General features: G+C 38.3%; 1 protein-coding gene across 1 annotated transcript; it reads right to left on the reverse strand.

Annotated features, from left to right (window-relative positions):
- Nucleotides 1-1,468: 1,468 nt before the first annotated feature.
- CABCOCO1 (ciliary associated calcium binding coiled-coil 1) lies at nt 1,469-52,121 on the reverse strand. Its single transcript, XM_059821317.1, has 7 exons — nt 52,104-52,121; nt 45,248-45,360; nt 42,136-42,305; nt 38,823-38,967; nt 33,732-33,804; nt 2,068-2,190; nt 1,469-1,657 (listed from the first exon to the last, which is right to left on the reverse strand). Exons 1-7 carry the CDS (start codon nt 52,119-52,121, stop codon nt 1,469-1,471), a joined length of 831 nt encoding a protein of 276 aa, XP_059677300.1.
- Between the last annotated feature and the right edge of the window lie 19,968 nt (nt 52,122-72,089).

Here is a 72,089-nt window from a genome sequence, read left to right on the forward strand (position 1 = left end):
TCTCCCGGCCACCCCAGCTGCCTTTTCTTCTCCAGTTTTTAGCTCCCTCTTTCTCTGATTCTCCCTTCAGTGAAAATCAGCTGCCACCCTACTCACCATGGCTGCTGTTGTGATCACTGAGCGTCAGCACTGTGATTTCAGACTAAACGTTATTTTCCAGACTCAACTAGAGCAAGAGATGCTTCATGTCCCCTAGAGATGTAACGCAGATTGTGAAATCACAGTTCACACATAACAACAAAATGGTATGAGTTTGACTGTGTGTGAGGTAAAAATCTAATGATAAGATTACCTCAGAGGCCAACAAACTGAGAAATCAGGTGATACATTGGTGGAAGACTTTTAAAAACTAAAAGGAAATTATTTTCTGTGTATATAACCAGAGTTCCAAAAGAAGAAAAGAAAAAAAATATTCTTCTAATCTGTGCAGTTTTTGTAAAGAAAAAAAGCTCTTAGACTGATGCTAATGAAATAAAGGTCAAGTGAAAACCAGGCATTTTATTTTTTCTGTAGGTAGGGACAGGAATAAGTCAACATAGGCCAGGTTCCCTCCTGTTTCTAAAGACATGTTGAAATGGAATATGAAATAGAATAGGTCGATCTAATGATGGCATCATTATTCCAATTTATATTCCCCATTTTTACATAATCCATGTAAATCGATTTATCAATATCACACTATTTTCAGACAATATTAGATATTTAATAAACTGCTGCTTGGTCAACAACATCCAATGTGCTGCATCAAAAGTTTAAAGTGCCTAATGCCACCTGGTTGTTGCAAACAAGACCAAATTCCACCAATTCCTGGCTGGAACTGAGTTCTTGCTGGTTTGCTTTCAATAATTTCATATGCTTGAGGGAGCAGTTTACAAAATAACAATGACCTACTCTGCCGGCTTTCCACATGTTTCAATTTATAGACCTCCCTGCAGAGAAGCAGATCACCCTACAACAAATTTAAGTCCACTGACAATAGCTTCCTTCCCTTTCATGAACCCCATAGAAAGAACTCATGGACTCCTCAGAGTCTACGGGCTGCATACTGAAACCTGATCTGTTCCATTAAGGCAACTCTTGTATAGTTACGCACCTACCAAGTGAAGTCTAGAATTGGCATAAATGTGCTATTTCTTACACAGATTGAAGGATGTGTAACATAGATGCATCTAACAATTTATATTAAGCACACATTGCATATGCTCCATCACAGCAGCTGATCCTGAACCCCCGAAAAGGAATTTTATCACTGACATCACTGAGAGCAGGATTTGGGCCATGTTTCTTAACACATAGTAATGCTGAAGATATATGTTGTTACATTACTGAATGTTTTTTATCTTATCACATGTAAGCTGACTAAACTAGGAGTTATTTATAGAGGCTAATTCACATTTTTACAGCATATGGATGTGCTTTTTGCCAGCTTTAGCATGAATACAGTTTATATTCATTAAGGCTGAGCTAGCTAATTAACCACAGACAGAATTAGTGAACAGCTTTCTAGTAATAGTACCTCAAGGTTGCCAATAATTTCATTTACAATTTCACCCACTGTGGAGTTCTGATCTTCAGCAGTGACAACAGCCACAGCATCTGCCTCGAATGACTCTACCTCTGGACAGGGCTCTTCCAGGTAACCTTCTTGATCAGATCCCTAGCAGCAACCAACCACAAGAAATACATGAGTTAGAACATCCTCCTGCTCTCTACAAGACCAAACAGCGTCAGCCCAAAGACACGCAGCAATACACGAAGCTTGCTTTTGAGAACTCCTGCTCTGACAGAGACGGCCAGTGTCTGCCTTTCACTGCCCAGGCCAGGCAGATCCTGAGGTGATGAAGTCGCAAGGGGAGAGAGCCCAGAAGTGCTGGCTCAAATATCCTCTGTTGACTGATTAATGCATTAAAAGCAACTTCATTCAATCTTAGAAGAGAATGCATGCTATATTCTGGGGAATAAATATTATCAGTGACTGGGCTCCAATGGGAATAAATGAGGTAGGAGACACATAGAAAAACAGCTTTTTTTTTAAAAAAAAAAAAAAAAAGGAACAAAACTCTCTACCTTGGATTCTGTCTCTGCAGCTGTTGGTGATATTATGAATGACGAACAGATATCTGAAGGTATGCCTTCTTCCAGCAGAGCAGGGAAGGGGGGAACTGCAGGTTGGGCAAGTTCAATCACATACTGGCAGTATTAAAAAAAAAAAAAAAGAAAGAAAAAAAAAGTAATTCCGGTTTAATTATTGCTCAGAGGTTTATTGCAGATTTTTTTACACGGAAATGAAATGGCTGGCAAACAACAAAAAACAATACCTTTTTTGTTACTATCCAGGTGCTCAGAACTGGAAAGCATACTGAAAATGATTATAGATCAGCTTTAATTTCTAGCTGCATCTCAAGGGGCTCTCTTTATAATACTTGGAAAGAACAGATGATTTTCATAATTTCATAACACTACAGCTTCTTACTCATGTGGATAATTAAGTTTAGAAAACACAGAGCTTGGGTAACATGCAGTCTTCCCAATCCATATTTGTCACTTCTGAAAAAGGGATCTTGTTGCATTTTGGAATTAAAGGGCCCAGCTGACCACCAGGGCATTCTTTTGAAGGAGTCAGCTGGAGTAAAGTTGTAGTGACACTGCATTGAATAGGGCCCTAAGAAAAACATTTTAATATGTGACTATAATTTAAGAATCGCTAATGGTCCAAGTTTTGCTCTTCATCAACTTGCTCCCATTTCTCTTTCCTGTGAAGAGTACCACACTGGCTCTCTGCTGGCGTGTGAACTGCAGCTCCAGGAACGCTCTGACAAGGAAATGGCTATTTCCCCCCCGGAGTAGCTGGATGCAGCACTTAGTCCTTGCTTGGGCTCTTGCAAGTGATGCGGAATCACAGAGTCATCAAGGTTGGAAAAGACATGTAAGATCATCAAGTCCAACCATTAACTCAACACCACCATGCCCACTGAACCATGTCCCACAATGCCACATCCACATATTCCTTGAACATCTCCAGTGATGGTGACTCCACCACCTCCCTGGGCAGCTTATTCCAGTGTTCCACCACTCTCTCAGTAAAGACATTTTTCCTAATATCCAGCCTAAACCTCCCCTGGCACAACTTGAGGCCATTTCCTCTTGTCCTGTCACTAGTCACTTGGGAGAAGAGACCAACACCCACCTCTTCACAACCCCCTTTCAGGTAGTTGCAGAGAGCGATGAGGTCTCCCCTCAGCCTCCTCTTCTGCAGGCTGAACAACCCCAGTTCCCTCAGCGGCTCCTCATAAGACTTGTGCTCCAGACCCCTCACCAGCTTCGTCGCCCTTCTCTGGACACGCTCCAGCACCTCAATGTCTTTCTTGTAGTGAGGGGCCCAAAACTGAACACAGTATTTGAGGTGAGGCCTCACCAGCGCCGAGTACAGGGGCACGATCACCTCCCTGCTCCTGCTGGCCACACCATTTCTGATACAGGCCAGGATGCCGTTGGCCTTCTTGGCCACCTGGGCACACTGCTGGCTCATCTTCAGCTGGCTGTCAACCAGCACCCCCAGGTCCTTTTCTGTGGGGGAGCTTTCCAGCCACTCGTCCCCAAGCCTGTAGCGTTGCCTGGGGTTGTTGTGACCCAAGTGCAGGACCCGGCACTTGGCCTTGTTGAACCTCATACAATTGGCCTCGGCCCATTGACCTGTCCAGATCCCTCTGTAGAGCCTTCCTACCCTCAAGCAGATCACCACTCCCGCCCAACTTGGTGTCATCTGCAAACTTGCTGAGGGAGCACTCAATCCCCTTGTCCAGATTGTTGATAAAGACATTAAACAAGACCGGTCCCAAAACTGAGCCCTGGGGGACTCCGCTTGTGACCGGCCACCAGCTGGATTTGACTCCAGTCACCACAACTCTCTGGGCTCAGCTGTCCAGCCAGTTTTTTACCCAGCGAAGAGTACACCTCTCTAATCCACAAGCCACCAGCTTCTCCAGGAGAATATTATGGGAGACAGTGTCGAAGGCTTTACTAAAGTCCAGGTAGACAACACCCACAGCCTTTCCCTCATCCACTAGGCGGGTCACCTGGTCATAGAAGGAGATCCTAGATCCTAGAAGGTGGCCCTTAGTCCTCTAAAGGGACAAGGTTTAGTGTTGTTTTTTTGAAAAATGGATGACAGAACATACATGCCAAATAGGGTGACAAAAGGCACTTTTGAACGAGCAAGGAACAGGGTATAATACTAAAATGGTATGTTTGGGGCCTCTACAATGGGAACTGCCCACTGAGAATACCAGGCAGATGTTCCAGTTCTGAGTCAGCTATTACAAACATGATTTTGCTTGGATGGTGTAAGCTGACTACATTAATTCACATCAGGGTAATTGCAGCTCCCATAAATTAATTTCCTCATACCTTTGAAATCATAGCTAGGCTGATATTTGGTTTATTTAATTACTCGCTACAGTTAAACATGCTGAAAATATTGAAGGTTTATACATTTGCAAAAGTGATAGCAAAAAAATGAAAATAAACAGTGAGACCTCCCCATTGTACTTCATTGCATTAAAAATCTCTTTTGTAGTCCTAAAAGCTTTTCAGAAGTTATGTTTGGACTCTGTCATTACCTTCAAGATTCCCTGTCACGTGTGAGCTCGCTAAAAAGGTAGACAGTATTAGCCCATGTGTATAAGAACCCAAAAGGCTGGCAGAAAGATTTCCAGAATTTAAGTGAAGAGAAAAGCAGATTTTATAGAAGCATTTCCCTGAATCACTTGTGACTCTTAATTTTACAGCACTGTGCTAGTGCCCAAAGACTCACAAAAGGAATAGTCAGAAAGTTGAATTTTTGCATCAAGATGAAAAAGCCTTAAGTTGAGCTAAATGTTATTATTTCTAAAATAAAAGGAAGTTTTGTTTTCAAATTCTAATTTTTTAAAAACTGAAACTCTTTTGATTTAGCAAATATTTCCATTTTCTCTGATTTATTACTTTATTTCTCAATTAAAAAATATTAGCTGAATTGTATAAGAATTCACAATTACTTTCTGCTTCTTTAAAATAACATTTTTTGGTTAGTTAGTTAACTATTTGCTCAAAATATTTTCTTTATTTAGATTAAATCTTTATTCCATTTATTCCCTCCAGTCCAAATTTCAAAAAATGAAATAATGTAAAAAAACTAGACTGGGTTTTTAAAATCAATTCCTGGCTGGTCAAATACACTTTTGTAGCACGGATAAGATTTTCAGAGGTTCTGTTTTAGAATAATATTTTTACTGCACTGCGTCCTCTTAAAGAGAGCCATTCTTTACTCATCTGTTCCATGTCTAATAATAACCCTTGGATCATTAAGAAATAACTAAATTACAGCAGAACCAGTCTCTTTAATGAGCCATAATAGCTGCAATATTCAGCCAAAAGTTTTTTTAAAAGACTGTGAAACTTCAATGTAGAATATGAAGTATTTTGTTAAGTAATAGTAAGTTTATGAGCAGTACTACAGTTTACAGCCAAAATATAGTGACCTAAAAATGCCATTCTGCATTGCTCCTTCCTATACATTGTGTCCTTAACAAGTCCAGGGGAAAATTAGAACGAATGAATTGTGGTGAGAGCCTGAAGCCAACAAACATATTTAAATGAATCCTTCTGATGCAATACTTTCCTTTAAAAAATACAATTAAGTCTTTGTATTTCCTTTGAACAAAACCTCATGTTTAACAGCACCAATGGCTCTGTAGTAAAATCTATTTAAAAACAGAGAAGGAGACACAGTAAGTTTTATACAGTTACAGTGGCTTTAAAAAATGTTGCTAGCTTCTGAAGTCTGAGTAAATTTATGGTGAATTACTTCTACTGACCTACATTAAAAAATTCATCCTCCTTTTTTTAATTCCTGAAGATTTGTCATTATGTGAGCATTATTCACTATGACAAAGATGTATTACTCAAAGTGTCCTCTTGAATCAATATAACTATCGAAATGTGAGAAACAGTTTGGCAAGATGATAATGCCTTAAAATTAATTGGCAATATTTTCCTGCACATTGCGGTCCAATGGGTCCATGAGAATTCAAACATAAAGAAATCATATGGCAGTTGCACAAATGTAGAGGGCATATCAGTGTCAGCTGCAGATAAAAGGATGCTCCGAAAGAGACTGGAGGGAGCAGAAGTTAAATGCAACATTCTTACTAATTCCGAGGTGCAGTGGGGTGCCAAAAGGCCACTTGAATCTGGACAAATTAGAGCAGGCTAGAGGCTGCTCTAACGTTCAGCAGAGATTACCGCGGGAAATATCATTCAGCGTCACCTTTACTTTCCCACCCCAGCTGCATCAAGCCTCGGTGTAGTCGCAGTTGAGGACTGTAGCTGGTGTTCAAACATTGCTCTTATTGTACAGCCCCATGCCACAGTTTTTCTCTGGAATTCTCTCTAGTAAAAGTGTGCATAAAAAGAGCTAAGTATAAAAAGTGTCATGTTGTTCTGTACATAAACCCACATACCTTTCTTGTTGTTGAGAGCTAGCAAATTACCTTTTTACAAATATAGGCAGAGCAAAGACAATAAAACAGTATACAGGAAAATTTCTAAAACAGAATAATGGCAGGAAAGAAGATTGGTAAAGCATTCTAATAAATGAGTTCCACAGATGTGGTAGTTATTATAAAATTAGCTTTGCATAACTTACCAATATACCATTACATTTTCCCCCAGATGTTATCTGTTACTTAAATTAATTTTGCTTAAGTTACTATTATTGCAGATTTTATCCACACTGTATTTTATTATTTAAGTTTCTGTGGCATAAAACAAGCCCTGGCTGATAGTATTACTTTTAATAATATATGTAAGAGGTTTTAGCATTATACAAATGGCTGCTGGGTATATCTTAATAGTCATAGCACAGAACGTCTGCTCTCAAAATATTATGTAGATTAAAACCAGCTATTTACTTACACTCTAATTCAAGTCACTGGAAAGGTTTGCAGTATTTATGTATGTGGTATGAAGGGAAACAATCTACTCAGGAATAAATATCAGAGTTTGGAAATTAGCAAAGCTAAGGTCAAGGTCAGTTTGGATTTACTAACATACTTGCTGGAAATTAGAATTTATGCTTTCTTATTTCATAAATGAGAAAAGAGACTGAGGGGGTGGTGTATTTGCCTCTTTGATACAAGGCTTTTGTACCATAGAAACATTTTAAAACCACCTTTTCAGCTTAATATTATCTGAAATTCTGTACTACTCTCCACAGAGTCTTAACATAAATTCTCTGTAGCTAATCTTACCAAACATAGGAAAATAATTATTTATAAGGATTGGAAAAAATAAACCACGTTCAGCATGGACCATTTCTAAAGCCTTGTAACATCTTTCAAAGCCTTTCAATGTCCTTTCAATGGGTATGGATTTGATTTTACATGAATGACAGATGTATGTAAAAAAGGGTGTTCTTTGTGTTATTCTCTATATTCCTATCGTCTGTGTAGTTTCTAATTGCACGACATAGGACCTTATGCTACCAGAGACCTGCACAGGCTTCTTTCTTACATATGATCATATGTGAGATTTGCTATGAACCAATATATTTAATACAGGATTTACATTAGTTTGCCATTCATGCTAAGCATGCCCAGCTGCACACCTACAAATGCGCTGAATTTCAGTTGCTGGAATAAAAGGCGTTTACAAGATATGGTTTGTTAGCTGCCTGTATTTCATGTGGTTGAATCTGAATGAATAACTAATGGGCAGAGATGCACTGCCTCACACTGACTCAAACCAGCCTGCCTTTGGTTTTTTTCCTCTCTTTAACCTGCCAGCATATGCAAACACAGTAAATCCACCCTACTTGCCTTCTGAGGCATCGCCCACCAGTGTTCTCACAGGTGAGGAGGTTTCTGGGAGGCTGCTGCTAGCTCTACAAATACATTTCCCATCCTATTTTGCAGCAATGCTATACACGAGGTCCAAAGGATCGAAAGATATTATGAAGCACTCAAAAACTTGATCCAGATATATGATCTGTGCAGTGTGACTAAGATGGCAGAGCTTCCTTCTGAACGCCTTCACTGTACACATTTGTATTAATATTTAGAGTAGAATTAAGATCAATGAGGGACTAAACTTGGCCTCTGAAGTATGTTCCCCAGTTGCTAATGATGCACATGGAAATTCTGTGTGCATGTTCCTGGGCAGGAGCTTTCAAACCGCTATTCCTTAAATCAGACAAAAGTTCAGTAAGTCAAAGGTATACTTTATCCTCTTTTTCCTGCATTTCAGAATTCAAGTTAATACGTTTTAAAGAGCATTTTCCATGTTTCTGAGCTGTGAGTGAATCAACTTTGTTGACAATACATCAGTAATTAATCTAGTCCAAAATAGCTATCTGAAGCAATTTGGTGCCTACATTGACAAAACAGGATCTACTCCTCCCCCCAGGAAGCTGTAAATCAGTCAGTGACATCTGGCCTCAAGGACATCAGAGTCATCTGAAATGTGGTAATTTATATTAATGAACATCAATATTAATTTTTAAATAAAAAGAATTTGCTACTGCCATTATGTTTACATATGGAATATTATTTATAGCTTGTGTTCCTCCTTTCCTACATTTTGCCCATAAATTATTGTAAGGAAACACACTGTCACAGTTATAAATATTTTTCCTTGGAGTTAAAGCTTTTGCATATCCTCTTACTGTTTTCAGTAACTATATGAGGGCAACAACCAGGATTTTCTTGCTACTCCAGGAACTGCTGCCAATTTTAATGCTCGACTGAGTAGAAAAGGGTGCTTCTACAAAAACAACCAAAGCCTTCCTCTCTAGAGATATCGTAATGCAGAACGCTTTTAATACCTAGATTCTGTAAGAATATCCTAACATACCAGAAAAAAAATAATACTGATTTTACTGGGCTGCAGTCACCTACTTCTGCTTTTACCAAGCTTCCAATTATTACTGCCAATTCGCAGATTATTTAGAAAGACAAAATAAGAGACATCCAAGAAAAAAAATCCCCAGTTGGCTTTCTTGCTGAGGGCACATCACTAAATGATTCACCTTGGAATGGTCACTCTAAATTCACATTGTGTTTAGCATTGCCAAATCTCCTAGAGTTATGGGATTACAAAAGAATCTCAGCTTTCATTTAAAAATAAAGTTAGTGTCTAGCTCTTATGGTTGCAGAGGAAAGATTGAAAACATAAATCTCGAAAGCTCAAAAACTAGACTGCAAGCAAAAGGAACCAAAAAACAAATACTTTTAAGCAAGTCTCATGATTTTTTAGGATCTGTCTCACCATTTTAAATGCTTGAGGTTAACAAAACACTTTTAAAAACAATGCATACAGAATTTGAGGAGGGGTGAAGGATTTTTTTTTAGTACCTGAAAATGTAACTCTTGCATGACAGGACTCTTCAAAGTGCCCCCCCCCCCCCCCCTTTCCACTTCAAGGGCACCCATCAAACAAGCAAAGAGCAGGCAGCTCCTATTCTGGCTGTAGAGTTATACTCAACAGGGATGTAAAGCCATTAAAAAAACCCCAAAAACCACAAGAGCCTTTCCCACAGTAACCACCTAGCTGGATCTACAGATATTAAAAAAAAGTAAGGCTTTTGTCTGTTAGTCATGGGATCACATTAGAAAACCATAAAAGTAAGTCCTGTTGAACCCAATGCACAGCAGGCTGTCTAATATTTTTGTGGCATACATCTTATCAAGCCGGAACTTTATATTTCCTTGTTGTTCATCTCTTTTTCCAAATCACTTCATCAGGAAAGATCTGATACGAATGCAGAAAACATTACGATAAAAACGTGAAAGCATACTTGGCCAGGTGCATTTTGGTACCTCTTTCTGGGAGGAGACTTCATACATTTTATAAAGACTTGCTGCATTCTCATACTCTCAGAAAATCAGTTTGCATGAGAGCACGTACCTTTGGCAACGAAATGGCCTGTAAGAATTAAATTGCCTAGGGGGATGGTACTCATCACACCTGCTTTAGGGGCTTTGTCAACCCCTTAAACCTCTCCTTGTAGTAAGTGCAAAGATGACTGCGGGGGGCTTTGTCAACCCCTTAAACCTCTCCTTGTAGTAAGTGCAAAGAAGACTGCATCCTCTGAGGGAGTCAGAGCAATTAAGATAAATTAAGAACCTAACAATTGTTTAATATATCTGCCCTGGACCACAGCAAGCACAGCCTCTTACCTCTCCCACTGACAGTATAGGGAACCTAGGAAAGCTGGGTTCCTCACTCAGGCTCCCCAGTTTGCCTGGTGCTGGGAAATATGAAATATTCCCTTTTTTAGTCAAAGGACCACTGTAGAAACTCAGTGGGAAGCAACAGCACCACACATTCCTCCTGCAGCCCCGAGCGCGTACGGTAAGTCAGACAGCTGTTGGCACTATCCTGGGCTGTTTTTCCCAGGTGTTACATCCGAGATGCAGCAATGCCTCACCAACTATTACTGTTACACAGGGCTTTAGGTCAGCCTTAAGACTGCCAAAACCCACTAATGTAGACAAGCCTATCTCCAGCATGTATGTCTATCTCTGGCATGTCGCACGCTCTGTACACATCAGTTAGAACAGGCATGTGTCTAAGGAGCTGTGTGTTACCCCACCAGATTTCTCTTAGTTCAGTAAGCACACTCTTCAGGCTTTATCTAAACATGAGTACAATGTATGTGAAAGAAAGGCACGATGAAGATTCCCAAAAAACCTAAGAAAACTTTAAAAGAAACTCTTGGAAAAAAAAGGGTTCAAGAAGTGATTGGGAGCTCCTGCTGAGAAAGTCCGACAGCAGAAAAATAATCTTTCGCTGTTGATACAGTGATGTGTAATCACTGCCTCAAGTTGGACAGAGGTCCCACCTCCTGCCTTTGTCCACTGCCACTCTTGAACAGCCTTCCCTTCCTACCCATTTCCTCTGAAACCAGCATTTTCTCCATGCAAGACAAGCCCCTCACACAACTGCCCCATACTCTGTACGTTCCTGCACCGCCCATTGACAAAGAACAACCTCTCTCTGAACTCCTCTAGTCATCAGGTGCATTAGATGTGAATAGGCTTGTCTATATTGATTCACCCCTAGCTGATGCTACAGAAAAAAGCTGCTCTAACGTTTAAAAGGTTGCATTAAAAAAACCCCAAACAAATCCAACCTAAAGAATATTGATTCTGAGCTAAGAGGGAAAAAAAATTGCTCACACAGTTTAAAAACTACAATATAGATTTTTTTAAATATGCTACATTAGAGAACTTTTCAGGATATACAGTCACATAAAAATGGAGAGCTTGTATTCTTTGTTATTAGACCTAAAACATAAAGTCTTTGCCTGAGTGTGTAAGTTTCTGTTAAAACAACAATTTGTCCTGTGGACTGTAAATTCAATTACTGTTTTTATTGGAATCACATTTTGCTTTGGAAACAATCATGCAGAAAAACAACCAGTAACTTAGACATCTTAAAAACATCTCAAAACAGGCATGGCTCTGAGAACAAATCAGTTATGGTAATTCTTCCACTGTGAACTGCAATGTTTTTTAAATCCATTTCCATATTTTTAATTAACACCTAGTTAAAAAAAAAAATCTTACTGTAGGTCATTTTAATCACAAATGGGAAAACAAATTTACTTTATCAGAAAATTGACTCGACACTATTTTAGGGACTTATTTTTCATGGTTTTATCATCAAAATTAAGTTATTAACATACATTTTCCAATTTGGGAATGCAGAAGTAAGCCAATTTTTCTCTCAAAATTCAGAGTTATAGTTTTCAGTCACCTCTCTATGTGAAACTAGTCTATTTTAACACCAGAATATTTGATCAATACACATAAAAACCCGCAGAAATCTAAGATATCAGTAGTTCTTTACAATTGCGTTTCTATATAACTTGAATCTGCGGTATTCTCACCATAGCCTGTTAGTCAAAAGAAACCACTACTTCCTTATATCACACTTGAATTTCATATCTCATTGTAAACAAGCTCTCCTTATTACAGTACGTGTTCATAAATCTGTTTATATTGGATCTCAGCTTCAATGCTGGACTTATTTTTAACTCTATCTTATAATACTGTCATTCACGTTAAATAAAAATACAGTTCTGGACAGAGGCAGGGTTAGTCTGGTGAACGCAAGAGTTAAACAAAGCTTTGTTTCAGCATAGCTTGGCTTGGTGGGTGACTTGAAATCTAATAAGTTTCCTCTTGGTAAACTGCCAAAGCCAACCACACCTTGGGTGATGTGAGGTTGTTTTTGAGACTGTAACATCTCCTTACAGATTATCTCCTCCCACTTTGACTTGGAAGGTTTCTGAGAAGAAGAGTCATTTCCATTTCTGTTGGGGCATGAAATGGTTTCTGGTGAAAAAGCGGATAAATCTCACTCTGCTTTGACTTGTTAGGAAGCTCATGACAAATCGTATAATCAAATGTGGATATTTCAAAATTTTTTTAAACAAAGGATGAGAAGAAACAAGCATTTCTACTGAATAATTTCTCCCGAAATAAAAAAACAACCAAACCAACACTCACAACTCCTTATCCCTTATAAACTCTACATTGACTTAATCTTTTAGAAAATTACCACACACACAAGTAACAAAAGCAACAAAAATATGACGTTTGTTCAAAGAAGGTTTCCACAATTATACACAAGTGTAACACTAGTCGGGATTGAGAGCAAACACTTCAAACTTTGAAGCGAATATCTTGAGTCGGCTATAAAATAAGTGAATACGAAGGCTGGTGGGTTGAATTGTACACTATAGGCTTTCTTCTCCTCCTCTTGTGTTTTATCTTTTTGAGAAACTCTTCTACAAGAATAGGCAAAGACAATATCATCACAAAGTTTGCACACAGTTTGCCTGATGTAATAAAGACAATGTGTCTGTGATGGTCAGCTTTTGATGGAAAAAAATGAAGCAACGATGTCAAAGGGATTTATCTGTTTATTCCTTTTAGCAGCACCTTTTCCCTGGCAGCTTTCCTAAATAGCAACTTCATAACTACCTAGAGAGAGCAACCGCCAAACAGCAGCACCCTCTCTTAAGAATGCACAGCTATACCCAGAAACATGACATTGCCTACTCTGAAGCTGCTGTCTTTTGATCTAACCCTCAGAAGAAAACACCTATCAGGAACATCAAAAGTGTCTGGATTGCCAAGCAGAGAAGTTGAGAGGGTAGAAAAATCACTAAAGGCTGGAAAGCTCAGCTGGCAGTAGGGAGAAAGGCAGGATGGATGGGGACACAGGAATTAAATTTGTCCTGTGGAAGGAAAGACTTATTCAGCAGCTCAGGAAAAAGCGTGGGTCGATGTGCAGAGGAAGAGAGCAGGAGTGATGTGAAGCAGCTAACAACAGAGTCAAATGTCTTGTGTGCGGAGGAGAGGCGGTGAGGCTGAACATCTGATCCATCTTCACCGCTCCAGTAGCAAAGCGCAATGCTGAACTGTAACACTTATTCTTCTAGTCTCAGACTCCCCTTTGGCCCCAACTGCCAAGCATGCCAGACTGCACGAAGAAGCTGAATGTCTAGTGTGGCTTCAACAGTATCTCTTGTCACCAAACCAAGCTTTTAACTAACTTTTCCAATAGATTCATAACCCGAAGATCATATCAAAGATGGCACACTAAAGACTTCTGGAGGTGGGCCCTATTCACTTCCTTATCTACGTCAGGCTATTTCCCTTTGATAATCCCTTGTTCCAACTAGACAAAATGTCACATATCCTAGGTCCTCCTGTCATATGAGTCTTTATTTTGATTTTAACATTTGGCAGAATGTGAAGCAACTCTCACCACTGCCAGTGGGTTTGTGTTTTTATGTTGGCTAGAAATATTCACGGATGCACTGAAACACAAGTCTTTCTCCAGCTGACACAACCCATATATACACACACACACATATATCTGTAATTGCTAATTGTTGTTTAAGCCTAGAAGGACTGAAAAATCCAAAACAAAAAATGGCTTTTAAAGAAGGAATTGATACCAAGAGCTGAAAAGAGAAAAGACCCTACTAGAGACCCTAAAGAGAAAAGACCTTACCAAATATAATAGACAAAATTTCAGTATAGTCCCTCTGCACACACTATCTTCACATTTATAGGACTGACTGGTTTAAGTGTTCTTTGCAGGTGTTCATTGTATCATGTATACACCCTAATAAACCATACTGGATGCATAGCTCCGTGTGGAAGAAATGGAGCTGATAAGAGATACCTTTGAGAAACTTGGCCCCCAAACCAGACACAGGTTATTTCTCCGTGACAGCAAGTAACTTCGCGGATATATTTGTGTCTCAATGGTAAATGAGTCTCAAAGCAACATCCTCCATCAGAGAAAGATCCTAAGGTGCTCTTATAATACAAGTGATAGCCAATTTGAGCACTTCAAAAAACTGGATTTCTTTTACAGCCCTAAAATTATTAAAATTGTGAACTTTAAATAATTATATTTCAACCAGTGTTTTACTAGTTCTCCCCCTACCTTCTCTGATTTTAATTTTCTCACTTGTCAGCATCTCTTGGCAGTGAGAACAAGAAAGACCTCAAACCTTTGCTGATTGCTTTCCACGCAATCTGATTTCTATAAATTAGAAGTTGCTGATGGGGAAGTAGACAGCAGTACCCTTTGATCAAGATACACATCTTGGTCTCTTTTATCATTTTTTTAAAAAACAATAATATTACAACAAAAAAAATCATCATACAAGCTTTTCGATCAAAGTGTGTCCCTGTCTGCTTCCCAGTCAACATACTGCCAGTAAATTGGCAAGGTGCCCAGAAAGAGCAGGCAGCAGCTGATGGGTTTGATTACCATCTGTATATCCACGGATGTATAAAATATTGTCTCCATCTAGTGGGCAACTACATTTAACAGGAAATTTGAAAATGGGTTGGAGCCTACTTCCGTGGATGGCAGAAGGAGCTTCACTAGACTTCCCACCAGCAGAACTGGGCTCTAAAGCTGTATCACGTTGGAGATCTATCTAAAGCAAGAAAGGCATTGAAGCCCCACTGGTGGTTCCATTGCTGCGCTGGCACTTGCCCTTGAAATCGTGTTTTCTCCAGAAGCATTTGTAGAATATCTATTTCTGTGCTCTCCCAACAAACCAGCTCTTTCTAACACTCTGCAGCACCCTGGAAGTCTTAATGGCCAAAATTTGAAAATGTTAAAGAGAAAATGAAATAAACAATAAGGAATGAGGTGAATATGCCAAGAAAATGTCTTCCTTTAAGAAGAATTAAACTACAGCATATTAAAGCATTATCCCGCCCCCCCCCCCCCCCCCCATTACTTGATGACAGGACATGCAAAATACTATGTTAACTTTCTCGTGCCGTTTCAGATAACACCCTTGACTGAATGGCAACAGGGGTAACATGAGATACGCAAATTTGTTTTTCAGAAAAGTGCCATGGAAACAGTCCTTGGGACACAGATTTTAAAATCCACGTGGCCACTCAAATAAAGGAGAAACTGAGGCACAAGCCAGTGTTCTGACAGCTCTCTCACGACAGACACAGGACTAGAACAAACAGTTATTAAAAAACAAATTCTACCACATTCATTTTACCAGCCTGCCTTTCATCGATTACCGTCCTTTTTGATAACAACTCCGCTAGCAATGTACTGACTGGACATATTTTATGCACAGCCGTCTAGTGTGAAAACTGCATCCTAATGAAGAACTATCAGTACAGCAAAATGAAATAAAGAACAACAACAAGATCATACTATTGATTTTTTCCATCCACATATGGACTAGACCTAAATTCCCTTAGCTTGAGAAATCTGTTGAGATAACTCTCTAACACAGCATGATTACGTTTCATTTAATGACTTCTCTGGCTGCATGATAGGTCCTAAATTAGCTCTTCTTTCTCTGAATATCTTTTAATAAAGTTGTTTAAGATGCATTTTGATTTGACACACCTAAACTGGTTACAGTAAAGCATCTTCTACTTTTATCATATACTCCATTGCATTAAAAGTAAGTTTATTACTCGATAAATAATTCATTCAAAGGAACTTCAGTTTAACAGCACCAATAGACACAATCACTTAAGGCAGCACGCTGGCAAATTTCAGCTTTAAATCAGAAGCTGATCTGTCTTCATATTAAAAAAAATCAACTTATCAGAAGAAAGCATCATTTTTAAGAAACTCAGGCATGAGCACTTAAAAATGAAGTCAATACATGCCAACAACTTTTGTGCTAATTTATTATATTGCTTGTTTGTTCAGGAAGGGGATGAGATTTGTTTCAATCTAATCTAATTCCCTTTATTTCAACAGAAATTACAAGAATTAGAAATGAATGTTGTTCCCTCAACTATTTGCTGTGATAGAAGCTTTATTTTTCAGGTCAGCACTCTCCGTTTTTGATTGCTCAATGGGAGCGCCACAATAGCTAAAAAAAGAAGGCTCTGAAACATTAGGAAATAGAAACTGCTGACTACCTGGTGAAGGAATAATGATTTATAATATATGAATAGGGGCAATAATTGGATAGCAGGCTGTACTCAAAAAAACCTTAATTCACAGATCTGACATCAGAAAGTCATAATCCATCGATCTAGCATCAGAATGATGGATTATGACTTTTTAAAAACATGTAGACATGTCAGCTTCATGAGCATTCCGGGAATCGTAGTCCAAATTGTTTTACTGAGGTCATTTGAACAATTTCAGCTTTTTCCAATAAAGCTGATGCACTAATATTTTGAAATGTAAAAGTTCTGTTGGATCCATTTTTTTTCTTTCAAACCCTAAAAATCCTCCAACCAAATATCATAGGTTGCCATAACTTGTGATTGAAGAATTTTTCTTTAAATTATTTCAAGTCTGTGTCATTTTCTTACAGAGATGAAAACAATTTTGAATCCTAATTGATTTTTATGTCAAAAAAGTTTTGTATTCAAATTTGGAGGTGAAAAAACCAAGGTGCAAAGTGAGGGATTAATTACCATGTTTTCTTTCAGGAAGAGCACTGATATATACTATGCATGTTTCCCCCTGGACTACTGCAAAAATACCAAATTTTTGATCTCTGACTCCTTCCTTTTTTTGACCCTGATCAGGTTTTAAACTGTCACTGCCAAAAATAAAGTTGTGATGTGAACTTAGACAGAATCTTTTATGAAAAGAAATAATACTCTTGCAATGTGTGAATAGGTTGAAATATATTTTTTTATAAAGAAGGTTTTGTCATATTAACTCAAAAAGACATCTAGCCTCTTCAATGAAATACTTGGAACTTCACTTTCCTCATAAAAACAAACATGGGCTAAGGTTATTGAATGAAAAATTCAGGAAAGTTTCAGAGATCCTTTCATCGAGCATCACATACTTATTTACAAGTAAACCAGAATTTCATTCATAAAATTCTATTACAAAACCTTCCAGTGGAGTTTCCCCAATACAATTAAGTGAAACCACCTATAAATTAACAACTGCTACAGTAGATTGAGCCATTTAATGGCTCAAACAGGTAAGAGTTCTTCAAAAAATGCTTTCTGCTCCAGACAATTGTTGAGAAAAAAAAGAAAATCCCACATTAAACATAAAATATGACTAAATATTTTCAATGTATACACATATTAAAACCATAAAAAACCTGTGACTAAAACCTCTTCCAAAGGTATAAAAACTTTAGTTGTACAAGTAAGAAGGGCTAAAGGGCAAAAGAAAAAAACCAAACCAAGCCAGGGTTGCCTATCTCTATATTTTACCCACAAAATCCTTTGTGTCTCCCCTTGTCTAGAAGGCTGAGTTTCTCCTTCTCTGGTCTTTCTCACCTTATTTCCCTTCTTACTTGTAAAATGTTTTTAAGAGAACTTATTAATAAAGTAACTACTTATGTGAAGCTTGCTTTTTTTTTTTCCCCCTCCCCACTTCTGTATATGTTCATAACTAAACCCACTATGGAAAGGAGAAGTCATAGGGCTTTTTTACAATGATTGAAATAATTTATTTCACTAAAAACCATGTACATCGAGCAAAGGCATCCTGGGTACAGTCTCAGCCCAGATTTTAAAACAAACGATGACAACAACAAGACTAAAGGAAGAGAAAAGACAGCTGTGGAACAGTACCCTTTAAAATCGCAATGGTTCATAGAACAAAAGGGAAAAATAATGCACTTTTTACAACAGTAGACAGAAGCAATTTACTTCATTTTGACAACTAAATATGAAATGGCTAATAAAAATCACTGCCATGTTACACACACTCCTAAACACACCTAATCTTCTCAGAGGTCTCACATAAAGGGATCACATCACTGAAAAGCAACCACTTCTTTAAAAAAGCCTAAAAAAATAACAACACCGCACAACTGATCAAAAGAGACAGTACCTCATTCCATTAACTTCACTGGAGAATTAACATTGGCAGGCTGTAATTACTCACTTGGAAGGCAGTCATGAGGACACCATGGCCAACAGTTTTCTGTTTGTGATTTATATGCTTGAGGTAATGACAAGTGGTCAGGACATCAGTTTTGCATCTGCTTTCAAAGCGCCTGTTGTGCAGTGCCCTGGCAGTGTCCAACCAGGCTCACTATTACTTCCATCATCAACCACCTCCTACCTGAATTTTCCTCGGATCCTTTCTGACCTATTATTTACCTAGCTCAACTCAATTAAGCTTATGACATCAAATGAAACCAAGTAGGCTGACTACAACCTTTCTAACCTTTCCAGACTGCATGCAGGGGAAGACAAGAGCCTGGTAAATTGGGTATCTCCTGATTCCTTCTCTTTTTTTGGACCTATGCTTTAGACTACCTCTTTTCTTGTTATTAAACTGGTTGTATCCTTTCCTTGTCTCCACTGACACCACAAACTCATTTCATGTATATTATGAAGCAGCAGTCAGATGTTAAATTTCTGTCTTTAACGATGTATGCTTGAACCAATGACCTTGAAGTGAAAGGCTCTGTAGATCTTGAGCTTTCCCTCGATACTCCAGGCCCCTTTATTCATCTAGTTTATAAGCAAAACCTGTGTGCAAAAGGAACGCTTACTCACAATTACTATTATGATCGTTCTGCTGTGGCAGTACATTGCACTGAAAAAACATAAATTATAAAGTGCACGGGTTAGTAAAATTTAAATCAAGCAAATGTTTAATATTAAGCCATTTCATCTTTTTCCAAAGTTTGGCAAATCTATTACAAAGCACTGAAATTGCACTTCAAGCCCTAAGGCTTGCAGTGTTGGAGCCTGCCTGATTAATGTAATTAAAAGAATAGCATAACTCAAAATGTATTAAAAATTAAATATATGTGGCCTTATTGTTTACTTCCAACTGACAGCATGATTTCTAGCTAAAAATTTGCACTGCTTAATACCTGACAAGTTGTTAAAGCACATCCCCTTTCTCCTGCTGTGCATATGATTAAAAGAGCAGAGGTTAAACACGGCAATAAAAAAAATTGGGGTATTCTATTTTTGGTCACAGTGGTGCTTAGTTCCCCCTTCTCATTTTTACAATAAGCAGGTGCTGCCGAAGAGGTGGAAATTCTTATGACAGGAGGGCATCAAGCTGGAGAAGGGTAGGAAAATGCTTCCTTGGACAGAATCTTCCTCCCTTCCACAGTCACGAAGTGTCTTGTATTGCAGCTCTTTATCTTAGCTAAGACCCGGCTTGCAGGAGGAGCCAAGCTATATGAATGAGATTACTAGACATACATAGCTCATGAGGCCTGATCCAGAGTTTATGTGGCATAAAAATACTCTCTCACACAGTGCTTGTGAGACACTTGCAAGTGCATAGCCAGCAAACACTGCCTAGCGTACTGAGGGATCCCAGAGGTCTAAGAGGCAGGTTTTATGTGATGGAAATCTGATTTTCTTCACTCTGAAACCACAGTAAAAAAACTTACATTTTCTGCAAATGTTGCCTGCATGTCTCCATTTTCTCCTGCAACAATTCTGCATTTTCTTTCAGCCCGTGTACTGATCAGCAGCCCCTCCCAGTACACGAAGTGGAAAATGAATGAAAGAATTAAAAGAAGTTGGCAAATGTACCTGTATATACATATTTCATGTTAGCACAGTTATGCTTTAGAAATTATGGCAACAGCAATAGAATTTTTCTGCTGTGATCATGGATAATCAAAGCAAGTGGAAAAAAGAAGTCAGTGCTGAAATATTTTCAAAGGTATGAAAGTCTTTACTGTTGTGTAATTTAAATTTACTTGCCATTACTTGAAATTTCTTTTCGTCTGTGTGATTAGAATTTAAATGCTTCCAAAGTATATTAATAAATATAATTCCTGTTATATTGCAGAAATACTGCAGCAACCTTCTCTTAATGTTGAAAACTAACTAGGCTCCTTAATTTACTACGGAAAATACAAAGCAAAATTAGTTAAAATGTTTTGAATATGAAGTCTTATTTGGGAATGATCCATAAGATGAACTAATACAGCACTTTCTACTCTACTTATACATACACGTCACAAAGCTATAGCAGTGTTATATACAACTGTAAATATGGGATGTTTGCATTTTTGCAAGAATATTTTTGAATTTAGTAATTTTCAGTTTGAGGCCCAATTTTGCTAACATTACATACCATGGTAATGTAATGTCTATTTTAGATAGAATCCTAGTAGATCCCCTGAAATTACGTGGGATACAGTGGACTGAGGATACTTGAATTTGATTGTAAATCCTAACTGGACACTCAAAATTTATACCTGACAACAGTAAAAGCAGCACAGACATTAAAAGCCTTCTTATGGGTTATCCCATGATGAATTTGTCCAAAAGTTTCCATCTCAACAATTTCTTTAATTTTCAAATTCAAGATGTCATTGATGAGTAGAAATTACTGTTTCCTGAAGATAGAGTTCAGTAGAACATTAGCATCACATTGAAGTTTTTATGCAGCCCAAGTAAATTGGGTCTTAACAGGGAACTAGTTGACAGAGTCAATCTGCCCCACAGGTAAAAATGAAGCTGCAATACGCCGCTGCACCACTGCTGTTTATTGTAGCATTGGATGAGTTTAGTGTACTCTTAATGAGAACCTTTATTTATTCCCCCTGCCATACTGATCTTACTGGACTTGACACACAGAATCCTGTAAGTGGCACAAATCTATAAAAATGGCCTTTTATACAACTGAATTCCACAGAGCAGGGTTTAGTTTGTTAACAGTCATTCTACCTTTTCTTTACTTTTCATCCATTCTTCCCCCATTGATTTGGCAGAAAGAGAAAAGGGAAAATAAAAAAAAAAAATCAGATTCTGTATTTCTGCACAGGTTGGGGTTATTGACACCTCTCTCATTAAGCAATTAATTTTGCTTCTAAAATTGGTAGTACATTGACAGATAAGTGCTAAGGAAGAAAGCAGGTTGTCTTTTTAATTGTATTTATTCATTATGAAGTGGAACAAAAACAATTCATGTTATAGTCTGCAAAGTGGTAAATGTATTAAAATGGCAATCAAGCACTGAAAAACTTTAGTGTCTAATTCCCAATTCCCAAAGCAACCCACAGTCCCCTGTTTAATATACCATGTCCTGTTGGCCGTTTAATGAACAGTCTTTAAACTTTCCTGTTTCCTAAATAAGCTCCCTTACCACAGACTTCTACATTTTATTCTAATGCATATGGTTTGCTGCTTATTAGTTTATGTAATGTTCCTGCTACTATGAAAGAGAAAAAAAATAATCCACAAGACAAGTTCTCATTTTATCTTGCACTTGTCAAATATTAAGATTCTCCTTGTCTGTCAGACTTCTAAGCTTGTCTAATGTCTGTCATTTTTATCCAAAATTAATAAAGTCTATCCATGCTGTATGATTTTTCAGTTGCTCTGATTCTGATTATACACAATAATTTGTAATTTAAATTCACAAAAAATGTGCCAATGTAGCAATGTGTTTATGTTGTCAGTTTTAAAGGCTTGGCCTTTATGACTCTGATACTAAAGCCCTGTTCTTTCCGCTCATTACAAAGTTCCAGTAATGCTTGGACTAACCAATTACTTCTGGTAATTTGATCATGTACCCTCTTTCTTTTATTATTTACCCATTTAATTGAGGATTGATCAGAACAAAGAGACACAATTAAATACACTGCAATAAAAACAGTATGAGTAACAAGAGAAGGAACTGAAGTCAAACCAGCAGTGGTTAGGAAACACGGAGATAAGACTGAAATCCTGTCTTTAACTTCTCCTATTATGTTTTGCTGTGCCAGGGCTGCAAAGAAAAGGATATTATTTTTACATTCAGTAATTCAGAGGGCTATATTTGCAAGTGCAGCAGGGAGGGAGGGACAAAAGATAAAATCTCTGTCATGACAAAACGGGTAACATTTGGCTCCTTACTTCCATTTTGACAATTTCTTGATTTCTCAAACAAAATGTGATTATTCAACAGAAATGAATGGTTCAGTACTGAGTTACATACCAGCATGCATGCACCTATCAAAAGACTCAAGGGGTCATTCTTCAAATGGACAGAAACATAATGATGTTTTTAGAAATCCCACCCGAGAGCACCACAATGCACCAACGGTAGGACTTTAAAAAGAAAGCAAAAGTCAGCAACATAACCTCTAGCTATCATTTTCTTTTAACCTAGGCCTGCAGGGACAGCAGTAATGGTAAAAATTGAAAATAGTCTCCCACAACAAGCCTAGGCCTTTAAATACTTAATTTGAAATATGATCATTACAGGTAATTTAACATTTCTCCAAATGTAAATCTTCAACTACATCGTAACTCCTGAAGAATACAAAAAGCTGGCAAAGTGTCTTCCTTAGAACAGAAGAAAATCATTAAGAGTCCTAAATGTATAACAGGCAGAGATGAAAATGATAAATGTGTGTCATGAATACAAAATGAATGCTAAGAAAAACTCTGAGAGAATGTTAGGCACATATGCAAAGTAGAATAAGCTCTAAGGAATATCCCTACCGCTCCTCCATTTTATTAAACAAGAGTAATACACGGAGTCTACAGATGTTGTGGATGGTTGCAATGTATCTCTATTCACAACGCACAACATTCAGTGAATCTAAAGATATAGACCTGAATTCCAGCCTGTTAGTGCCTGAAACTTGCCCACAGCCCTGATCAATCCAAAATTCAAGACTTCTCAAGCACGGGATGTTTTCACAGCTCTGAGACCATATTTGGATGGCCTTGCTATAAATGAAGCACGCAACATTCATCTTTATCATGCAGAATCTATGCCATTTCCTTAGACTGCATTCACAAGCCAAATTTGATAGGCACAGTCCAAATAAACTACAGAGGAACTGCACAGAAGATAATGTTCCTTGTGTAGCATTATTTGAATGGAACAGAGAGACAACAAAACTTTTACCAAGCACATGAATTCGAACACCAAGAAAATAGTAATACATGTATTAACATGTAATTCATGCAACATGTTCCGTGTTGTGGAAGCAGTAACAGTATTTTCTGCAATATATTTCTACAATATTGTTGGATTCTTGTAGAACTGACCAAAAAGATCAGAATGACCACTCATCATAAGAAGTGGAGAGCACAATGTTAATGTATTTCAACTGAAAACATCCATGTTTGTTTGGGTTTTATCCTGGACACAGCATCATCTGCAGTGTAACTCTGCAGAATCTGTGCGGGCTCCGGCATAGACTTTGCAATCTGAGGCAAAGACAAATTTTGAGGGTGAAATCAGTCTGGGGAAAAAAAAAAAAGTCAAATAAAGTTCCTACAAATACTCACCACCATCTTAAGGTCAGCCAAAGATTCTGCCCACACTTAGAAGTAAGAAAAAGCAAACATTAGATATAAACAATTAAGTATTCCTCCTCAGCTGTTTTAGGTTGGTCAAGACGAGACTCAGGATGACTTCACTATCAAATTTTCAACAGTGCAATGGGGAGCCAAACCATAAAATACTTCAGATAATAGTCTTAATCATGAAACACTCTAAAAGACTCTAGCTGCCATCTTTTCAAGCCCACCCTGAGGAGATTGTATAGTCTACCTATTTGATGTTGTTTTTCTGAGTGCAATAGCTGGAAATACATAATGAGTTCTTAGCTTCTACAAGCAACGCAGTGGATTGGAGGGAGACTCACAAAGTGCAAGGTTAGTTAAGGCTGATGATAGGTACAGATAGGAACCTATTTCCGAAAGCAGAGGAACAAGAGATAACAAAGCTCAGCGGGCTGGAGCTGGTGGGAGCTGGCCATCAGCCCACACTGAAGAAGGGGATTGGAAGGACAAAATTTCCCCCTCTGTTGCTAGCAACCTGTAAATGACTCTTGCTTCAGGATCAAATGGTGAAAGAAATAGTACAGGAATTTGGCCATGGCCCCTTTCTCTGCTCTCTGCATAGCTGCACATGGGCTACCTCAGCTTGTTCTCTTTAGGTGCTCACTAGGTATAGGGAAAAGAGGACATGAAGAGTGCACTAAGCCCAAGTATATGGCTCTCCTTCCAGCACCATTTGGCAGCTTCCTCCCATATTTCTGGTGCCTCATAATATTGTTGCAGTAAATTTGGACTCTCCTGGAAGTATCAAGCATTATGCTTTGGAAAAAGTCCATCCCTTTGCCAAATGTTTTCTCCATTTAAGTCTAGCAAGCTACAAAGAACAAATAATACAAACGTTGAAGAAAACAGTTGTTTTGTTAATATTCTGTTTACACAGCTGGGATCTTAGGAATTTTATCCATCTGTATATTCAGTAAGCAAGGCAAATTAATGTGAAGAATTGCCATTTCCTAAGTGAAAAACACCCCAGTAAAATTAAAAGAAGGCTCCCCCCCAGTCTGTCTTTCTCTGCTCCATTCCAGATAGACACGCACACCTCCCCCGTAGCCATGAACCACCAAGTAACTGGAAAGGATTCTTCACAGACAGATGTAATTTATAACAAAGACAGGAAAAGGCAACCCTAACTCAGAGCTTGCTGCCCTTCCTATAAAGTTCACCTCCTTACCAAGAAGAAGCAGAGAATAATTTGTTTGGTTTCTGTACTCAACTCCTTTTTCTTTTATTGTAAAAGTTTCCATTGTCCTTTTATGTTTTGATTATTGAGTAAGTTTAAAGACTTGCCAAATAGCCCTAGATTGTTAACAGACCACCACTATTTAACTTTGAATGCTTTAACAAAATAAAGGCACAGTTCACATTAATATTCTATGCCCTCATTTTATTTATTATCTTTTCTTTGAAATTTAAACAATTTTCCTAGCTAAGGTTTATTAAATGTAAGCCTAAGTAGCAATATAAGTTACCTCACATACCAACCAGACATCCTATAAAACTCAGCTTTCTAATTAGTAACACTGTATTTTGCTGAGCTTAGCATATTTATAGGAAATCAAAATAACATTTTATGAATTAAATATTCAAATAAATCAGATTCAATGTTCAGTAAAAATACTTCAGGTTGTATCTTATGACAAGTCGTAAAATTCAAGGTGAAATTAGAAAACATACAAACTTTCTGGTACGTTTTAAAAAGGGACTTTAAAGGATTGCAAAGCTTATCTGTTATTTAGACTTTGAATACATTTGTCCTCATAACACCAACGAAAAGGATACAAATTTATAAAAATATATATTGATTATAAATCATCACAGTAAAGAAATGCCATGCTGTTTATTTATATGAATAAGGTTAACATGCTATTCATAACATAAGGTCACAAGATGTATGAATTTGATACATAAATATTCACCCATGGGGATACATTCCCATGAAATATCACATCACTTGTCCATTCCACAGATACTTTTATGAATACAATTTAATCTTCAAGATGTTGAAAAGCTGCAGATAAAGGTAGGGGGTACAAAAATAGTTGCCCACTGTAGTATAAGTTCATGGATCTCTGCCTGCCAATTAACAAAAATGATCCTGGAAATTTTGGAAATAGGGCAATTGCTCTGGCAAACCAGTCTCCAGTAGGTCACACTGGACCAACGAGTACCAAAATGGTACCTGCTGGCAAACAATTTAAAAAAAAAAAAAAGGCAGCTAAATTTGAACAAGCAAAATATAAATGAAACACAATAGCTTCTTGAATAACTCCCTGATTCATGCTATGTTACATGGAAGAGTTTAAAACTGAAAATAGTATTGTTCTGCAGTGGACATAATGCCTTGGGTGAATGAAAATAAAAGGTGTCCCTTTTTTTTTTTTTTTGGCAGATTCCTTACAAATGTTGTTCTTTGAACTACCTAAAAAATTAGGATGGAGTTTGCACAAATAACTTTCTATCACCATGCCAGCAGCAGTCTACCTGGTTCTCACCAGCTTAGTTACAAAGCTCTTTTGACACAGTTTGCCACATTGGCTGATGTAGCAACCTGCTTTCTAGATTCCTCGCTCCCCAACAACATGCCTTATGGACAGCTGAGGGCACACTGCAGACCCCAGAATCATGTGGACCTTGCTCCAGCAGAGCCAACTACACTGTATGCTGCCAGGATTTAGTTTGGGCTCTGAAATGGTATTCAAGAGCACTGCTTTGGTGTCAGGGAGTTTAAACAGACATGTAAGAATAACAATTCTATTAAAAGTGTTTATTTTTTGTTTTAAACTGGAAAGAAATCAAACTGCAAAAATCTCAGAATCTTCTACGAAACAAAATTACTGATCTTTGCTCAGCTCCAATTATTTTGTTTGATACTGGTCAAGTAAAACAACAGCTCCCAACGGGCAGCAACAGGATATTCCTATTCAGGAATATTAGAAAAGTAAAACAAAATTAATATCCTAATAGTCTACCTTCAGGTACTTTGCTTAACCATTTTAAAATTTCCCCAAGACAATACATTTTTGCCAATCTCATTGTCTTCCATTAAGATTTACAGATTGATTGATAAATATAGATGTGTGTTACAGTGTTCTGATATAGCACTTCTTAGTCATTTGGATCTTACAACACTCTGATGAATAGCAGAAAAATGCTGTCATTAATATACTGTCTGTCCTTTTGTCAAAGCCTACAATTCCTAGTTGACATACATTCCAGGAACTAAAGAAGCCATTACTGCTGTTATCAGAACTATGTACGTCTACATACAGAAATCAAGCCACTTTATAAATAAATAATTAAAAAACTCAGAGAGCACATCTGTGAATATATTAATTTCTACACAGTTCCAGAAATGTTTTACTGCCAACAATTCACTTTTTTCTCTCTCACTCTTATTGAACGTCATACAGTCAAAAAATGTGACGCTTTGTCAACTGTACAACTGAAATAAAAAGTTATGATGAGCTTCAAAATTTTTTGACTCTAGTGTCTTTAGCTTTTCATCCTCCAGGGTGCTGAGCAATGTGACCCCAGTCACTTCTCAGTTTAACTCTGTGTATATGAATAGGTCCATTGAAATAAAAGTTCCCAAGTGCTTAAAAAGAGGCACTTGTTTAAACACTGGCTGGGTCAGAACCACAGTGCTCAGCATACTGAAGGCATAGTCTATGTCAGCTATTTGGCATTTTTCCTGCCTGAATTTTTACTTTCATGACTTCACGCATGTTACTGAATTAAAAAGCAGGTTTGTTTTGTATTTAATGTTTCCTAAGAAAATAATTTAAAAAACATTTTGTCAATCGTACTCTAAAGCAAGACTTGTAAAAGTACTCAGCACTGGCTTATGAATTCCACTAACTCTCTGGAGCTCTTACTGGCTTTCAGGGCAGCACAGTTCAGCTACCAAAACTCAGGTATGTTAAAACTGCTGTAGAAGACCATCAGGATGTGACCTACATGGAAACCTAACTGTTAAAGGTCCGTATATCTCCACTACAGGCAACTGAGTATACCAAAGACGGTCTTTGAAAAAAAAAGGGTGGTTTCTGCTGTGCAAGATATGCTTAAAATATTTCAAGTAATACTGCATACAATTCCAACAGACTTCACTTTTCATTCGGACTAATCACAAGTCCTTCAAGATCTCTCTTGAGCAAACTTCAAGATCAAAGGACTGCATATCAGTGATTTTTGTCACAAAACCCACTGGCTCTCCAGCTGCTTACTTCAGTAATCCAGTCTTCGGTACTACACACTTCTGTAATGGACATCAAAAATTTCCCCTCAGACATCAAAAGACCAAGTACCAGTTTGCTAGTTTTAAACATTCATAATTGTAAAATAATGAACCTACTCCTGAAGCTGTAGTTTTGATCTTCGTAGCAATAAAGGCTTGAGAAATATGTTTTGAAGGAAAAAATAAATAAGGACATGGAAATTAAAGAAAAACGGGATATAACACAACATCGGTTTATCAAAGATACACGATGCCAGACTAATTTCATAGTTTATTTAATAAGTTAACCAATTTTCTAGACAAAGAAATGTGAGACATGATCAATTCATGAGAGGGCAGGAATGTCATACAGATGGGACTGAATAACCTTGAAGACTATTTCGCTCTTGTATTCAATGACAAATTGTGAGGTGACATTGTAGGGACATAATTTTTTTTTAAAACCTACTGTGCACTGGGAGTACCTCAGCTGGAAAATACAGTAATAAAGGAGAACTGGAATAACAGACCTATGACGAGACAGCCACATGATACAGGTATAAAATGTGATTCTAGGACCAACCCTGTAGGCTATTCCCAGTAGAGAAGAAAAAAGCACTGTTGATATTGTATAAGGCCTTGCTTTTATCTCAGCAACTATATTATGTGCAGTTTGGTCACTTATGTTCAAACAAAACTGATTTAAAGTGGAACAATTACAGAAAAAGGCCAACAGGATGACTAGAGGCTGGTAAGTATGTAAGAATGCACATATCAAAAGCCTACCTTAAAAGAAAGATTAGAGAAGGCTGGCTTTTCTAGTTTTGCTAAATGAAGGCTGACAATAAGATTGCTGTCTCTTTACACACTAGAAAAATAAATGCTGGGGATGGAACAAGAACTAAAGGTCAATACTGGCACAAATTGGCACAAGGACAAATGCACATAAGCTTGTCATGAATACACTTATACTGGAAATTAGAAGTTTTATAACCATTACAGAAACCAGGCACCAGGGCAGCTTTCTAACTGGAAGAGCAAAGACAAGAAAGTTAACTTCTTACGCTGGAGTTTAACGAGTTTCTGAAGAGGATTATATATGTTTTCCTACGAGAAAGTGGCACTAGAGCTGACAATTGAAGAGGTCCCTTCCAGTCCTATGCTCTTATTTCCTTCAAAGTAGTATTGACGTCTTTGCCATGGTGATATTTACAAAACAAAGCTACAGAAAATAAACTCAGTGGTTCTTAAGCATTGCAAATATCTGAAACCTCCAAGCTTTGAAAAGCATGCACTCCATTAGCTGGGGAATGAGTCTCTCTAGTGTGAACTGATATGCTTAAGAAAATGTTCTGGTTTCATACCTCTTTAAAATGCAGTTCTCAAGAAATTGTTGAGCAAATTTGTTTAAACAATGATTGATTAACCAATCTAAATATGCAACACCTAATGAGGATTACATATCAAAGTCAAGTCCCAGACTTCAGGTCTTTTGCCATCAGAAAAAAAGCTTTATTAGCTTTCAAAGAGTATATTCTTCCTATCCACTCCCTTAAATTCAAACACAGAAGGGATTTTGTTCAAACTTTCAAAAAAAAAAAAAACCCAACCCACAATTGGATAAAGACCAGACATAGTCCGAAAGCTTAATGTTTCAGAAACTAAGGAGTACATGGAAAGAAGGCATTAATGGAAACTGTTTTGGAACTCTAAGTACGGAGGATGATATCTAGTGACTGCTATAATACTGAATCTGCACTGCCATTAAACTTAATCTTCGATGTTTTTATTGCAACCTGACCCGCTATGACATCTCTAAAGAAAATTACATTGTACACTACTATTTCAAGAAGTCAAACTTAGCTAGTCATCTGGGCCATAAAATAGTAGATTACTCCATCAGGCTGGCTAAAGCAACTAGGAATAAAACTAGATTTACCAACCACATTATTTTTATTAGGAAATGTTTCAAAGCAGACATAATCCCAAAAGACCTTAGCCTCATTCCATCCAAAAATACACAACAGAGAGCAGCAAAAACATGAACTGCAGTATAAGGGACAATTTGTAAATGTAAGAAAAAAAATACTAGGTGTACTGTAATATATCATCCTATCAAAGCAAAATAAATTAACTGAACATAGAAATAGAAAAGAATAAAAACTTCTACACAATTCACGTATTAACAATTTAAACCTTTGTTATAAGATCTGACATTTGTTAATAGGAATTGCTGCATTGAATCCCTGCACATCAAGATTTAGTCTGTACTCCTTTTGCTTTCTTTGAAATTGCAGGCTAATATAGGTGTACTAAATCACAGCTAGAGAGTAAAACCGCCAGAACGGGCAAAAGGAAAAAACAGTATCTTTAACAACAATATTCCTGAAGAACTCTGGTATGTTAGCACTACATGCATTTTATTTTGGATCATAGCCACAGAACAGCTAAAGCACTGCCTCTTCTGTAATCATTCTAAATGTGGGGAACTGCTCATAATAGTAACAGAAAAAAAAGCAATGCATTTACTTGGCAATCTTAACACTTCTCAGTAATTCCTTGTACCATCATGTTTTCTAACAGGTATTCATGCATACATAATATATAGGTCTTTGTAGATCTGGAATGAAGGAGAAGTAAGGGATTTGAGAGCTGGAAAGGCAAGTTTTAAATTTTAAATGCTGCCAAAGTAGGTTAGACGTATGATGTGCATTTTATCATCTAACCGAGCATTCATGTCTTTCAGTTTTAACCTTTTTTTTTCCTAGGCAATATGATCACCTCAGGCAGTTTGGTTTAAAGGCTTTAGCCAATGTAAAAATATATTTAAATTAGTCAGGCGTTTGTTACTTTTTTTTTTAAGACTTAAATACTGTCTGTATTTTACAAAGGTGGTTCTATTATGCTAGCTGCATCAAATGCGGAATATTAATCAGACTGTGAAGCTCCACTAACTACGTGCCATATTGAAGTAACTTAAATTTTGTTAACTGGCATGGCCACAGATATTGTATGCATAATCTAACTCAGTTTTGAGTCATTTCCCTTTTCTTGTCTGATTTTATTCCATACAGGAAATGACAGGGTCATTTGGAAATAACTGCAGCGAAAGATCAAAAAGGAAACCTGATTGAGAACACTGTATAATTGCCTGTGCTAGAGAAAAAATAAAATCCAGTGAGTTTACAATCCATTGCTGTAAGATTTCTCTGGAAAACACATACTGCGGTTTCTCTAAGAGGAAAGCCATTACAACACTAAGTACTGCTTTTGTTTGTTGTAGCTGCATCTCTTTTAAAGAAGCAGGTCTTCTCATTAGCCTATTGGACTTTTATTCAGTAGGTAACACTTTTGGCACATGTGGAGCACAAATTTACTCACTGAGCTAAAGCAAACTGAGTCGAAGCAAATCATTTCAGTTGAAGCAAGTCATTTCACTGACTTGTCTCAAAGTCTTCATTTGCAAAAGGAGATAATACTGTAATTAAACTCTTAGAACACCATCGTTCTTGTTATTTGGGCAAATCTGGCCATTACAATTTACAGTCCCCCATTCCAAAAGAACAGACTTTTATTGTTGGAGCGAAAGTAAAACTTTTTAGACATTAACAGCACTCAGCTTAGAGTAAGGATCAAATCCAGCTGTGGGCCGCAATGTGTCTACATGGGCTTTTTTTTTTGTAAGACATTGATCTACATAGCAAGACAGCAGTCAGCGTTTCAGCACAGATTTATCGTATCCTTTTCACAAGCAGATTTCCCAGTCGATCTCCTGCCCCGTTCTGTTCCCTAGGCAGATGCACTGCAGTGCACGCGACTCCAGGCAAGCTCCTGCCATGGCCATAGACAACAAACCACATCTGCCCTGCTAACCTCGTCAGGGTTTGAGCAGTTCGTCTAAGGGACTGCAAACACAGAAGGTAATGCTCTTCTTTATGGATAAGCATTTCTAAATAAAACAAAGTTATAGCAAAAGAACTTGAAGTCTAATGCTGGGTTCACCTCTCATCACATTTTAACACATAAAGCAAGTGCAAATAATGCCATAAATTTGTATGTGTAGCTTCAATGCCTTAAACTGTTACTTATTGAAGAACAATGTATCACTCTATCAAAATAAACTCTACAGGAATATAAGTATTGATTTTCTTGGGCATTGCAGTGTGGTTAGACAAATTAAAGACTCTCTGCCATGAAACTCAGAATACGAAACACAGATTAAACTGAACTGCCACATAGATAAGAAATGGCTGTAAAAGAGTTATGGCTAAAAATGGTTATGAAGGTTTTTGTGACAGTTATAATTGTAGATTGTACTTGCTCCTCGGTGGATCATCACCGAAATAATTCACAGAAACACATTTCTGCCATTCTTTAGTGGAGGCGGTACCTTCAGCAGAGTTGGTACTCCCCAGCAGACAAACTGTGCAGAGCAACCACTCTTCCGTGGCTGGGACCGTGTACACTGATCTCTGCCATCCAGAAATGGGTTTTAAGAAAGCACAAAGACATTTCTTTTAAGGTAGTCTACAACTGGTAAGATACATTACCCAAATTTACACAAGAAATTACTTAATCAAAGCCTCATTAAAAATAATTTTACCAATTAGAAAGTGCCATTGATTCTGATTTGCTAACATAAAAAACCAACCCTAACACAGTAATGCCAAAGTCCTGCTCTACTTATGTAATGACAGTTGTGTCACTGATTTCATCACAGTCAGAATTTTAACCCACCTTACAAATAATGAGAGTAATTTTCACATATTTGCATCCATGTCAAGAAAAGTCCTTCTTTTTTAGAATATGGCAGCTATTTAAAAGCAACATGGGAAGAAATTATCCCATGTCATTTACAGTCAAACCACCAGATTAAAGTGTACAGAAAATTTTCTAGTGCATTAACTTTAACTTCACTGCGTACTGATAAGCTAAAATATAAGTGCCATCAAAAAAATTCCACTACCGTGCCTCTCTGAGCAACCAGTTGTCTCCTAATATAAATTATAAATGTAAATCCTTTTCAACATATTGTCACATATATCCTCAAAACACACAGTCGGGCTAAAGGAAGGTTTATTTGTTGAAATGAATCTGTTCATTTGATTAAAGGCCACATCCTGCATCAATGCTTTTTCCTATGTATCTTTTCACATTTAAGTTAGAATACATGACAAAGTTTACAGTCAAGCCAATTCACTATAATTAAAAGAATGCTTTCAAAATGCTGAATTTCTAGCTAGCTTGTTTCTTTACAGTCAGTATAATTAACTGTTGGTGGCTACAGTAGAAACAAAACTCTGTACGTACATACGCATACATAAATATTAGGACTGTGGTCAGACTAGGCTTGGTACACAACCTTTTCTGATTTCGATTGCTGATTTTAAAATAGAGTCAGGCTCATGCACTGCTAATTCAAATTACATGCATCAACATATAAATACATACACAAAAGTATTCCTGATTTAACATAACTAACATCTTAACCAAGCAATGCATTTACACTTTTTTTGAAATCCAAAATTAATTTTGAACATGAGGATCAAAACATCTAACTTGTATTCTTTAATCAGCCATTTTACGTTAGTAATGCAGTGATGTTGACATGAAGCTGCTTTGAGCAATATAAAACATATGCCATGGTGCATTCGTTAAATAACTCTGCATAATGAGTTCCATCTATAGAAATGACTTACCTCGTTACTTATCACAAGTTCTTCTCTAGGACTGTGGAAGAGGTATTCATATAGTTTATAGTGCTTAAATAAGCTGGAAAACAAGAGACAATAGTACTATTACAGCTGTATATCTTTGGAAAGGTAACAACGTTAAAAATTCTGTTAAACTAAGAGTTACTCTCCAGCATGGTAATATTCCAAATTTTAAAGAGAAATGGTTGTTTAATTTCAGATACAATACGCAGGATATTTAATTTACATGATTTACTATCAGATGACCATAGAAAATACAGTACGATACTTAAAAATACATCCACTTCGTCCTTATGAAATTGAACTCTGAGAAGACAAAATTCTACTCTGGAAAAAGTAATTCCTGAAACACTTATCACCAGGATACTTATGCCCTTAATATCAGAAATAGTGGACAAGAAGGAAACAAAGCCAAATCAGCTTTCAGATTCTGGGATGGGCTGCCAGTCCAGGGAGCAAGTTTAATCTTGGAACACCAAAACAATAAAGAATGGAAGCATTTATTCTCTCAAGGTCGTGTTTCAAAATCAGCGTATTATTTCCTTAAAGAAAAATGAAAGAACTAGATTGACACACTGGAGTTTTGTGTATTACAATAAAAGTAACTTGAAGTAGACTTTCTCAATGGCCTAAAATATTTATCTTCCTTAAAACATATATGGCTTTCCTTTTCACATGTTCTAAATAACTTTCCTTGTTCTATTTCCTCATGATCAATGATATGGCATTTGTTTAATCAAAGGTTTGGTTTGTCACAGTCCATCTGTTACAATTACTTGTTCTCTTAAAATCATGATATAGAACTTCTGGCTTCTGTCATGTCATTTTGACATATGATTTAAAACACAGCTCTGTGATTTCATAGCAAGTCCAGGTTGAAGAATGATTCCAAGAGTTTGTCGCACTCCTGCCTGATGTACCCATGAAAGATACAGCAGTATTAGCAGGGAACATCTGTAACTGGTTCCTGTGCTTTCTGGCTAAGGACAGGACACAGGTTCCTTTTTTACGAGAGCCACCAACTGGGATGGCAATGCCTCTTTGCTTGGCACGTGCAAGGCCTACTGTGAGGAGAGCTTTGGACTAGATGGCCTCCAGAAGTCTCTTCCAACATCAATTTTTCTATGGGTCCGTGAAACTACCTATTACACCCAACATACACAATTATCTAGCTAATGCTAAAGTCACTGCTACTAGCTGCAGGATATCATTCTGATACTATGAAAGTGTGTTTACAATACCAGTGCCTGGCCACACAACCCAGCACAGGCTGCTCTTTGAGATGTGGCGCTGCCCAAGGCTCTCAGAGAGCCAGCCCCAGCAGGTGCCACCGTGGCTGCCCGCCCCATGGCGCTGAGGCTTTTCTCCCGCTCGGCAGCCTCACACGCCGGCACGGCCAGCAGAAGGGCTCGACCAGCCAGCTGCATGCAAAGCGAGAGGCTGCTGCGGTGGGATGTAGGTGTTTGAAATACAATCCTGGCTCTGGGAGGTAACAGGGAAGCCAACTGTGGGAGTCGATGCTCAGTACGCACCATTTTAGCTGACCTTCTCTGAAACACCACCGATGCTTACACACTGCCACAGGCCAGTGCCACAGTACCAGAGGTTCCATGAAATACTGCAGACCAGAGAGGATTTGCTCTAATTTCAGCAGTGCTGAAGTGCCGACTAATGTAGAGCAGTGGTTCTTCCAGCCCATGAAAGCAGCTCGGAATTAGGAGGCTAAAACAGCAGCATGGCCTGCCTCTCTCACGCTACAACAGTACATCTTCCAGCAGTTAGTCAAATGCATCTGTGAAACTTTCAAATGCATTTTTACCCAAATGGGTGCAGAGATTTTTGCACATATGTACAGATGCATTTCTTAATTTGTGAGAAGTATTATGGCAGCCTCATTGAACATTTGGCTCTTTAAGTGCCCTATTAAAGTATTCTTCTACAGTTACATTTAATTCAGTCATTCAATTACCATTAGTTAAAAAACAAATTTGTTTACCAACTTGCATAAGAAATTTGGCTACTATAAACTACAAGTTCCCTTCCCCCAAACCCAGAGCATATAAGTGATTAATTAAGTTGCTACAATATTTGCCATTTCATCTGCAGTACATTTTTATTGCAGTACTTCACCAAAGAATCCCTGCCATGTTTCAGTGGAGATACAGGAATTATGCTTAAGCAAACTTCAGGACTTAACCTGGAAATGACCTGCACCAATTTATGAAAATACACGTGTTCCCTCATATACACACCTATTATCTGGTAAAATTCTAACAAGGATTATTTGTAAAAGAGAAAAAATATTTTATGAATATCACAGACACACAAGAAATAAGATATATATCTTTCAAACTGCACAGGCAGAACTTAACAACTCAAACTTTTTTTCTTTTATTGATTCCAGTGCCTTGGAAGGGAGCCAGATTTACAGCACCTGAAAATCAGCTCTTCCCCTTCCCCTCTAAACGTGTTATGATATTCTTTATGGACTATGTTACAGGTACAGATAATTTATAATATTCCCCAAAATATAACTCATTACTTTTGGCATCTCTGAATTTTATTTATTTTTGAACAGAACTCTGTTCAACCTGGCACCCTTAATCCTATATCAAGGAAAGAATTCCTCCATTTAATGCTCTTTAAATCAAATCACGTAAATGATACATCAAGATTTATTTTGAAACAACAGTGTAGTTTTCTTTCTTCTATCAGGCATTATATAAAATGCTTTTTTGTTTATATCTGTTTTGAACAACTAAAAGATTCTGTACTGATGTTTTTTAGCAATTAATAATTACTCTTGCAAATAAGGTTGTTAAGAATAGACCCTCTTATGATGTCATATGAGAATCTGAATGTGATTAACAATGACATATTTCCCTAGCTCCACTGCTTCCTGAAAGAAAATGTCAAGAGCTATGTTGATGTGTGTTTGCCCAAGGAGACAAGATAAAAAGATGATAACTGTCACCTTCCACCAAACCTGAAGGTGTCATTATAGTTGCTGCATAGTTTGTGCCAATGTGGTTAAGCATTTGTCCCCATTTCCATTATAAATCCCATGGGTTTATAGCTCATCTGTAAAAATGTGGTCTGAACTTAAACATGTCATACTATCTTGAGTAGGAGAAAAATAAGGTATAGGCCTATCATTCAAAATTAAACAAAAAAAGTGAAAAATGAGAAAAAATGTTGAAGTAATACATTAATTTGAATTGTAATAAAACTCAGTCAACCTATTTCTGAGTTCATAAAGTTCAAAATACTGCAGCATAAGAAGTGTGCTGATTCAGTTCTTATTTTGAAAAAAATATTCAAATGACTGAAATAATGGGTTGTATAAACTGGACACATATGACACATTTCAGTGTATGTGTATATATCCATGACCTTGCAAGAGCACATACATGTAATAAATTGAGCAGTTTGAACGTACAACCACATATTTGGTGGCCAAAATACCATTCTGCTGCAAAAGTCTTGTGGCTTGATTGTATTCCTGCCCAGTTAATACTTCGGTGGTAGTAGGATGGAGCACCTAATCTCTTGGATGAAATTCTTGTGACTGAAGGAATTACTTCATGGACAAGATATCTTTCAACGGATAATTTACACAAAAGCTATAGACAGGCTATTTGGAAAGAACATTTGTTCCAAATAAATATACAAAAGGCAGAGACAGGAAGGGAGAAGTAAAAGAAGTTGAGTGAGACATCTTAAATGCCAAGTTTCCTTTTAGTTTAGGGCTAGTACTTGGCAGGGCATTGGTTTGCCTTGACTACAGAAATTTGAGATTTAAAGAGATGTTCTCATTTCATATGGGAAGAACCTGAAGTTTTTTATATTTTCAATGAAAAGGAAACAAAATAAAAAAAATAAGAGAGCAGCAGAAAGAGACAAACTTTATAGCCCAATTGTAAGAGAAATCACCTGTGATGAGTTTAAATCCCCAGCCTGAATCTGAGTACCCTAAACTGGAAGGCTATCAGCCATCCTCATATTTTTGTCTGTCTTCAAGAGGAAATACTTTTCTGCATCCAGGAAAACACTCTTAAAAAACCTCTTTGATGTATTAAACTTTTCCTAGCAGAAGAACAGTCAGAAAATTCTCAACAATTCTATGTACGGATCAGTCATGACCTTACTCGCTTTTTATGCGCACCGGCCACAAAACCTCTCCCTCTAACCACCATTCAGGTCAGAAAACGGGCTGAAAGGTACAGACAAAGTACAGTGTATGAGCATATGTTACAATAGTACCTTTTCCATTTTCCATCTCCTTGCCCCTGACATTCATGGGTGATACAGCAGCTTGAGAACCATTCTGTCCGTCATACTGGAAACAGTGGTATATGAGTATAGCCACTGTCCTAACTGGCATTTCAGTGGAGAAAGGTCTGTATACACTACTGTATAGTTAAGACTTTACATGGAGAGGTGGCACTGGCTGCTATCAGACCTTTATTTTTTTTCTTAGATAAATAACTGAATTACTGCTGTTTGCATTTCTTTCTGTGTCTCTGTTTAAAAGCTGAGACCTGTCATGAAACCTTTTCACATAGTTACTGAACTTCTGGCAAATTTGAAATGCAACATTTTTGTGACTCATATGACTGTAGCCTTAATTCTGTAAAGTACATAACTTTAAACCACTTAAGAAGTCCACTACAGCTGTCAAGGCCAGACAAATACTTATAGATAAGACCTAGGATTTTGTTCAACTGGAATCTAAAAATAGAATGCTTTAACAGCAAACCAAGAATATTCTCTATACACTACTCTCCGCTTTTCCTGTTATCACCCAAAACAAAACCCAGAAGGAAGCTTTTCAGCACAATCTTACATTTCGATAAACTTCCAGTCTAAATTTATTTCCTGGGCTTTGACATCTGAGGCCAGATCTTTACTGCCACTTGCATATTCTCCCTTCTTTTTAATGTTTTAAAATTTGGTGTCTGCAATATGTTGGCACAGTATGAACATATCCAATTAAATAATTTTAACTTATCAGCCAATTTCCCACCACATTACATTATTCAAATAAGAAATAATGGGTCCTGTAGAAATAAATACCTGATACTCAAGTAATCAATGACTGCTTTGGCTTGCTCAATGCTGAAGAAATTCAAGTCACCGCTTCTTTCTGAATCAGTTTCTCCTATTCCAGCCATTGCTTTTCCAAGTTCTTTTAAATTATCTCCTAAGGTCATATGATTGTCTGCAAAGTAATGCCAAAGAACAAAAACTAAGTATAAACATGACAGGGTAGGACCGGGTTTTTTGGCCCATTTTAATTATAAGACTTCTTCAAGTTTAAGAAGTTACATTACGAGCCACGTAGAAACTTAAAAAGCAACAGCAGTCAAACACTTTTGTCTGTTGCCATTATTCTTATCAATAAAATGTACATTAAAATTCCATCACAAAAATTACTGATCCACCTTTCTAATGTAAGGATCACAATAATGGGTGTTTGAAATACTACAACTTGGCCTCTTACGCAGAGATAACCACAGGCAGAATAGTATGTAAATTTGAGATGCAAAGTATGTTTATCTTTAAAATAAATTTACTACTGTTTATGTATTTTAAAAGATTGTTCTTCTGACCATGCAATAAAAACCAGTAATACAGGAACAGGTGTTAAAAAGGGTAACCAATTTTTTTTTTTAAAGTGCTTACAGTCATAACTGATTAAACATGAATATGCATAATACTCTGCATGTATCATCAAACTTGAAGACATTTTTGCACCCCCCCAAAATAGGTAATTGCTTTATGTTTTTACCCTGGAAATCAAAACCAAATGCCAAAACAGCTTTGAATTAAAATTTATTTTTTTTTGTTAACTGTCTTGACAAAGAGAAAAATCTGAAATATATCAGTGTTTGCTGAATCTTTAAAAAGAAAGGATTCATCTTTCTGATTTCTGTACAGTGTGTGCCATCGCTAGAACCATGATGGAGTTTAAAAAAAAGTTTCAAACACAATTTACTTGCTCTTTTTAAGTCTAAAAAATCTAGAGCAGAAAATGGGGAAATATCCATTAGTGTTGAAACAGATTTATTTTCCTTATTGTTTTAATTCTCTACTGATCTGCTCCTGGGTTCGTTGTACAGAAAACAAATTTTTAAAAAACTTACAAGATTCTGGTCTTTATAGTTTTGCCCTTTAGTGGTACAGCAATCAAAGCCCTGAGAATTTCTCCTCAGTTTTCAGGAACAGAGGCAGCACGATATAAATAACCATAATGGAAGAAACAAGAAAGAAATACAGAGAATGTGGAGGAAATAGAATGGAATAGAATAGAATAGAATGGAAGCCATGGGAAATGAGAAAGAGCAATAGATCCAGAAATATCACAGTTAGTAGGGAAGTGAAGACACATAACAAGATCATGAGAAGTCACAACACCGAGGCCCAGGTCTGTGGCCATCCAAATTTTCTCTGTCCTCTGCACAACTGATTTTCATCCCCAACTACCTCTCTCAGGAAGGCTCTCACAGTACTTCTGTGAGATAAGGAGCACTTTACCTTCAATGTACAGAAGATGAACCAAATCACATAAGTAATTCATCCTGCCTCCCAATCAGCCAAAGCCTCCAGTTTCCAAACCTCAGTCTTCCTCTCTCCTTTACCAGCCTTAAATGAGTTTCCACTACCCTCCTTCTCTAAATCCATTCTTCCTGCTCCATACTATTCTTGCTATTATGATCAAATCAGCTTAATTCTTTGGGCTGCTTGGGTCCAGTGTAGGAAAGGGAAAGGAAATGGTTATTAATATAGAAGATGTTAGCATTTTGCTCTTAGTTGAAATGTTTGGTCTTGGAACTTGTACCAGCTGAGAACAGTAATTACAAGGAAATTCATCTCAGCCGTGGGCTACAGCATACTTTATAAGATAGATTATTCAGGGAACTTAACTGTGAAAAAAAATATAAGAAGTCTCCTGTAAGCATTTACAAACTGCATTTTCTTTCCCTAAAAGCCATGTATCTTAGCCAAATCTGAATGGATTTTCACAGGACAGCAAAAATCAAATTCACACTTGCTTGCCAAACCTTATGTCTTTACTTCAAAGCATAGGGGTATTAGAGCTGTTAAAAAAAAAAAAGGGCATAAAATAATATTTTTTTTTTTCCACAGCCTCTGTCTGCAAGCCCATTGAACTGTTTTAGTTGTAATATTATATATAAAAATTAATCAGAGGCAGACACTGCCATGGAAAATTTCAGCTTAAAGAGTTAAAGTTTGGCAAACCTTTATGCAGCTAAGATCACATTCCTGAAAAACATCAGTCAGCTTTAATAATTGGTTGTGCTACCAGCCTGTCTAGTACACATGCATTACAGACAGTCTCATAAAACTAATTTCTGACATGTTTCCATTCTTCTTCCATTGTTATATTAATATAGTTAGCATATGTTAAGATACTTTCTCATTGGAGACAGGAAGGACAACTGGAATTCCAATGATCATAAAGCACGTACATATTCTGTCAAAATTCCAAGTCAGAAAGGCCCTTGAATTAAATTACAATGAAAGAGTATAATAACTGTTATGAGCTTGATTTTAAATATTCATCTTCTCTTTGAACGGAACTGCTGAGTCCTTTCACTCTTCCCCTGGGATGGACTTTTCTTGACATAATCACCTTCAAAGTGAATGTTAAGTAAGCATTGCGATCGCTGAAAAACGGGGTTTAGCAGATGCTGTTATCATTTTTTCGGCTATTTTGTTCCCACTAGACCCAAGCTACATGCTTTGTTGCAACTTCCCTCGTAACCACAGGAGCCACAGTTCCTTCACTGCCATTTTTCATCTTCGGCAGTGATGCCAGTTTACTTCCCTCACCAGTCTTTAGTTAACCGATATATTTTGTGCCAGAAGTGCAGCATTTGCCATATAGAAAGCTGCCTGAGAGTTGACCTCCAAGGATAAAATAAATGTAATTCACCTGCTGTAATGCTACAGGATGTACTGAATATCTCAAACAGCAGAGAAATGTGCCCAAGGCTACAGTGAGTCAGTCACTGAGACAGCTGGAATTGGAATTTCGGAGCTCCTTGCTCTCACTCTACTGTAATTATTATTTATTTTACCATAGTAAAGACGAGGTCTCTTCAGGACCTGGCCCTTTTTGAACCACATATCATACAGACAAAGAATAGGGGATATTCTGCTAAAAAGACTACAGTCGTCTCTAATGAAAGTTTCATGTCTGCCAATAAGAATTATTTTCAGGAACAAGGTATAACATGCCAACATTCAAGAGGAAAATAAATCATTTTACAATTACTTGTAATTAAATATAGCTTTATTAAAATGACAGGAAAACATTCTTGCCTTCCACTTCAGATATTTTACAATTTTTAATTACACTTACCACTGAGGTTCTCCAACAGGAGATTTAATAGATCCATGAATCCTGAGAGCTGTATAAGACTGAAGTTCATTTCTTTAGCCCACCAAAATCCCGCAGTATAATAATCTAGCAAAATAGCTTCCTTCAAAGATGTCTTTAATCGTTTAAAATTCAAAAATTCTTCCAGCTTTCTAGAAGACATTGCAGAGTAAAATAATGAAATAAAAAAAATAAATTACAGATTCCAAAGTTTAATTTAGTCTGCTTGTAATGATATCTGTAATATTTACTATTATTATATTATACATATATCTATATATCTTCCTGGAACTTAGCTACATCAATTTCTAGATATGAACATTTATGATCAGAGGACATATCAACTGAAAAAAGTAAATGAACACTTACAGGTTTCAACAGACACTATTTAAATGTTAAGATGTGATTAATGAAATAACAAAAATAAGAGCGTTACAAAAAACCAAAGAGAAATACACCAAAAACCCCAGGGAAAAGTCAGTGTTTGTTCAGGAAGGGGTTTGTAGGATGAAATGGAACAATTAGTCTCCACTTTCTACTACCACTCTTTCACTCCAATTGAGATAGTTTTACAGTACTAAAAAGATCTTGCTTCCCTTTCAAGATTATTTTTCATGTAGCCTCTGAAGAAAAATTACATTTGAAAATTAATGTAAATAATATAATATAAAATTACTGAAAGTACCTAAAATATTTAGAAGTTTAAATTCCACTTTCATAATGGTCACGACATTGACGAAGAGCATCATCCTATTTTATTGGCACACTGTGGAAATTTTTCCACTTATTTTAACTTGAAAAAGTAATGAAAAAATACACTCCCGTGTAGGAGACCATGCTGTTGCTGACACATTTATGTCGATTCTATCCAAACACAGAATTAGTTACGTCTTTTACAATAATTGTGCACATTTTTCCACATGAAGAGAGGGGATCAGGGCTAGGACTTCAGTTTGCAGTTCTTCCAGTATAACTTCAGCCATGTCTCAGGTAGTAAAGTTTTACATTAAAGCAATCCTTGGCTTCTTAACTATACCTGATGATACAGGTGCCAGTTGTGATCACAGTTTCTAGTCCCCTGTAAAAGAGCAAAGTCTTTCCCCCTGCCCCCCCACTTCTCATTCTTCCTAAGAAGGGCAATAATCTCAGACCTACTGATAGGCAACTAATAGTTTGTCAGGGTTTTCACCAAGCCAGTAGAGATACGCTGTCAAATAAGATGAGTTTCTTTTTTTAATTAAAGCCTCAATAGCTAACAAAGTAAAGCATATAATCCGATCGGTTTTGTTTAAAACATATATTCCTTTGTTCTGCATGACAAACTTGTATGGCTGTACACATGCAAGTTGGTTAAAAACACTTAACTGCGTACTGAAATAGAAATGGAACGCGGCCAGCTGAACTTTCCAAGGTTTGAAACAGTCCATATCCTCTCTTTCTGAAGCTTCTGCCAACTCTGTGTTTTCATAATCAGAGCTTCTCAGGGATTTAGATTTTCTCTGATGATGCTAACAATGCCAGTACTCATCTTTTCAATATTCTGTAAGGCATGTCACTGACAACAGTATCTATAAATGATTGGGAAATGATGGGGTGCTTAGACTTCCTAGTTACCCTGATTGCTATTTCTTCCTTCACGGAAGGTGCTCAAGTCCTACAGAAACGGACAGCAGTATAAAACTCTATGATAGATGGGAACACAGGACATCAAAATTCTCATACTGAATCAGATCTATTCTGATTTTCTAACCTTAGCTGTGGCCTTCAAACTGCTCTTGTGTATAGACATGACGCACTGTGGTAAACTTAAAATTTCAATGCTGCTGCTAAACTGCTTAGAGTGCATAAAATACCCCATAACTATCCTCTTTTCAGTCAGATCCAGTATATACCTTATGATCCATTTATACAGTGTATATATATATACACACACATAAAAATAAATATGTTATCAGCTGAGACTAAGAAGAAACGTATGATCTTTCAATGCTTTTCTTTTTAATCTCAACGAGAAAGTTTCACGATAAATTGTGTCCTTAAGCACATTTTAGTCTCCGGTGAGTTATACACTTCAGTCTCCTCTAAAATAAGAGGCCTATCATGCAAGAGAAAACCATAAATTAAAGAAATTTTTAATTATTATTTGATAGGAACAAATTTTCTTTCCAGTTTTCTTAAAAAAAAAAAAATCCCAGAAAGAACATCTTTTTTCTCCTCAGAACAGTGACAAATAAGAGGAACAAAATATATTTCAGGAATAATATTTTAATCGCTATTAAATGGTTTATATATTCAGAGGGACAGGATTGGATTTTTTATTTCACCCATCCACCCAAAAAAAAACCCCAACAACCAACCTAGTCCAGTGGACCAGCCCTTTGGCTTTCAATTCACTAAGAATTTGCTAGTGGACACAAGCGCTCCTAAATAATTCGGGCACTTCTGAAAAATTCCATCCTTAAAATATAAGTCTAGAGTCTCAGATTGAACTCCTGGCCTCCTAAATTTAGCTGCTATTAAGCACTAATAACAAGCGAGAGTGTTGCTACAGGAAAGACAAGATGGGCTTACATCAGAAGTCTTTGGCTGCCTGCTATTTCCCCAGTGCACCATAACGGCTACCTACTAATACCTTCTTAAGCTTTCCATCCCTTTCTGAACTTTTAAAACCTTTCTGATTTTTCAGTAACTCATGTTACAGTACAGAATCTTAAATGTTTTAGCAAAAAAGTTACCAAGTGAGACTTATAAAAAAAAGCTCAGTATTGGCCTGTTCTTATTTGCATCTTAGCATTTGATTTACAGCGTATTTAACACTATAATAAATTCAGAAACCATATCAATGTGAAATATCAATGGAAAAAAAAAAAGGAGTGAAAGAAAAATCAAGAGATATAGGAAATACACTAAAACAAAGTGGATCTTAGAACAACAGTATTCCTTCCTATCTTTCATGAATCAGATTAAATATCAATGATTTAACTGAGCAATTAAAGACTAACGATGTAACCATCACAAAAGAAATATAACAAATGGTCTATAATTTTTATTTCATGATAACATTGGTTCTAGCATTATCATCATTACCACTTACTTTTGAACTCCTTCTACATTTTGTTCTGACAAAGTAGCAATTTGGGAAAGAGAAAGAAACGTCCGATTAATAATCTTCTTTCCACCTATGGCATCCTGAACTCGGTCTTCTTCCTACACACACATATGCAGATAGGAATATAATTTTAAAAGATGTGTTTTATTATGTCAGTAACTAATCTAAATAACATTTTTATTTTGAGGAAGTATGCAAGGGATTAATTCAACAAATGCCAAAAATGTTACACAGCTATAATTACATGGCAGCAACACAATACCCTAACACATTTTCACTAGAGCAAAGCTAGGTAGATACATGGAAAATAGTATTTTTATCTTAAATCCATGTGGGAACATAGTGACATATTATGCGCAGCACAAGATTAAATTAACTTGTAAGTAAAAACAATAGAAATATAAAGGTGAAAAAAAATCTTGTTTGACCAAGATTACACTAGATTGCACAATAATTAAATTTTAAAGTCAGTTTCTGCTTAAGATATTATGAGTACACATACACATTACCATGCTATTTGCTCTCCACCCTGTACTTGACTGCATTTTCAAATTTACTGTCAACACTGTTTCCTTCCCTAACCAAAAAAAAGGCCAAGATGTTTGCTGCAACACAATGATACACATACAAGCATCTGACACTACTGTTTCCGAGAAGGTATGTATATTTGTAACACAGAAGGCAGTTCCTTGTAGGAAATACAAGGATGTACATGTTATAGGGGATAACAAACTGAGCACGAACCAAAAATGCAATGGTCTTAGAAAAAAATAGGAACATTTGATGATATTTTATTTAGTGTGTGTCACTGACCAAAAAATATTCGACCAGAGACTTCAGTAAGAAATCTATGAAATAAATAAGAGTGGGAAAAAACCCCACCTGTTTTACAATAGAACATGTAGGTGACAAAGTGAGGTGTCAAAGCACATTATAAAATGTGAGATGAGGCAGACTCTTTACAGAGGTGCACGGCAGGGGAACGAGGGACAATGGTGATAGAATAGAATATTTCAGTTGGAAGGGACCTACAGTACATTACATGGGACAGCATAAGGAAAAGTATTTCACTATGAAGATAATTAAGCATTAGAACAGGTTACCCAGAAAGGTGCAAGAATCTCCATCCTTGCAGGTTCTCAAGACTGAACTGGACAAAGCCCTGGTCTGCATTCAGTGCTGGCCCAGCTCTGAGCAGACAGCTGAACCAGCTCATGTCCCAGAGATCCCTTCCAGCCTCATGACTGTGAGTCTAACTGGCCTGACCTGCTTCTGCACCAGGACACAAAAAAGTCTGAGTAAAACCTGACCATAAATTACTCGTAGCACCTACACTTCTACATCTGTGGGACTTGGGCTTTACAGAAGTGCAGCAAGGCAAAGCAGAATAATGTTTCTAGCTCACCTAGAGAGAAAGAAGTGGAACATTTCCTAACATGAGCTGATTTTTGAGCCTTAGCAGAGTTGTTCTGGACTAATAATCAACTAACTCTAGCACTGGTCAAGGAGAGCCCCCAAATAAAGCTACACTGCTCCCCCTGCTGCTGCCAAACTGCAAGAGGTACTTAAAACTCGGGGACCAACTGCATTACAACATTCAAGACGGATGAAACAGGACTGAGAGCAACAAAGAACATGTAGTGGAGATACGCGGGTTTTTTCCTCTAATTAAGTACTAAAGTACTTTCACGTGTACTTTAATATGAAAAATTATTGTTCCCAACTGTAAAAAAGTTAGTCTCAGATACAATGTCTCATCAGAACAACAGGAGTGAAGTAAACGAAGGCTTCCTTCAGGTAGTTAGGAGCATGACACCACTTTGCTTTTGTTTTTATAACCAATAATTCATGCAGTATAAAAACAAGTACTCCTACAGTCAGTAAGGTTGATATAATTGAAGCTGCATGTCCTAGCTAGGAAAAAAACCCAACAAATGAATGAATAGCCCAATGTGCTAACATTATACAATTATTGAAAAATATTTTATAATAATTAGGAAAAATATGAATGCTTTCCTGAATTGGCCAGTGGTGTTAGAAACCTGTTGAACAAGAGATACTTTAGAAGTAGCGAGAGCTGAGTTAAAAGAATAACTGATACTGATGTTCTGGAAACTGAATTAATACCAGTTCGTCTCTTTCTCTCAGGATGTCCAATAGATAGGATACTTTACTATGTCTTTTTGCACCATTATATATACGGCATATTACCGGTCAGTCAGTCAACACCTTACTGACCGTAATTCTTTATAAGGCAAAATGTTAAGATTTTACAGGTATCACCCCAGATGGACTTCTATCAGCATAGTATGAGGAATTTAGCACTGTATCTGAAGGAAAAGCATAAGAAAGTTCAAGACATAGTGGTTTTGTTCTTATCAAGCTGTCTTCCAGCTTTTCCTCTGTGGTTACAGGCCAGGTGTGAGTAAGAACAAAGACCTTCCCATAACACCCTCAACCACCTGCACGACACTCCTCCACCATTCAAGATCACAGCAGTAAATAAAACATTCTGGAAAGCAACTTTTTACCTGAACTCCCAAGGATCTTACCCAAACTAATTTCTCACTGGTTCTTGAAAATTATCAGGCAACATCCATCATGTCAGAAAAATCTTGCCCAAAAAAGAATTTTCTCCTGCCTCCAGTACGTAGCTGGCTTACTACAGTATGAAACTTTCTAACCCATGTTGTATTGTCAGGCCCAGCACACTTAATATGCTGATGCTAAGGCTCATCTCATTCTCTGAATTACAAACAGCAAGAAGGACCTCTGGGAAAATTTGCTGAAGTCTTAGTACGCAGCGTTGTATTATAGCAATATATAAGCTATATAAGATTACAAAAATTTATTTAAAAATAACTCCAGGTGCACTCAGCCACCTATAATCTCTTTCAACACATTTAAAGGTCCTCCAGCATTAGAAACACATTCTTTAACCAACTCAAGTTAGCAGTTTAAACTTAAGAGATACTCAAGCTGTTGTAACTCAGTATTGCAGATAAGGTTCTGTAATCTGCACATCAAAATCTGACAGTTTACATGGCAAGGTGAACGCTTCCCATTTCACCATTTCATCACCTAGCGTCTGTAACGATATTGCCAGCAGCAATACCCCCTACCAATGCATGACTATCTTTGTTACTGCTCATAGTAAGGATGGATTTGTAGCACCACTGTCCACTACAACAAGCACAGGTATCAGCTAGTAAGAAATGCTGTTCCAAAATGACTGATGAGGAAGTATGGGAAAGAAAGCACATAATTTAGAAAATTAATTTTTAAAATTATCAATGTTTCTGTAATTTAAAAAAAGTAGTGAAAGTCCATGAATCATTTGAACAATCCCATATTTGTGGAAAGCTTTGGTTTGGGCACAACCTCCACACACACGACTAAAAGCTTATAATTATTTTGGTTGAATACTGTTTTGTCTTTCAATTGCTGTCTTTAACCACCACTGAAAATTCAAAGAGAAGTTATTTTATATATGTGCTCACAGATGTCAAAGAATTTACTGTTCATTTTACTGTTAACTGTAGTGACTGACTGAGGTAATCCAAGGTGAGTTAATTCTGGTAACACTATCCTCATGTGTTGGGAAAAAAAAACCCCAAACCAGTCCCACCAATGCCCACTCCCAGCAGTAGACTTAACCTATTTAAATACAGACTACTATTAGAGAATCATTTGTTACTGTTTTATTTTCCTTCAAAGAATTTTTAGCTGTTGTGAACACATAATATGTTTCTGGCTGTTCAATACGTTACTCTGAATGCTTTGGGCACCCCTTGTCAACAGCATCAAATCAAAATACCAAATCAGATATTCTACAACAAAAGAGTAAGATCTTCCTTGAATCTCTCGGCCAATGTTCACAAACCACCATGAAGCAGAAAATATTAGCAGAAGAGTGATATAGTTAAACAGCAAATTGCAAAAAACCTGTGTTTGGGAGGGGTGGGGAAGAACTCTCTCTCAAAAACTCAAACCCCAAGTCAGTCAACCCTGGCTAGAAAAAATGCCTCATTATCTGCAGTTTAGGTGAGGGCCTTTCCAGACTGGCAAAACCTTGAAACACAACAATGGAAATTAGCACCAGTGTTCCTGAAGGAAAACAAGCCTGTCCTTTGGGATGAGCCCTCTGCAGTAGCCGAAGATGTTATTATTTGCATTTGTTTGACAATATAACACCATTCTTTGCAAAATCATGACTTTCAAAAATATATTCACAAAGGAATAGCTTACCACCTCTCTTAAATTATAGCAAACACCAGAAGCGTAAGGAACCCAAGATCCTCCTGTCCTCACTCCATCAGGGAAATTAGACTGGACTAAACTCTGCTGCCACAGCTAGATAGTTTCCAGTATCTGAGCTAGTTCATTTAAAGCTAGCTCAGCTACCTCTGTCTGACAGCAGTACAGATGTACCCTGAGTGTTGCGTATCAGTTACAACTTTAATCAAAATGGGAATGGAAAAAAAAAAAACCAAACCTAAACTACACCAGCAACACGGACTGTTATTTGTATTATTATACGCATTTTGTTACCAAGCTGTCAAATACTTCAGCAGAAAATCTTGAAGCTCTCTACATAAATAGTTAAGGCAGAAACAGAAATGCATTCACTGTTCCTGTTTGTTTTAAAAAGGCCCCACTTGTCCGCTCCCGCAATGGGAAGTTAAAATCAATAGTTGCTATTTTTAGTCATGCTATTTCTTTCATTGTCAAATAAATGAGGAAATAAAAACAGTAACACTAATTTCAGCTACATTCAAAAGAAAAATATGCAGATACATCAAATGCAAAATATAAAACCTCTACGGAAAGAAAGCTTTCAGAGGACTGTCATCAACAACTGATGTTGATAGTGTCCTTTTAATAACAAAATATGTTTCCAAAATTTCACTCAGTCCAAATGCCAAGACTTACGGATAACCAAATGTATTATGACATTAAACTTTACTGATGTTTTCACAGCTGCAGACTACTTATTGGAAAAAATTTTGTTAAAATAAAGCAGCAGCAAGGCTTGCTAAAATCGGGATTAAGAACTTCTAATATGCTTTCTACTGGAAGTAATTACAAGTCAGAACAATTACAAAAATATTCAATTTAAATCAAAAGGAATTGTCTCAAGATCTAAGAAACAATATAACAAAACCAGTGGCAGAATACAGTGTTCCCTACAGCTTATACATAGACCATGCAAAGGTAGCTTCAGCCAAAACTGCAGACTATATAATTTATAAAAATGCACAATTCCACAGAGTTGACAATAAAAATAAATCATAAAGGATAGTAGGAAATATCACAAAGGTAAGCTCTCGTGTGTAGAACAAACTTCAGTACATATGGAACAGAAAATACATGAAAAAAAATGTTCACTGAATTCCTCTAAAGATTCCTTTTATAAAGCCACGAAGTAAAAATGACAAAAATTTCAGTGGTACATTTCAAACGGATGTACAATATATTTTTGACAGCCTGTCGTTTCCCATACAGCACGCCTTGTATCCTTTTACTATGATCTGACTGCATTACCCCAGTGTTACGCTGTTCCAACTGCCAAAATATTTCCAGAGAACGCTAACAGAGAATACTGTGAAAGATGCATATATTTTTCATAAAGCATTTAGAATATGTAATAATACATTTCGCATGGAAGAGGATTTATTTATTTAAGGTAACCTAAACGTTAAGCTTTTGTACCGACAATCACTAGGGTAGCTTTATGCCAACAGATGCAGCCATTACACCAGCTGAAAGTGGTTAATCACTTCCACAAGTGTCACAGGAACTTCTTGACCATCTAAGACAACAAAGCAGTTCAACCAGAAGAAAATTATCTCATAGTAGCTACAACTATATAGACAGGTTTGAAGGAGAAATTCTGAGCTGATGCAACACCTCATATGTTGTTGGGAGGAATAACTTGTGTTCTTATATTTCTCTAGACGTGCAGCATGAGATGAGTTGTCTGACTGTCAGAAATCACACCTCTGTCAACCAAGTCAAAAATTGCAATGCAAAAAAACCCAAAGAAAACAAGAAAAAAAATGGAGGAGGCCAAGACAAGGAGAAAAGCAAACTTTAAGGAGAGTTATGTGGATTTGCAAAATCCTCTAGAGCACTCCGGCTACCTAAAGCAATGAAAGGTGAGAAATACAACTGTGATGTTGCTGGAAGCAAGGTGTGAGCTTGCTTCCACCCCTCAGTGCTCTTTGAAGGGAAACCGTACACCTTTCCCTCAACATTCAGAAATTAAGAGATTCCTCTCCCTGCGAATAAGCCAAGAAACAGCCATACACTTAAAAACGAGAGTCGGTAACCGACTGAAAACAGGCGAGCGCAGCGGGAGGCGCGGATGGCGGGCGGAGAGCTCTGCAGCCGCAGCCCAGAGGCGAGGCGGGCGAGGCGAGGTGCCAGCCAGGCCTGCGCCAGCCGAGGCCTTCACAGGTTTCTAGCGGAGGAACTGCCCCGCCGAGGCAGGCGGGTGTCTCTCCCTTAAATTCTCTTGAGGGCGAAGGTTACACACGTATGTATACCCGCGCTGCATTTTCAACATTCCACCCTTTTTACCTTCTCTGAAGCTTAGTGAAGACATTTAAAATAAATCATAAAAAACCAAAGAGCGGGCGCGAAGGCGGTGGGGCTCCAGGGCACTGCCGGGGGGAAGGCGCGGGCACCGCTGCCCCAGCCCTGCCCCGCAGCACGCCGCCTCGGCGGCGGCCCCTCACACCGCCACCCGGTCCCGCGGGATGAGCTAATGCCGGTGAAACGCACGGGGAAAGAGCGGAAGACCGACGCGCCGCGGCACAACCGCCGCGGAGGGGAGTACCTGCCCCGGCGCCGCCATGTTGCCCTCCGGCTCGGCGTCGCCGTCGCCCAGGGAACGGAGGCGGGGCCCGAGCGGTTGGCGGGCGCAGAGCTCCTCCCCCCGGGACGCCGCCGCCTGTCCGCAGCCTGGCCAAGCGCCATCTTGGCCTCGCTGCCTACTCGCCTCAGTCGTTCCCCGTGTGTCATGGGGGGCTGCGGGTGGCCTTTCCCCTCCGCAGGGGGCCCACGTGTGGGGCTGTCACAGCGGCGGTGGCTCAGGAGCAGGGGGTTGGCAGGCCTCTGTGGCGGATGCCTTGGGAGTAGCCCAGCATCTCCCATGGAGGTGGGGGCAGGCAGGGCTGAGGTGAGCTGCCTTCCCAGCCCCTGCCCGGGACGCAGCTTATGGGTCCCTCGGGTGCCCAGTGGCACACCACCCGGGAAGGAGGCTGCCTGAGGAGGGATCCGTCAGCCTAACGGCTCCACCTCATCCTCTCGGTTCTTTGCAGCGTGTCCAGCCAGCCGCTGTCACAGCAGCATCGGTGAACTGCACAGCTCACACAGCGGGCATCACGGGTGGTGTTTGTAAGGAGGGCACAGGAGCAAAAGGTCGTGACATACTTAAAAACAGCACCATGGAGTCTGTGAGAAGACCAGTCCTGGCGAGAAGGCGGCCAGGGCGGCCTGAGGCACTCCTGCGCCCTGAGGGCCGTGCCGCCTCAGGGCCGATGCCCACGTCTGCCTTCCCAATCCAGTGACTGCCACCTCAAGGCCTGTGTGAAGAAACTTTATGAGGCAATGTCTTAGGAGCATCATGCACCATGAAAGAATGTTTCCATGCCCATTTTAATTTAGATCTTGGCGTTTTCCTCATCCGAATACTACCAGTAACTACTGTAAGCATTGTTTGAACAACAATTACAAGGATAGCATCATGCAGTTATCCCTGCAGTTACCCTAACAATATCCCAACGTTTTCAGCTTCTTGAAAACCATGTTCGAACTAAATACTTAAACCTAAATACAGTGCAAGAATGTCAACGCCAATTACTATAGCTCGGATACTAGCAGGCATAAATCAGGCCGCCTTTTGGGACCAATGGAGAGATACAGAGTTACTCCAGTTAACGATCTGGACTTAAACATTCATATTTTATGTACAATTTAGGAATAATTTACAAACTATAGTAAGTGGAAGAAGACTTAGAGACTGAACTGCATTTTTCATTACAATATACATCAGTGTTTCTTGTTTCTCCCCTTTGTCCTACTCTTTTTTCATTTCTTTTTAAACTTGGAAGACTAATAAACTAAGCTATGCTGAAACATTTTCTTTGTCAGATTTCTGTTGCACGCAGAGTCACAACAGCAGCAACAATTCAGAGTAATAGCACTTAGCTGCAGCATCAAGTAAAATGCAAGCATTTGGTGGGTGAACAGTAATGAGAACAAAGAGAAACCTAACTTATTTTGCAAAGTTTATTGATGTGCTGAGGGAGCTGGTATGACAAAACAATTTCTTTGCGGTGCCCCACATAAAGCAAGGACCTCCTGGGATTTCTGCAGCTGTTTCAAGGTCTGCCACTGTTTCTGAGCAGTTTGCCACTTTCTGAAGGTTGTCATCATGACTTTCTTAAAATGTGCAAACCACTAAGTACAGTACCTGTATCTTAGCTGGGTCACAAGAGATGAGAACCTGCCCATTACCCACTAAGATTCTGATCTATAGTTTGAGATTCAACATGTACGTAACTCCTTTTCCTGCTCAAACACGCTGACCCTCACTGACACACATACACCAATCCCGCTTCCAAAAGGACTCAGAAATCTGTTTGAATGAGGTTCAGAGCGCTGGATCCTGCAGTGTTTTGCAGAATTATTCATCGTATTTTAAAGAACTGCTTAGCTCAGTGTAAAGCACACACTGTGAATTCCCACAATTTGTGCCGTGCTCTGTAGCTGACAGCAGTACAGCTGCAGTTACTTCCCCTTTTACTGTGTATATAAATCTAACCAAATAAGAACACTATTCAGAGCTGCAAGCACAGCACGCAGTATGGTGTAAAAACTGGGGAATTAAATGTGATATTTGGATGCAATATAACATTGTATACGTACATTCTGATGTTATCTAGTCAGTAACAGGTAGATATTGGAGTTAACCCTGCATTCCTCTGGTACTGAAAGTACCCCCAGACTTTCAGGAACGTTTTTAACGTGAAAGACATAGAGGCTCAAAGACCTTAAAAGGAGCTAATTCCATTTCTCTTACTCAATATTAAAGGACTGTATTCTTTCTTACAGAAAACCTGCACTGAGCAGTTTGATTGAAGCTGGGCACTGATTGAAGCTCAGCCCACATTTCCAGCAGTAAGCTCCGAAACTTCCTACTTTTCAATTTAAATTTTTAGATAGTCAGTATCACAAAGGTTAGATATAAAAAAGAGGGCGTGTGAGGGTCCCACGCTGAGGTGGCCCACTCACATTTCCCTGTCTCGCAGAGCGGTTGGCACACGAGGGGCCTGTTCCGAGGCGGCCCACACACGTTTCCCTGTCTCACAGAGCAGTTGGCGCACAAGGGGCCCGTTCCTGGGCCACCTCTAGCCTATTAAAGATAACCACAGGTCCCACTTACACTCAGCCCTCAATTTTCATCAGGTCCTCGGATTTTCATTTTGCTAATGATGCAGTGAAGCATCACGAACATCGCAATTCCAAGCTGCTCCCTGCACAATGAACTACATTGCTGTCTTCCTAGAAATACTTTCCTCTTCCTCACTATATTACATCTTTCGGGTTGGGAGCAGGCTCACCTGCATCACACAAGTCCATGTCGGAAGGGAAAAGGAGGTCACAGCTGCACGTGAAGTATTACAGGGCTTTGATAGTGCAGGTCACCTGCAATGGGAACAAAACCAGCAGCTGCAAGAGGGCTCCAAAATATTCCACCGAGTCCTCCAGTTTTAATAACCAAGGTGATTCAGTCTGGTTTTGTTACTCATTTACAGAGGCCCTTGCATTTCAGCAGTAGTTGAAGTTTATAAATTCAAGAAAGGGAATGAATTTTCAGAAGTCTTCTTTTAAAAAGCAAAGTTTTTGTAAACTCCAAGCCTACTCACACATCCTCCTATTGAAAGAGATCCTATGAACACAAGTCTGGAACACAAGTCTTATGAGGAGCGGCTGAGCGAGCTGGGGTTGTTTAGCCTGGAGAAGAGGAGGCTGAGGGGAGACCTTATCGCTCTCTACAACTACCTGAAAGGGGGTTGCAGAGAGGTGGGTGTTGGTCTCTTCTCCCAAGTGACTAGTGACAGGACTAGAGGAAATGGCCTCAAGTTGCGACAGGGGAGGTTCAGGCTAGACATTAGGAAAAACTTCTTCACTGAGAGAGTGGTGAAACACTGGAATAGGCTGCCCAGGGAGGTGGTAGAGTCACCCTCCCTGGAGGTATTCAAGGAGCGTGTGGATGTGGCATTGTGGGATGTAGCTTGATGGACATGGTGCTGTGTGGTGTTGGGTGGGTTGTGGCTTGTTATTGTTGTTGTGTGGCGTGGGTTTTGTGGTTGTGTTTGTGGTGGTTTTCCCCCCCCCCCCCCAGGTTGGACTCGATGATCTTACAGGTCTTTTCCAACCGTACTGATTCTGTGATTCTGTGATTCTGTGAAAACGTTCAATTGCAAACATGTTTCCATTCACCTTTAGTTAAGCATCACCAAGCACAGTAATTATACGTGGGCAAATTCAGGACAAAAAGCAGATGGAAATTCCTAGTGGAGCCTTTCTTGTTACAACAACATCAGATGGACGTACAGCTCCCCCGGCTGCAGCCCTCGCGACAACAAATTTCTTATATTCTTGCCCTGTGGGTCAAGGATCAAGAAAACATGGGCACGTATGGAGATCTTGCACACAGTGTTTGGGTTTGACCCTCTTAGTAACAAATGGGTAATTTGTGAAAGCAACAGTACATTGGTGTTAGTGGCTCTTAGTAACAAGTCATGCATTATTGCACATAGGTCCATTAACATAGTAATTAATCATCCTCTCCTGGCTCCTTTGTAACATTCATCACAGATACTCTATCCAGGGAACAGTATTCCCTCTAGGTAATGTTCTTCTGTTTTACATATCATATATCTTCAGAGAAGAATTCAGGGCATGATTACGTGCTAGAGAAACAAACACATAAATCCCAGGTTGTCAGAGAAACTTGTTTTTAAAACAAAAAGATAATTCTGCCACTTCTCAGGCAATATCCAATTAAAGAAAGACATGAGTACAAGAGGATAACTGCTTCAGTGTAGCAGCAGCAGGATGGACAGAGTTGTGAGTTATTTAGGGAGAGATGCTGCTTCTTTGAGCTCACCATTCTTCAATACAATCTAGCTCAGAATCTCTCCCTGTCTATTTAATTAATAGGTAGGCAAAATTTCCGTGTGATTTGATAGTGATTTTGAGAGACTCGTAACGTTAGTATTTGGCCCAGCAATAAGAAAGTACAAGCTAAATTTAGCAAATCATAAATTTTCAATTATTCAAAACAATACGCGTACAGAGAAATGAAAGAAGTAAAACATGTACTCTATCAATGATTCCATTATACTCTCCCCATAAAGAGAAGTAGCTCAATGGAGGATAAAAGCAAATATCAGATTGATTCTATTCTTTATCTTAGCCAAAAGACTGCTATATCTGGTGCCAAGAAATTGAATTGAGGTTCATAGAAATCCTAGAAATTAGATAGAAAAGACTCACAAGGACATGTAGTCCATCTCCAGGGGATCTGTACTTTTTCCTGCCAACAAGAACTTCAAGAATAAATATGAATTTATTTAACCCAGTAGTTCAAGACAGTCCCTTACTATGTATTATATTGGAGAAGTAATGTAAATGTGCATATAACATTGCAGTATGCTATCAATATGAACTACGAAAGCTTAGGATTTTCTCCCCTCTAAATACCTTTTATTTCAAGAATCTAAACTATGACACCTGATGCATAAGACGAAACAATATAGATAATTTAGAGCACATCTATTTCAGACTACCTACCCTCAAGGTCACCAATTGCTGAAACAAAACCAAAATCTCTGTACATCTAAAGGACTCCCCCACAGTCAGCATTCTGACCAGTATAATCCACCAAAAAGAATTCCCAAATTCAAGAGAAGAGACAAAAAGAACAGTGCTGACCATTGAGTGACTCTGAGCCCCTCGGGACAGGAATTGACTTTCTAAGCCTTATACAGCCATGACTACACTGGTGACAATGAACAAAAAAACAATTTAATGTAAGCTTAATGTAGGTCTTTGGGTTTATTGAGAGCACATAGGAAAGCATCGTTTCACTGACAGAGATATATTCTTCAGGGGGACAAGCTGTTCAGTACAGAACATGCCAATTAATGTAGTAAGGAAAATTACCAGAAGGAATAACCCAAATTAAACAACAAAACATATTATAATGGCAAACAGAGATAAAAGTTGTTAAATACAATTTCCCATATATTTATATTACATATAAACATTTAATATATATTTTTATATATGTATTGGTTTTATGTCATACATGTGCATATATTCTTTCTTCAGACTACCTTTTGAGCTCAGATTCCCATCTCCTCTATTGTCTTCCCTAAAGATTAATTAATCTTGACAAGTTTGCATGAACTGGAATATTAAACTCCATGCAAAAGACAAGACATGCTTCTTTTAGGCAAGCTGTCTTCGAATTTCATTTTGATAGTCAAAATTTGACTTTCCAGTTTGAGCTATTGTTTCATTCTGTTGGCAGACCAAAGAAGATAGAAAGGCACAACTGTGTAAAGTAAAAGCCTGAAACTATTATTACATCTTAATAACATAGCAAAGTCTGTGAAAGAATATAAAAAATTCACTTATTCCATTGTCCTTGCCCTTTTGCCCCCAAATGGGAACATCATTTCTTTCAGAGATTTCATATTTTACTTCTTTCATGTCTTTGTTGTGAAGCTCTATTGATTTTTTGCCACCTTCTCTGTATGATGTTAACCAGCTTTTAGAATAACATATAACGATTTAGGGCAGTAAGTGAAAAAATATATCCAGCTGAAATTACAGGGGGATTTTCAATAGAGAGACTATAATTACCCAAGACACAAGTTGGCTTGTATACTGGAGCTTACGAAACCATCTTTTGAAAAAAAATGCCCTGTGACTTTTATGCCAGCCTGGATCTGTGTGCAACTTTAAGCTTGTCACTGTTTCCAGTTTAAATTGACTGTATTTTTAATTTGCGCGTTTGTGAACAGTTTGCCTGTTGGACTACACAAACAGCTTCCAAGGCATCTCGCTATTTCTTTACTTATTTAATAGGGACTGGCAAGCCTGAATTACTGGGACATAACATAATGTTTAAGCGACGTCTTGGAGCAGGATCACAACTATAGCAGCAATACCTAGAGAGTCAGTATGGCAAGCGTATCCCTGCTGTACAGAGTGGGGTCTATTCAGGAGTTAAATTTGTCACTGTGCAGTCTAGCAAAAAATCCTAAGTGTCCCTGCTACCAGAACCAAGCAATAAAATTGAGGTAGATGGCATATGTGTCTTCTGCTGGTGTACTTGGAGTCACAGAGTGCAAATCCCAGTGAGTGGATGAGCATGCTCAGGAAGAATGTGTCCATGTAGTCTCCTTAAATATCTAAGCATAAAGGTTATTCTGTGATCACTAGGCAATATGGTTAAAATTACGATGAAGCTGTTTGTTATTGCCCTTCCCCTTTTCTTCCCTGACTCATTTGAGGTTATGGACTCATCTTGGCAGAGTACATTAAAATAAAAGGGTATATAACTCAGTAATCAGTCCTGGGAGCACTTTCCTTCCTGGATTCTGAATTTGAAATATCTGCTGTGCAAGCAGATGTTTATAGAGAGCTGCAAGGAGGAGTTAATGTCCATATTCACTCCAAAAAGATTATGTAGTTGCATGTAAAAAATGAATTTGCAGAGCTCTAGAGAGCTTAAGTATATTACTCCTAGTAAAAATAAAACTCATTGAGCAGAAGACCTGAGGCCAGCACATATATTTGTGCTAAGAATATCACTTTAACTGCACACCAGCTCTGCCTGTGATGTCATAAGGAACATTCATGGATTTCTTCTAGAACTGGCATAAAACGCTTCCATAAGATATTTATTAAAGTAATGTATTGATTTAGTTGAGGCAGAACCTAAAATTAGCCTCTTGGGGAGTGAACATCTCATTAGTCTAACCCAATCTAACCCATTCTTGAGTTCTTTGGTATCTTGTAACTCAAAATTCAAAGAAAGAGAAAGATGGGGCACAGCTCATATCAACCAGTCTTTCCCTCAGCTTGAGCAGCCAGACATACTCTGTTGATACGTGTGACTGTTGAGTTATGAAGAACAATGGCATATTTTGGTCAACAGGGAGCAGAGTTACACACATGCTTATCCTAGGAAATTTAGAAGCAGAAGGAAAGCCTTGGTGCACTGTTTGACAATGTTCCTTGAACATGAGCTTATGCTTTTCTCATTTGCTTGAAGAGAAATTTGAAGGAAGATGATAGAAGTTCATGGAGTTTCATTATTGTAAAGCAATGTAAATGAATCCTCCTCCTTGTTTTAACATCTGTGAACACAGTCTTCCTCACAGACAAAACGGATGAGATTCTGCTCAAGTTTTAATGCTGTTTGGCATCTGTGTGTATGCTGCCAGGGATATACAGAACTATTTACGTTAACAGCAAATATTATTTTTACTCTAAAGAAGGGAACATATCCTCATTGATATGTAGCAAGTGGTGCATTGTTGCAACCAAGATACAATTTACTCACTTGTCTGACTGGATTACATTACTCCAAGTATTTTGTAGTCTCATCTGTGAAAAATCAAACTTTGGTTCTACTGTTGTCATTTCCCATAATTCTTTAAAAACAATTTGTGGCAAAAGGAAAAAAAATAGCTCCAATAGAAACTGCTTCTGGGGATGGCACTTGAAAGGACATTATTTAGAGTTAATGAATTAGCCTAAGAAGTTTGTCATATTCTTTACATGAGCTGTGAGTCAGGCTTTGTATAGAAGTATTTCTTCCATTTGTGTACTTTGTAAAGGCCATGACTTCCTTTGTTCCCTGGGAACCCTGCAGTGAAAGCATTTGTCTTCAGAAGCACACGGCTTTGTTAGGCTGCATGAGTAATATTTCCAGTTGTTCTCCTCAACCTTTCGGTTTGCTCAGAAGCAGCAACGCGCCCGCCCGTTGTTGTCCCTAGTCAGGGCTCCCTTGACTCAGCATTGCAGCCACCTGAGCAGGACAGCAGCTCACCAATTCACAGCAAAATCCAGAGGAGTTCAGCCTACGCGAGGCTGGTAGGACTGAGCCATTACTTGTTTATAAAATTAGCAATTAGAACTTGAATACAGTAAAAATGGAAAGTCCCAAAAATGGAGGATCATGGATGCTCTTTCAACTGTGATTTCTTCCTCTTTACTTCCTCTGATGTAAATTTTAAAGCTCTCTTTGATGAAAAGAAGATCAAGCTCCAAAACCAGATTTGGCTTCAAAAGATGATTATAGGCTTTCCTCCACAAAACTGACTTAAAGTTTTCTCTCCTGGGTCTATCAAGCACAATCTAATTTTAATTCTGCCTCTTTTACACTATCACACAAATCACGCACTACTTTTTGGTAACTACCTTTTCCATGTTACCCAAGCCAACAAAGACATTACTCTTGATAAATGACTATTTGAATTTTAACTGCCTCTGCCGTGTTTTAAAGTATAAACTGTAACTGGATGTTTTATATACATATAAGAGAAATATTTTGTCTCATAGCCACAGTGAAAAGTTATTTTGTTGAAAATATAGAGAAATTGAATGCAATCCAAATAAAGCATTTTTTAAGTTGAACTCAGCCATGTAAATTTTTTATGCCAAAAAAGAACTAAAAATCAGAGCCTGCCAGTAGGATATTATAATGGGAACCATTTTTCCAGTCTTACCTGCACCTTTTGCTGCTATTCGTGAATACCATTATCACTCATGTAATAATGGTAATGTAATCATAATTATTTCTGTATCAGTCCAAAAGCATTCACTATATGATTTCATCTGATGTTAATAAAATGTAAATCATTACACTAAGTTGATAATATTTGTCTGGCTATGGAAAAAAAATGGACTCAATCTTCTTTCTCCCCACCCTATATAATTAAAAAAAACCCCAGAAACCAATTTTTAGCCAAGCATTCATCAGAGTATGTATTGTTAACAGGTGTTGTGTATTTCATTTCCCATGCACACAGTGTTGGAATGTAAAACTGTAATACTGCTCCTAGGAACAAGTAGCATAATTAAAATTCTTTGCGAGTTTGATTTCCTGGGTATTTTCTTCCTTTAAAATAACTACATTGTAAACAAGAGCCAATTTCTTAGATTTGATCTATGGGTTGTACAGCTTATACTTCAGGTTCAAAATGGTGATTTAGACAATAATGCATAACAGCTGAATAGTTATTTATAATAGCGCAGCACCTGCGGCAGATTGTCAGCTGAAAAAGCAAATCTAAATGCTTTCAAATTCTCTTGTGTATTATAATAGGAGTAGTAGTGGCCACTATAGATACAATAGTTAGGCATGTAATGTAACTTTTGTTTCTGATTGCTTGCCATTTTATTTCTTTAAGACTGAAAATGTTCATACTTAGTGTCAGTCTGTATGTATTTTAAAAAGTTCAGGCACAATTTAGCTGTTTGTTAATTATGGGGGGTGTCAGTGAAATTAAATTTTAAATAGAACATCAAACTCTTTTCTCATAATTTCAAGATTTCCCACATTTCCTGGACTTTTGTACAGGCCTAATTAACACAGCTTTGGGGGGTTTTTTTTGTCTTGATTAATGCTGCTGAGTTCTCTGGAAAAATTTGATCTGAAATTTTAAAACTATAAAGACATTTTTCTCACCTCAGTATGTAGCAGGATTTTCCTATGAGCCTTTTAGCAGCAGCTCCCATTTAAAATTCTAAAATCGTGCATATGCAGTTTCCTTTTTTTATTTGGTTCCCTTCTGGATTCAAAACAGCATTGATCATTTGTATGATGACGTGATAATTCTGCAGTGATCTGAAACACATGTTAGGAAGAAATGTAGCGGCTTGCTGCATCAGATCCAGGACCATACACGAACTGTCAGTGTGCTGACGTAACCTCCACCCACAACACGAAGTCTGTTTAGATGCACAGTCCACCAAGCAATGTTCAGATTTCCACCAGAAGGAGCAACTGGTATGTGAATGTACAAGGACTGTTTCCAACACACAAGCACTCTAAACATTAGAATTTACAAGGCAAGACAGAGTTTTAACTTCTCTTGTCTATTAAATATCTACATAAGTACTTATTTACCTTCTGAGTGTTACGAGGCATAAGACTCGTAATGTGCTTTAAGATCTTCAGTTGCAAGGTGGCAGGCAGTGTAAGTACAATGGTACACTTCTGTCAGAACAAGCGAAGTCATATTAGCGTCTAGTAACCCTAAAAACATAAGCAGAAGTAGACTCTGTCTCCAGATGAAAGGAAAAATAGTTTTCAAGGAGCTAATTGCTTTAGAATAGAAACAATAGAAAAAGAAGAGAAAGACATGACTGGCCTTTGATAGCGATAGCTGTAATGGAGGCTAGAAGCAATCCACTTGCTCTGGGGTGATGGGATGATGTCATTGCCAATTAGCATGAGTGCTTTGTTTTATAACATCCATCTATTCGATGTATGACCTATTTTAGTGTACAGCTACAAAATCATCTTTGGAGTGCTTCCACTGGAGCCAAGGGAGTTACTTCAGGAATTAGCTTGGCCATTGTAGTAGCTCATACACGATAGAAATACTTAGAGAAACTTAGAAAAGAGTAATAGAGAGAGATCCATTCTTGCCATAAATCTTCTTGGGTTTGTGCTAATGTTACTTATCCACCCGAGAGAGGGAGGACGTTATATAGTGTATGAATATTGTGTAATGCAGGATAGTGGCTTTGTAATGTAAACTGTCCATTAGTAATGCAAAGCAACGTATTTTCATCTGCTAGATCATTACTGCAAATTTTTCTCCTGGGTTTTGACATGTTATAAATCTTGATGAAGTCAATATTTGTTCTCTTTATCCTTTACTTCTATTTGATTCACTCTACTTAAAATGCATATAAACACACTGCAAGACCACTGAGCTTTATGTGATTTCAGTAGGACAACATTTCTACTCCTAGGAATTACCTGATACCCCAGCCTCTCAGCCTGCCAGTCTAGCTGGGGGAGGCTCAGATGCTCCCCTGAGTATCCCTCACTCCACGGTGCCTGTACAACCATAAGATGCAAAGGTTTTAAATGGGTTGAAGCACAGCTTGAGAAAGTCAAGAGGAGCTGTGGCAGTGGCACAGTGGCCCTACAGCCACCCAGTAGCAGGGTGCCAGGGAACAAGGTGTAACGGCTCCTCCAGCATCCCCCTCCCCAGGAGTGACTGGTGTCCCTCTAGAGTGGTCCGCACTTCTCAAGCGCATTGGCAGCGATACATGATAAAGCAGCTTTTGGCTGTTTGGGGGATAGCTGACTCAGGGGCTGACTCACATCCCGTTCAGCCTCCCATCCTTCAATTGCGTGAGCACTTCTTGGCATTACTTTTGTAAATGTAACAGTAAACGATTGCTAGCAGTACATTCGGCCTCTTGCCAGCTAAGGACACCAAACCCAATGTGACCGCTTCCACCAATTCGCAGAACTGACATCTCAAACAAGTTGCCATATGGTAAGTTTGTGGATACAGGTTCACATGGATTTATTTCATATAGTCACAATATTTATTTCACATACTTTCCATTTTGCCAATAAAGAAAAGATGGAATGAAAGCAGTGGCAGGCTGCTACTCACTCTGGAACAACTTCAGGTTTGGTGAGAATACTTGGGCTTATTATTAACCCTTTGCCTGTAACACCTATGCAGTACAGAATGGTGTACTCATCTAGCTCCTGCCTTGGCCAGCTGCTTCTCATCAGTAAACCTGTCTCCTATGTGCAGCAGCATTCACGTTGTTGCACCCAACTCCCTCCCTAGAAGAGCAATTCTACACCAAGGAGTAGCTTTTCATTCCAGTGCCAGGATTCTTTGCATGCTCTACATTATTCTGACTACCTTATAATATAACAATGTTGAAAGAAATAAATGGGCTTGTAGGGCACCTGTCCTATTCCGCTTCCCACTGAAGTTCTACAAACACAGCCAGAGGCGCACTGACAACTCTTCCACGCTATTACGCTTTCTCTGTAGTTTAGTGTTTTCTTTATCTAGCTGTTTCTGTAGCCTCTATCACCAAATGTTCAAAGCAGGTGCATGAGAGCGCAAGCTTGCGGCCGCAGTTGGCACTTCAGCTAACTTGGTTGCGTGTAATCACAAGGTCCAGTGATGTCTGTGCCTGGTGTCTCACCTTCATCCACAGCTCTTATGGCGTAATTTCACTGAATATTCAAAGCTGAACCTACTGGCACCTCAAGACAGTTAGAAGGGCAGCATTTGTATATCTGTGGAGTCAAGAAAACTGGAACAAAACCAGTCTGATACACACAGGTTGGTTATGGCAGAATGATCTTAAAAATGAAAATAAGGACTTTAATTTCCAGTTCTTAACTTCGCCTCTCACTCTTTTTTGTGGTTTTGGTGAAGCTGCTAAGAATGGGAGTTTTAAAAAGTGATTTCAACATAAAAATAGGCACTCAAGATTTTCAAAAGCACCAAGGCATTATTGTAACTTAGACCTCAAAGTGTTTTTAAAAATCACCAAAGGTGTGTATATGAACCTTTCATGCAAATGTAAATTCTCTTTCAAGACTTGTCTCCACTTCCTCCAAATTCTTTATTTCATTATGTAATAATTGCATTCACTTTCTAGATATCTTCTGAGTTTACAAGGATCTACTAAAATTATTTTATTAATATTTATAAACCACAAGTAAAGCTGTAAAGCTTTTCTCCTACAATAAGAATTACTCTTTTAGCATTGCATATATATATTCGTGGAAGGTATTTATTGGATTTAATAATCGCTACTCTGTGGGAAGCTTGCAAAAATTAAGACTTAGCTGACATTCATTTATCCAGGAAATCCTGATTAGTGGAATCTTACATAAGAAATATAGAAAAGTAATGCAGTATTCTCTTTAGGAATAGGCTCTGGGGATCTGGATTTTCCCTCTTTGGACAAGCACCTCCAGGGAATTTCAAGCCAGGAATTAGAAACTTTTGCTTCTTTCTTTCATTTTCTTCTATGCCCATAAGCCATCTCTACTCTTCAAAGACTACCAAATAGCTGGCAAGGGGATGTCCTTTATTTTTAAATAGTACTTTGCTCTTTAAACAGTTCACTGACTAATAGTTACAGGTTAACAAGATAAAAACATTAAGCACACTTTCTGCATGCTTTTCACCCGAGAGGAATTCTCAAACACTTCATACCATATGTGAATACTGCAATTTGCCAGAGAACTAAGTCATCGATAACTCAGCTGACTTTCCCTCATTGCAGTTAGCAAGGCTTATAAACGCTTGTGTATGTATTCCACCAACGTTTGTGTGTTACAACACATTTTAAAATCAATGCCAGGCTTCAGTCTGTGGTCCAGTTCTGTTCACACTAGCTTCCGGACAGGCACAGCAGAGCTGCCTTCGCTGCCTGAGTATCAGTACCTTAAATGATGACTTCCCTCTCCTGCAGCAAGGATGCTGCCTTGCTCCTTATTGCAAACACATGGACGTGGAGCAGTCACTTTTTTTGTGCTTGTCTAGTTGTCTGCCTCACTCCTTTTTGTCAGGAACAAGCGATACACCACAGCAGAACAGCCAGCAGCAATGACCAGTTGCCAAGCCTTCCGTGTAGCTAACAAGAATGTAATTTTTGGCTTCAGGCTACAGAAGATGATAAACCCGCCCCTTTGCATCTTCCTCCTCACTCTGGTAGGCAGGAAATTCCTTTTCTCTGCCACATCTGTTAGGGAAGGTTTGATGAATGATGACCCTGTACCATCTTGTATTTACATCAAAGTGGCAGAATCATATTGACTTGTTATCCCTTATCATTTGATGGTAGTCACCACTGAATCCCCTATCTTATGCGACCATTTTGAGCTTGACAAGCTGCCTGAGAGCAAACTGACACCAGATATTCCAAAAGACTTATTCGCTTTATATAGATTAAAGCAATGTAAGCCCATAGGTTATATTTGAATATTGGAGATGAATAGTTTGTTAGCAATAATCCATCATATTTTGAACTATTTGGCAACAGGCAGAGAAACTCTTAAAAGATGCTATAATTATAAGGCTGAGTAATTTCTTTATATTTATTTTAATAGTATGTATTTTAAAGCGCCCTCTGGGAGCAAAAAGATGTTTGTAGAGATAAAGCTGTAGGGAGTAATGCATTCATGCCAACACGTGTAGCTGAACCACCAATTTTGTTTTATTAATTTAGTTGCTGGATTTGTTCCTGATATCTACAGCTGTATTATCCCCTCATAGAGGTGGATGAGTGGGCGGAATGAGGTTGATTACAATTGATTTAGTAACCAAAGAGTAATTTTTTCCATTGTTTGTTCAGCACATTACTAAACATGTGGCTTAATTACAGTTGCCTTGTGTTCTTTTCAGTCTGGCATTGCTTATTTTACTGAGACACTGATTTATGCAAAATATTAATTGAAATAGAAAACAGACTTACTATGAGAGCTGACATCCATGAAAACATTAGTTCCTCGTATTTTGCGCCGAGCCTATCGGGCTTCTCAGGGGAATCGGTGTTTACAGTTTAATTTGGAACAACACGGGCTCCCTCCTTCCAGAAACACTGGTAGTGCATGTACCGTATCCTGGAGAATGGGTCAGAAGAACTTACTTTTTCCAGCAGCTGCAAAGGGAAATCCTCAGAGTTCTTCAGTCAAAGTCTCAAAAATGTGCTGAGGTAGCTTTTCCATTTCAGTGTGATTGCAATAATTGTATGCAAATGTCTCATTAAAAGTAATTCAACTTTATATAGCTATAAATAAGCTACTATGCTGTTGTAATGTGTTTCCAGGCCATTAAGTAGTATAATAAAGATTCATGGATTCTCTCAATAGGTTAGGTAATCAAAAAACCCACCAACACCCTCCCCCAAAATCAAGCAACTATACATTGAGAGATCTTGTTTTCTTTTCAGAGTCATCTTTGTAATTAATCTGTTTGGAATAAATAATTCAACTAAATATAAATAGAAAATAATGTTCAGTCACAGAACTCATAACTCAGTATATCCAGGAGGAATGGTTTTATATCTCATTTCCTATTCAGAATTTTAATTCAATCCATTGAATTTTGCTGTCTCTTTTTAATAAACCAAATCTAATATACAATCAACTTTATAACCAGATAGTCAGAATGCAGAATTAAATGGTTTTGCAGAGACACACATAAAAGCCTTCCAAATATTTTTTAGGAGAGAGTATGAGAGTTTTGTAACCTTCACTACCCACTAATAGGATTCGGATATCCACTGTGAAATGATCCAAATATTTCCTGGGTAACAGCCTTTGCAGTTATAATATTAATGTTTTTTTAAAATACTAGCTAATAGCTAAGGCACATATCTGTACACTGCAGTACAGCGATACTTATAGAAACCAAGACTAGACAATGAGGGGAAAGCAAAAGCAAGTCACAATATCAAAGCCAGCAGAAATGGCAGAGAGAAGGGTTTGGATACCACCACCAAGACCGCATCCAAGACCCGGGCAAGAATAAGAAACAGAGCAAATCCAAAAGTGGATTTAAAGTTTGGCCTCTGAGGAGGTAGGGTCGTTAGGCAACAAAAATGTGTGTACTTGCTGGTACACACTGTGGGGGCATGATTGCCCCCGGATTCCCCTCCACCTGGCCTAGGCTTTGCTGGCAAGAGTTTCTTTTGCTTGGTACTTAAAGCTAAGGTAGGAGTATCCACAGGCTCCCTAATGAGAACAAAAATACTAGGCATTGTGGAGGGGCCATAAAGGGGCGTTAAAATGGATGCATGGTACATTGTTGCCTTAGTTTAACCTCCAAAGGTTTTCAAGGATCCAGAAACGGGAGGAAGTACAGCTAGACTCAAAGGAGGAAAAGAGGCGAGGGAGGGCGGAAGGGAGGAGAGGAGTTGGAGTTTCGGTGACTTTTTAACTTCCGTAACAAAGGACAAGATAATATTACAAGGTTGTAGGGGCATCAGGAGAAAAAAGGGAAGAAAGGCAGGGGAGGCATGGAAGGTACGGTTATCCTCCTCGCTAAAGCTAGCTAGGATAGGAAATGGCCACTCGAAGTGCAAGGCACCGTTAGACACATGGTTACTCTTACATGGCAACCACTGTGCGTACTGCCTGGTTTGTTTCTGCCTCCTTTCACTCCCAAGCTGTCATGGAAACAAGCCAGAGACAATTCTTTCAAATCCTGAGTGCTTCAGCGGCAATTTCAGGAGGCATAATGTACCTGATCCCTGCACTAGTATCTGTAGATGGTTGTAGAGTGAGGCAGCTGCCACAGGCCCTGCCTCACCCATTTCCACTCCGGGTCGGGCCCTGCAGATTCCCAAGCTCTTCCCTTCCACGTCCAGCCAATAGTAGAACTACATTTTCCCCACACTCCTAAGAAATCTTGAAGCCTGTGTTGGAGCAAACCAGCGCGTGCCTTCTCTGCGAGAGGCTGAGTGCAGCTGCAGCGTTTACGCAAGTCACCAGTCAGTGTTGTACCCTGAAAAGGGAGGAAAAAGAAGGGCACAGAGCTGCAGAGCTACTCAAGGGTAATCAGCTCAGAACAGATATCAGGCACAGGGGGACAAGCCACCAGGTTTCCAAATGAGACATCTTCTCCTCCCTGAGGAAGTTCTAAGCCAAGGAGCTAAACCTGAGCAATTCCCAATCCGGGCAGCTCCTAATGAAGTTAATGGGCAGCGGGCAGCACTGACAAGCAGGGTCTGGTTTTGTAACCCAGTGGATACTGCTTTCAAAAACTTCAGCTATTGGAGACTTCCCCATGTTAGTGTCTTGCATCCTCTAAAGGTTTGTAGCAGCCTATTAAACATAATCTTAGTACGATACACCCCTAAACCTTTCCTCCTCTTGGAATGGAATCACAGCACGAGGCGAGATGTGATTCAGTGATACAACATGAATAGTGACAATTTTCCCGAATGCAATTATAGGAGAAAAAATCAGAGTTACCCTCACATAGTAGCTTGGAAACCTGAAACATCAGAAGATAAATAAACCAACAGAGAAAGAAAAAGAAATAAACAACTCCAAAACGAATTGTTAATTCAAGATTGCAATATAATCTGTATAAAATATTTAAGCTGTTTTTCTATTTATTCCTGAACGTATAGTGATTAAAATGCAGCCATAATACACTGTGTTGCTCTTTTTTAATCACAAATGCAATTTTAAGCAAGTAGACAAACTCTAGGAAATTAAAGTGAATATTTATGTCCATATAAACTTCTTAACGGCAACATTCTTGCTGTGAGCACAGCAGCTGAAGAGGGTGGATTAAATTATTTTGGCCAGATCCTGTTACTATTGTTTTCATTGGCAAAATTCCCACTGACTTAATGGGAGCTGGATTAGATCCTGACTTGAATAAAGTACAATTCTCAGATGCATATATAACATAATCACTGATATTTCGTGCATACACTCTAGTTTTCATGTCTGTTTTCCCTCTGGGAGTTTTACTAATGCTCTGAAAACACTAGTCGGGTAAACTATATACCAGTGATTAAAAGTGTGCAGTCTTGTGTTTCCAGCATTTTGGGAAAAATTGAGTTTTACTCATATTTGGACTCAGAAACCACAGTCTGAATGATAGCCAGCCTTTTGAGCATGTTGGTATGTTTAGTTCCTCCTCTTGCAGGCTTTGCAATGCATATGAATAGCATTTATTTAAAAGGCTAGGGAATTACAATGCATTTGGCAGTCAGCAGATGCTGTTGGTATGATAGTTTCTCTCTCTCTCTCTTTACCGTTTCCATCATTCAGGAATGTTCAGAGCATCCTGGATAAGCTAGGAAGCTCTTGGGCTTCATTCCTTCCATCTAGAATGATGATCTCGTACAGAAGAGAACAAGAGGACAAAACTATTCTCCAAGTCTCAAGAAATTTTGGGAGGACACATTAATGGCAACATTACAAAGAACACTGCTTCATTAAAGGCCTTACATTAGAAGCAGTAATTCCATCTCCCTAGACAGTGCTTCGATGACTGCAGTTCTTCAGGCAGATACTGCTCAGCTTCCTGTCGAACGCGGGACAGCCAGTGGCTGTCACACCAGCAGTTCCACTTCAGAGGGATCTTGTCCTGGCACATACAGCTGACTTTGCTGTTCTCAGCAAGCCAGTTGTAAAGATCGCTCAGCGTTTGCTTTATAACAGTTTGCAAGTACCAGATGTGAAGTCTGACGCCTAACTACCTGACTTCAGATATACATATAGCTCCAAGAGAGAGAGAACAGCCCTGGAAGGAGGGTCAGTCACAACACCAAAGTTCAAGCTGTCCTTTAAGGTATCTTGCTCCTAGAAAAATCAGAAGCTGAAGCTGTGAACCTGAGAGGTTCCCAGGACCACCAGAGCTAATGGGAATTAGTAACTGTGTGCTCCATATGCTCTGAATCAGGCTCTGGCTTTGCATACACAGAGGGGAGTGGGTTTCCTAAACAAGTACTCCAACTCTGTGAAGGTTTATCTGTGATTACTAGTGGCCCATCCTTGTTTCAGTTTGGGAAAGCAATGGGGTACTCTAAAATGACAGTGTCATTCGCTACGCGGAGGCTGTTTCTCTGTATGACTCATCTCTGTATTGTATTCCAAGATGTAAGTATGAATCATAGATACTTGATAGAAGAATGCAAATGAATCCATTAAATTTCTTTTTTTTTTTTTATTATGCTTTAAACAGAGCAACTTTTTTTTTTTTCCTGACTGTGAAACTTACTGGAAATAAATTGGATCAAATCCAATTGAGAAATCTTTGCATTATGTAAAGCCGCAGGGTTTTTTGCTGTTGTTTCATTGAGGCTGTGGATATGGGGGTGGTTGTTGGTGTGGTTGATTATTTTTTTCTTTGCACTAAGTGTACAGCTGAAGCTTTATGGCAAATGTCATTAGCAGCAATGTAGTTAGCTTTTTTGTTTGTTTGTTTTAAATGTAATAAAAGGGATAAAAAAATTGACTGTTAATGGTTATTATTAGGTATCAGAGTAATGGGCTGTAGGTGAGAATCTAATACAGTAATTCCAGGGTTAATACCTAGCATCTAATGAATGAGTACACATTTGAGAAATTCGCTGCAGGCCTGTTTTAAAGAGAATAACCTGCTGTAGCAGGTTAACCTTATAGCATAAGGGAGTAATTTAGTTATAAGAATGGAGAAGTCACTTATGGTGGGGAACCTTTGAGAGGAGCAGATTGTGAGCACCAGTAAGACTGAACCAGTTCTCAGGCACTGAGTGCCAGAATGATCCAGCCGACAATCAGGTGTTCTCTGCCTGACGCTGTTACTGACAGTACCTGGAGTCCCGCAGCGAGAGAAGCCAGGGGACCCACGGCCCCGCAGCAGGTCTTGGGACCATCTCTTCAATCTCCAGGATGCCCCTGAGGAAGATGGTCATAGCTAAAGCAAGATATGTGGCATGGCTGGAATGATTAAGCTAACCCATTGACTTCTCTCCTGGACCATGCCACCTCTTCCACAGGACAGGGAAGATGTGTAATTCCAAAAACTGCATATAACTATGATTGAAGTGTTCTGGTATCCGAATCTATTTAAGACCAAATGAGAGTGTAGAGACTAAACTGTGACACGGGCACATCAACTATTCAATTAGGACTGCTCTGAACTTTAAGGAGTACAGAACCAAACCTGTGAGTCTAATGAAATCTGCCGGATTAACAATATTAGATAAAGAAAAAAAAGAC

This window comes from Gavia stellata, chromosome 9 (genome assembly GCF_030936135.1).
Source record: "Gavia stellata isolate bGavSte3 chromosome 9, bGavSte3.hap2, whole genome shotgun sequence".
NCBI classification, from domain to species: Eukaryota; Metazoa; Chordata; class Aves; order Gaviiformes; family Gaviidae; genus Gavia; species Gavia stellata.

What these genes read in the sequence shown, in the direction of transcription:
- CABCOCO1 (XM_059821317.1), bottom strand. An exon ending in AACTTGTGATAAGTAACGAG is followed by an intron (nt 2,191 to 33,731) that starts GTAAGTCATTTC and finishes TAATACTGCCAG; the next exon opens with TATGTGATTGAACTTGCCCA. An exon ending in CTGCAGAGACAGAATCCAAG is followed by an intron (nt 1,658 to 2,067) that starts GTAGAGAGTTTT and finishes GGTTGCTGCTAG; the next exon opens with GGATCTGATCAAGAAGGTTA.